The sequence below is a fragment of the Solea solea genome, chromosome 21 (genome assembly GCF_958295425.1).
Source record: "Solea solea chromosome 21, fSolSol10.1, whole genome shotgun sequence".
Lineage (NCBI taxonomy): Eukaryota > Metazoa > Chordata > Actinopteri > Pleuronectiformes > Soleidae > Solea > Solea solea.
The window spans coordinates 20,570,363-20,642,451 of record NC_081154.1 but is presented as its reverse complement, the minus strand read 5'-3'; the positions used below and the strand labels follow the sequence as shown (position 1 = coordinate 20,642,451).

The following is a 72,089-nucleotide window of genomic DNA, read 5'->3' as shown; positions in this document are numbered from 1 at the left end:
ACATTGTTTCACTGTATGTGGGAATGCCCACAGATACTTACATTCTGGAGAAAAATCTTATATTTAGCAAAACAAATCATTGGTGAGGATGTGCCTATTAATTCTAAATTATGTTTATTAAACCTTTACCCAGATAGCTTTAACACCTCTAAAAAAGTAAGATCTCTACTTAATATTTGCTTTTTGGAAGCCAAGCGATGTATAGCTTCCTCATGGAAGTCAGATACACCCTGTGCCACCTCACAATGGCTAAAGGGAATGACATTTTACATGGCTTTGGAAAAGATCAGTTACACTGCAAAAAACAAGCTTGATAGGTTTTGGAAGATTTGGGACATCTTTTATGGATTCCTTGAGAGAAACAATATGGATGTGGATTGTTGGATTGATGACAAACTGGATTGACCCTTTTTTTTTTTTTTTTTTTTTTCCTTATTTATTTTGTATTCCCCTTTTTATGCTGATGGTAAAATGTCTATTGTTATTATTATTACTCATCTTATTTATTTATTTTCCTGTTTGTAGATGTGCCTTGTGTGTGTTTTGTTGCCTTCTGTAAAATTAAGAAAATCTTCAATAAATACTTGTTTAAAAAAAAGGAGGTAATCCAGGCTGACATACATGAAAATATGCCAGTTGATTGAAAATAGAGTCAAATTTAACACCACAACAGCCCCTTGCTTCCACATTATGACTCGCAGCCTCAGTGTTTTTATGATACGATTGTGGTGTGCGGTCAGGGCCCTTAGCCAGAGGATCTGCCTGAAATACTTCCCGATCAATCTCACAATATCTGCAAAAATGTGAGCTCTTGCTAAAATTTTCAGTGAAGCCCCCAATGTTGTGTGAACCCAAATTGTCTCCTGCTATGGCACACAGGGTTCCCTTGTAGAGCTGGCCATCCGGCAGAGTTACTCCATTCAGCTCAAGTTCCTTCAAATCTTTCACAAGAGGGCCAAACACTAGATCCTGTCCAAAATATTTATAGTCTTGCTCTCGACAAAGCAGCACAAGTTGCATGTGATCAATACTTGATCTGTTGTAGGGCAAAATATTTGTAAGGGTCAGATACACGGCCAAAATCTTGTGCTTTTTCCTCCCTGACCCTAGGGGGTTGACGACTTCAAAGGAATCCTGATACAGGATTACACCTAATGAAGGGGCTCTGTGGTTGAGCAGCAAGTTCTTTTCAATAATTGTACCATCCCACACATCCTGTAAAACATTATCAGGTTGTACTCTGGTTTTTGCCTGCTGCAGTTGCTCCATCACTGACTCTGAGGACAAGAGAAACTCAATGGTGTTTTTCACAGGTACATATTGTCCAAAACATTCTCTGCCTGACTCATTCTGACCAAAATACATGGACAGTGGCTCCACATAATTAAAGTTAGTTTTAAAAAAAGTTTTTCTTTTATGGTCAGTTTTCAGTGTGTAGGTATTACTAGCCCTGTGGAGATCCTCATTTTTCAGTGTATCTATGACAGTATTTATGTCAGCTTCAGAAAGTCCAAGTGATGTCAACTTCTCATTAAGCTTAGAAAGTAGGTGAGACTGATTGATGTCATGTATTTCCTGATAATGTTCAATTATTGTTTGAATGGTGGAGGATGGAAGGAGCAATTTAGCTTGTAATTTCAAATAAAACAAGGCCAAATGTCTGACAAATTCCCCTTCATCTGCTCTTTCTGGGTAGACCTCCATGTCTTCATCACTGGACTGACTGGGATTCTCAAGCTGTGTATCGCAGCCCTCATCATTCCGATCACTAGTGCTGCTTGTACTTGCTATGGACTCAACTAGACTTCCTTCAGAGTAATCTTTATGCTTTCTGGACACATGCGATGTGAATGTTGACTTGACTGTAAATTTTTTGTCACATTGTCTGAAAGGGCACGAGACTGTCTTGCCATCAGTTATATGACTTTTCAGGTGCAAGAGAAGACCCCGGATATCCTCACAAGTTGTACTACAGAAGTCCATATGACATGTTAAATCTCCTGCATTATCCAGTTTAGTTACATTCTTTACATATTTATGGCGATGAGTGTGGGAGCGAAAGGCCGAAAACTTAGAAAAAGCTCTTGTGCATTCAGGGAAACCACATTTGAAAGATGTATTAGGCAGACAACTATGAGTTCGCATGTGCCTGACATGTGCAAATGTATTCCTGCAGGTTTTACCACATATATTGCAAGTTATCATGTTTTCACTACAAGCCTTCACGGCAAAACAATCTTTAAAATACTCTCTCAAGAAAAAAAAATCATTACATCAACAACTAGTCAACTAAGATACTGTATATTACTGTAAAGTACATTAGTGCAGCTACTGTATATTACATTTGTGCATATTTGAGCTACTTTTTAGCTTTCTGCATAAACCTGGATAACAAGCTTCTCCCTATAAACTCCCATAAACTGTTTTACTTGAAAAAGTAAAACAACAAATGCTAAAATAGAACCTTGTAGCCCACCTTAATTAGATCTGAAACAAATCAAATGCCCAAGCCAACTTATGCTAATTTAAGTAACATGCTTCAACAGAAAGCTAAACTTAGCTTAAACGTATGCTAGCATGCAGCACATACTTTTGACTCAATCTTTTTGGCAAAAAACTGTCAATAAAATGTTAATCCAACACAAATTCACATTAACATTATGCTGACTTTTGCAAGATTATATTTACCTTCTTAAGAAAGCCACGGGGACAGGATGGATGAGGGTGCGCTGCGCAGTTCAGGAGAGAATCGTGAGGAGAGCAGGTGATGCCTCATGTGCTCCGTCCAGTTTGGTGCTTTCAGCAGTCCTGATGAAAACTAATTCTTCTTCTTCTTGTTATTGTGTCCTCAATCTCAAATAAAAACACTGATGTGTAGGACTAGTTTTAATTTCACTTAATTTTTTATTTTGCTCAGATGAACTATTAAACTGACCGAAGATCAAGTCTGATTTAAAGTTAACGGAAAAAGAAAAAAAAATACGATATTATACTGTAAAATTACAGGTAGCTTGCTGTAAATTTTAAATAAATACTGCTTTTTACCGTAAGATTTTACAGGAGCTTGCCGTTAATATTTTGTTCCTCAAAGACATCAGAATTTACAGGATTCAACTGTATTAATAGAAAACGGTACACTACTGTGCAAAATATCCAGTATTTTTACAGCAATTTGTTACAGTGTAGACAGTGCATCAGCCATGATGTTTTCTAAACCTTTTTTGTAACGAATATCAACATTAAAGTCTTGAAGCAATAAGCACCCAGCGCATGAGGCGTTGGTTGCTATTCTGCATCCGAGTTAAGAACACGAGCGGATTGTGATCGGAAAAAAGGGCGGTCGGTTCAGGGTTAGACCCAAGATACACTTCGAAGTGTTGCAATGCCAATAGTAAGGCCAAAGCCTCCTTTTCAATTGTGCTGTAATGTAGTTGGTGCTTTTTGAGCTTTTTGGAAAAGTAACAGACTGGATGATCGATGCCCCGCACATCCTCCTGTAGGAGCACTGCACCTGTGCCAAGCGCACTGGCATCCACCTCCAGTTTAAAAGGACGTGCAAAGTCCGGGGCAGTACAGAAGCACTACAGAGAAGAGCTTTAGCAGCTTCAAAAGCAAACTGACACTTCTCTGACCACTGGAAAGAACTGGGTCTTACTAAGCTCGTCAACAGGGCCACTATGTCAGAAAAGTTTTTACAAAAACCACGATAATGCCCCAATTATACCCATCCCCAAGAAACGGTGGAGCTCACGGCGCGTTTGGGGAGCTGGGAAATCTATAATGGCCTGCACCTTAGCAGTCACAGGACAGACACGACTTGTCCCACCACCTTACCTAAATAAGTAACAGCTGCCTTCCCAAACTCACATTTGGCCAGATTGAGTGTGAGGGAGGCTCTGCCCAAACGATCAAAAATCTCAGAAAGGGTTTTCATATGCTCAGTCCAGTTAGAGGAATAGGCCACGATGTCATCTAAATAAACCTCACAGTTGCTCACCTAACAAAGAACAGTGTCCATGAGCCTCTGGAAAGTGGCCGGGGCATTTCTCAGTCCGAATGGCATGACTGTGTACTGTAAAAAACTTTCTAGAGTAACGAATGCACTTATCTCAGAGGTACGTGGGGTCAGGGGGACCTGCCAATAACCTTTTAACAGATCTAGTTTGGTAACGTTCTTGGCTGAACCCACCAGATCAACACAGTCATCCATGCGAGGAAGTGGAAAAGAGTCAGGTTTGGTAATGGCGTTTACCTTTCGATAATCATTACAGAAATGTGGGGTCTGATCGGATTTTGGAACCAACAGTGAAGGAGAGCTCCATGGGCTATTACTTGGCACAGCAAAACCGTTGTCAACAAGATATGTCGCCTCCTGCTGCATTATTGCACGTTTTGTTGGGTGAACAACACGCTGTAGGCACGCTGCTTTATTGGTGGGTGATCATCCACATCAATATCATGACATAATACATTAGTTTGAGTGGAAATGTCACCGAAGAGGATCGGATAATTTAGTATGAGCCTACTAATATCAGACCTGGTAGAGTCAGACAGGTGCGCCAAATGTGACTCTAGATTTGACAGGATTTCTGAATTTCGAAGGCACGCACATGAAAAATAGCTGCATCTGTCATTCAGCCCATCATCACTGGGATCATATGGTGGCTGTGTAACAGACACTGTGGCAACAGGTGCAACTACGGGAGGCTTAACACTTTTATCACGGTCAACATACATCTTCAGCATGTTGATATGACATACACAAGTTTTTTTCCTGTGATCGGGAGTGTGGATTACATAGTTCATCACTGTATCACTGAGTTTACGTTCGATCACATATGGACCGGAAAACTTTGCCTGCAGACCAGAACCAACCAGGGGTAGGAGAACTAGTATGATTTTTTGTCAAAAAAAAATTTCATTTTGGACTGAGCGGTGGAGAGTGAACCACGGGCCAAATCACAAGCATGATGCAGTCTCTCCCTAAAGGAGCTAACGTAGTCCAGAATGTTTTCACTCGAACTAGGTTTGCTTAACAGAAATTTCTCTCGCAACAGGCGTAATGGGGCCACGCACAGTGTGGCCAAACACAAGTACAAACTGCAAGAACATGCTCATATGGTTCTCCAACAGCAGGGATTGGCTTTAACGGAGCTACAGGGATCACTTGATTTGGTTTACCTGAAACTTGACAGGTATGGCTGTAGGTTTTTCTGATACCTAGATGGTCGGACATGCTATGGTCATGAGCTAAATATAGCACCTGAGAACGAAACAGCTGTGGCACTACAACCTGAGTCACAGAATCATACGATGGACCAGGACGAGGGGACCAGCGGCGCATCAAAACACCCTCATCTACAAAGTAGGACACAGATTTATCACACGTTGGTCCCGTTACACAAGAAAAACCAGGAGACAAAGTAGTATCAGTTTTCTGTGCATTAATCAGATGTTCTCTGTCTATTGGAAGTGTCAGAGTTTTATCATCAGGATGAATTTCCATAACAACATTCTCTTTAACCTCTGGAAGAAAACTGATGGGGTCAGAGGTAGTTAAAAAGGTGTCGCTAAGATCCACCAAGTCTCCAAGTTTTCAGGGCCTGAGTACAAGTTACAGCACACACAGGGAACAAAGGAGGCAAGTCAGGTGCAACACTGTCCGAAACACACAAATCTGAAATTGGGTTTTCAATTACCTCTGGAGATGGGAAAACCTTTCCAACGGCCTAATCGTTTCCAAGGATTAGATCAATACCAGCCATCGGCAACTGGGGTCTCACAGCAATTTTGAATTTTCCCGACACAATCCTAGAGGACAAATGAATGAAATGCAAGGGGGCACGCACAGCACTTAGCTTAACTCCACATGCGACAATGTCATAACCACAGTAAGACCGAGCTGAAAAGGGGAGAACACTATCACACATAAGAGACTGTTTTGCACCGGTATCCCGCAGGATAGTGATACCGGCTTATCCTCACCCTCAAGAGAAACAGAACCTTGTGTAACGAATGGTTTAAAATCCTCATCAATCTCATCTACCACATCCACACTAAGCGTGAGATGTGGTTTGGTGTGTATGAAACTGATTGGGAATGGTGTTTTGACATTCTTAGATTGTTCTTTTCTTTTAAGAGTGGGGCACATGGCGATGAGGTGACCCTGCTCATGGCAATAGAACACTCACGTTTCTCAGTGTCTCCAGTAGCTGCAGTGGGATTACAACGGGGACTCCTGGGTGATCTAAAGGTTCGACCTACAGAGACCGGATCATGATATGCTGGGGGAGAAAAAACACTCTTGTGCGTTAACAAAAACTCATCGGCCAGTACAGCGGCATTAGTGAGACACGTGACTTTTTGCTCATTCCAGTAAATAACAATTTTCTCAGGGAGATGATTTTTAAATTCCTCCAGCAAAATGAGTTCCCACATGTTAGCAAAAGACGTTGCCTTATTGGCCTGGCACCATTTGTCGAACAGAGTGCTTTTCTCTCTGGCAAACTCAACATAAGTGTGGTTGGCAATTTTTCCACAGTTCCTACATTTTTGTCTATATGCTTCTGTTACTAATTCATAGGCTCGAAGGAAAGTGGCTTTCACTGTATCATAATCAAGGCCTTCTTCAATATTCAGAGAGTTACACACTTCCTGTGCCTTTCCAACCAACTTACATTGGAGCAGAAGAGGCCACACATTCTTTGGCCAATGCAGTGTAATAGCGATACGTTCAAATGCATCAAAATATGAATCCACTTCAGACTCTCTGAAAGTGGGAACTAATGCAATATGCCTGCTCACATCAAAGCTGTCATGGGGATTTGGCATTGATGTCTGCATGGTTAAAGGACTGGCAGCTATAGTGGCTTCCTGCTCTAGCTCCAGAGCCTTCACTTTCAGGTGCATGGCTTCCACCTCCAACTCCCGGTGTCTCACCTCCACCTCCCTTATACGCAGGGTAAGCTTCAACTCCTCTGCAGTCATGCTAGCTTGGGATTGGAGGTTTGGGAGAGGGGCAGGAATACCAGCATATTATGACCCAGGGTCATAACAATACATAAATAAAAGGATGTTAATCTATCATGTAATGCACTGGGAGCCAGAATGGGGGAGATGTGTGAGTGGCAGCATTCTTGACAAGTTGAATTGTGGCCTGAACAAGTTTTTCAAAATCCCCACCGAACAGACCTAATTTTACTTGTTTGCCTCATTTTTAGAACAATATTAAATCTTATACTTCATTAATGCCCTTAGGGAAATTATTTCTCTACATTTGACCCATCCTAGAATTAGCAGTGGGCTGCCACACTGAATAGCACCCGGGGAGCAACGGGTGTTGGGTACCTTGCTCAGGGGTACCCCAGTCCTTTTGACCTGGTGGGGACTTGAACCAGCAACTCTCCAGTTACAAGCCAAGTTCCCTTTCCACTTGGCCACGGGCTAATTGTCTTTGTCACGTTTCCACTCACTCACAGTCTATCACAGCCTTGCAGTGATGACTCGTTGAGTAGGTACTATTTTTGTAGTGGAAAACCAACCTAGACCGTGCTGTGCCGAGGCGAGGCGAGCTGGAACCATAATGGAAAAGGGTAAATAGTCACTTTTTTCCATCATGGATAACCCCGATCATCCTCTCCACCACATCCTCCAGGCCCAGGAGAGTACATTCTCCAAGAGATTCAGACAGCTCCGCTGCCACAAGGACAGATTCAGGAAGTCATTCCTGCCATCAGCCATTAGGACTTATAATAACTCTCTGTAAACAAACAAAAAAAAAAAAAAAAAAAAAAAAACTTACTGCTCATTTGCACAAATGCACATTGTCTCTCCATGAGATCCGGTATGCCATTGCACTCCTTTATGCCATTCCTTTATTATTGCACTATTTTATTCCCACTGTTGCACATTTTACATTTTATGGTTACATTACATTTTATGTTTATAATATATTTTTTTGTATTGTATTGCTGCTATGTTAAAACAATTTCCCCTTGGGGATGAATAAAGTATTTCTATTCTATTCTATTTTATTCGTTTCTATTCATTCAGGCAAGACAAGGCAGGTTTATTTGTACAGCACTATTCATACACAGGGCAACTCAATGTGCTTTACAAGGGCATAGAAATACATTAAGAAAATCACAGAAAAAAAGAAATAAAAATGACATTAATCAAAATAAAAGCAAGACATTAAAATCAACATTAAAATTAAAATGTTTATTAAGAGAGATAAAATAGTAAGTTGGGATTTTGATTAAAAGACTGAATGAATGAACTGATAACCAAGATTACTAAGAATAACTAAGAATTTCAGAAAAGGCTGCAGTAAACAATAATGTTTGATTTAAATGAGCCGACAGTCTGAGTGGACCTCAGGTGTTCCCCAGATGAGGAGCAGAAGAACTGAATGCTGCTTCGAAATTAGTATGAAAACAACACTGAATGAGGGAATCCCTGTTGGAAGACTAGTGTACATTACTAAGTACTACACATATAGATACTAGAAAGTAGAGGACGAAGAATAAAAAAAAAAAAAAAAAAGGCTTTTTGAAAAGGTGCTATGCTACTGAGCTAACATTTGCTGCAGCATCACCAACACTACAATGACAAAAAATGGAAACTCAAGTGTGACACTTGGTGATGTGGTGGAGTTCAGAGGTGGAACATTCTCAGAACACACATAGCTGCTGTCTTGGTCAGTGCCACTGGAATTGAATGTCACAAAGCCTACATTGACTCCTCCCACTTGATTTGTGACCCAGGTCTGGAACTGAGACACTCGCGCGTAGACTTCAGGGACGCCAACGGCACAAGGTATTCCAAAACTGGTGATGCCAGCCTGGATCCACCGAGAGCCTTGTTTGCATTGTAAAGGTCCACCAGAGTCCCCCTTCAAAGGTAAAACATAGAAGTTATAGATTCATGTATTGAGAAAGTTCATTATGTCTTCTGATTGAACTTAGTTTTTTTTTGGTTCATTTTAGAAGACATCAAATGGTGACAGAGGATTCCTCCATAACCTTTCCCTTTCTTAAGTGTGTCAGGGAACTATGGTGGCCTTAACATACAGGAAAGGATGTAAACACACCTCTCTCCATTCATGCAAGTGTGCAAACTAAAGCAATCCAGCAGGCCGGTGAAATATCGCATCTTATAAACTATGAACTTTTAGAAACCATCCACTTACAATATTGTGAATAAGACATGATGGGGCATTCAAGTGGGGCTTCCCACTTTAGCTGCTGTCAGCCATTTAGTCTGTTGGCTAACTTGCAAAAGCCTAACCCACAGACTGTACATACAATATGAACATAAGCTGTGTCTCAGTCCAGGGTCTGGATCCTCCCAAGTGTGTATTTGTTGTCCAGATGCGCACCACATGAACATGCATCGGTTAATTGGACACTAAACTGACTGTAGGTGTGAGTGTGAGAGTGAATTATTGTCTGTTTGCCCTGCAATGGACTGGTGACCTGTCCAGGGTGTGACGCCGCCTTTCACCCTATGTCAGCTGGGATTGGCACCAGCAACCCTTATGATGATAATTATTCTAACCTGACATACGCCTTTGTTCTCTTGCCCAGCACAGATCATGTTGGCAGTGATGTTTACGTCTGGTTCTTTTTGGTAACTGCAGGCGCACTCGTTGTTTCCAATAACAGGAATCTGAACCTCCTGTAGATTTCCAGAATCCGGCAAGTTTTCTGCAGGGGGAAAAAGACCATCTTTTTTTTAAGAACATCATTGATTGCACAGTGTAATGTTATTGAAAAAAAACACCATCCATTTTTAAAGTGATCTTATGTAACCCTTGCTTTCTCTGTTTCTTCTTTCTTCAAAGGAACTGTGTTTTTTTTTCTTTCTTTATCCAAAGCACTGCAAAGAATTGACCTGGTGCTCGTTTGGCGACTTTGACAAAAAGTACCATGGTCCTTAACAACACCTTGCTGCTGCTGCAGCTTTATGAACGCCACTAAACACAAAATAAACAGGACACATAGCAGAGCTGGTGATTGACCTTAGACACACACTAACACTTAGAAAACCTAAGGTCAATCACACTGAGTCAGATGGTTCAGTGTGATTGGTGATTGTTTCACGACTAAATGATTACATTATATTTTAATGGAATTTAGTGGTTAGCATGCTTGCCTTTGCAGCAAGAAGACCTGGGAGCTTGACCTGTTCAGAACAAGGGCCTTTCTGCATGGAGTTTGCATGTTCTCCCCGTGTGTGTGTGTGTGTGTGTGTGTGTGTGTGTTCTCCAGTTTCCTCCCACAGTCCAAAAACATGCAGATTTGGGGATGAGGCACCGTCTTTGACCGTAGGTGTGAGAGTCAGAGTGGATGGTTGTTACGTGTGGCCCTGTGATGGACTGGCGTCCTGTACAGGGTGTACTCTGCCATGAATGGAATTGAATGGAAATTCATTTGGTGGGTTGTTTGCAAGCACATGGGCTGGTCAAGTATATTCAAATGAATTTCCTTCAACGACCTAATCACAGACTCCATGGGTTTTTTAACTGTTGGGAGATGAGTTTGTTTGTAGCACTTTAGTGGAGGGTCAAGTCCAAGTCCTTGGATGTTATTGTGCACTGCCATAGACAGGGGAGGATGATGGCACTGACATCATGTGGACCATAGCCAACCTCTGTGTACTCGCAGACATGGAAAGTATGAATCCAGCCTTAGAGCAGTAGCTTCACCAACACAAAGATCTGCTATTTTAAATAGTAAAATACAAAAAAAAAATATGTTATGATGTGATGTGTCTCTCTGCCCATCTTTGGAGTTGATGAGGCAGCCTATTGAGAAGTGGACTATTGAACACAAGAGTCACTGACAAGAGAAGAACCAGAATTTGATGGTGACTTGACTATACAAGCAACCCAAATGAGAGGGGCTATAATGCATATACGTACTTATGCAGAGGATGTGGACCTATGGATGCTTCAAAACCCAAAAACTTGATCAACCAAATCACCATCACTTAAGCAACATCAGCATCTCTTGCTGTTATGCCCTAGTCGGCCATGACAGACGCTGATCTGCATCAGGCGTTAAAGTAATGTGTACACGAGTCCCCCTGTAATGCTAGCACAGGATTTGAAATGAAAGCACGACAAAAGTTGAAAGTGAAACCAATAAACCCTGTTTTTAAACTGAGAGACTGTGTTTTTCAATCAAGATAAGTGCAAAACAACCTGAAAGGTGACTCACCATTGCTTTTAATTTTCCCCCAGCCAGTGGACCAGCAGAGAGTGGAATTGTGGAACTCACTGGACTTACTTGCCAGACAGACAGGTCTGATGTAGTCAGTGAAACTGATGGGGCTGCTGAGTTTCATAAGGGCAATGTCATTGTTGAGGAGAGTGTTGTTGTAATCAGGATGGACAATGACTTGGGACACAGTTCGCTTCACCTCGCGAATGTTGGGACCACTTTGAGTTTCCCTTCCAAAGTAGAGAATATATTGACTTGGGTTTCTGGAATGAGAGAAACAAGTGAATATTAATGAATTGGTCAGTGAAGCAGAATCCGTCTCAGACGTTGTGTGTATCAGAGCAAAACAGAGATAGTGTAAGATAAGGGAAACTTGAGTAATTTGCCTGTTGACTGACAGACAAAAGTTGAGTCATTTTTATACTGCAGATGTTTTTTAACTTTGTAAAGCAGAAGTGCAAATTAAAATTAGACATGTGGTATAAGCTTCCAGTGAATTTCTCTTCCGCAAATTTCATAGAAGAGAAATGAAAAAACAAAAACATGTAATTTGTAATATTTTATATCATATACAGGCAGTTGAATTAGCTGGTTGGTGTTGGATGTTTTTTAGTGTGATTTAGGATAATTTCATTTTTCTAAAACATCTATCTCCAGAAAAAAATAAAAAATTAAAACTCAGGACAATTTCAGGAACATATTTGAAATTCAGTGCATGTTTGAAAACTATGTACGTTTGAAATGAGTTAGAAAGGTAGGAAAGCAAAATCCCACAAAACCTTTGTTAGATACATTATAGCTCACAACATACATTATCTCAGGTCTCTGTACATAGACAACATCATGGAGAGCAGAGAAACACAACAGTTCACACAATGAGCAAACACTAGGTAGGACAAGAGAGAGATGAGGTAGAGACAAACGAAAGAACCGAGGAGCAGATACACAACAACTGTATCAAGTTATAAGTTTATACAGAACAGTTCTGGGTCAGTGATGACATGTTTATAGAACTACAATGTCATTTATATAAGCAACAGCAGCAGCAGAGACTGTTGATAAAGATACTGATATCAACTTTAATTATAGCATAATAATAATGGTGATGATATGATATGATATGATATGATATGATATGAATGATAATAATAATAATAATGATGATAATAATAATAATAACAACAATAATAATAATAATAGCCTCGAAACTGGAAATGGATCCTGCAACCTGCAAGATGAGGACACAGAGAGAGAGAGAGAGAGAAGGAAGGAAAGACACAAACTAGGGAGAGAAAGAGACAAGGATAATGACATATGTTGTTATTATTATTATTATTATTATTATTATCATTATCATCATTATATGACCTTATTATATTATAATGAAGTCATGAGTGAGTGTGCGTGCACCACAGGAAAATCCCCCAGCAGTCTAGGTCTATAGCAGCAGAACTAAGACATGGTCCAGGTTTCCCTGAACCAGCTCTAACTATAAGCTTTATCAAAAAGGAAAGTTTTAAGTCTAACTGTAAATACAGAGAGAGGCTCCGCCTCCTGAACTGTCATTGGGAGATTGGTTCCACAGGAGAGGAGGAGCCTTGTAACTGAAAGCTCCGCCTCCCATTCTGCTCTTACAGACTCTGGGAACCATAAGTACAGTGAAGGAAATAATTATTTGATCCCTCACTGATTTTGTAAGTTCACCCACTGACAAATAAATGAACAGTCTATAATTTTAATTTTAATGGTAGGTTTATTAACAGGGAGAGACAGAATATCTAAAAGAATATCCAGAAAATCACATAAAACAAAAGATTTAAATTATTTTGCAATTCATTGAGTGAAATAAGTATTTGACAAAACATTACTTAGTACTTGGTGGAGAAACCCTTAGTAAGAATAGAGGTCAGACGTTTCTTGTGGTTGATCACCAGGTTTGCAAACATCTCAGGAGGAATTCTGGACCGCTCCTTTTTGCAGATCCTCTACAAATCCTTATGGTTTCGAGGTTGTCGCTTGGCAACTCGAAGCTTCAGCTCCGTCCACAGATTTTCTATAGGATTTAGGTCCGGAGACTGGTTAGGCCACTACATGATCTTGAGCCACACCTACGTTGCCTTGGCTGTAGGTTTTGGGTTATTGTCGTGCTGGGAGACCCATCCATTTTAAGTTTCCTGGCTGAGAGAAGGAGGTTGTCACCCAGGATTTCATGTTACAAGGCCACATCCATCTTTCCCTCGATACGGTAAAGTTGACCTGTCCCCTTAGCAGAGAAACACCCCCGAAGCATAATGCTTCCACCTCCGTGTCCGACGGTGAGGATGATGTTCCTGGGGTCATAGTCTGAATTCCTCTTCCTCCAAACACGGCAAGTCGAATTGATTGCAAAGAGCTGGATTTTGGTCTCATCTGACCCCATCACCTTCTCCCAATCATTCTCTGAATCATTGAGCTGTTTGTTGGCAAACTTCAGACAGGCCTGTACATGTGCCTTCTTGAGCAGGGGGACCTTACGGGTGCTGCTGGATTTTAAAGGGGACATATTATACCTTATTTCCCCCATTAAAATAGTTCCCTGGTGTCCTAATGAACATGTCATGGTTTGGTCAAAATACCATAAGGATGAAGCATCATAGCAGTTCAATAACCCTGCTAAACCCGCCGCTTTCAGAATGCTCGGTTTTCGTGCATGGTCCCTTTATATGCAAATGAGACACAGGCAAACACACACCCACTTCTTCCAGGGGGTTTCTGATTTGTCCCCTTTACAGCGCTCACTCGCTCAGCTGCTTCTCGTCTCCCCCTCCCTCCACTAGTTCTCTGACAATATCAACATGGCAGCATGCGCAGAAAACAGCGAGAATGCCGTCACAAGAAGAGACGTCCTACATAAGGATCGAGCCGAACACTGCCCAACTGTAAATCAGTTAAAAACACTTAGGGACAGCACAGCTGATCGCCAGCAGCGCGCGGCGATCTGAATAAACTGGCGCTGTATCAGACCGGTGACTGTATGCTCCGGAGCTGGCGATCAGTTTAGGCAGCTCGCCGCTCGCCCTGGCGATCAGCGGTGGCGATCAGCTGTGCTGTCCCTCTGTATCCATGTGTCGGAGGTCTGTTCCTGTGACGGCACTCACACATACAGCGCCAGTTTAGGCAGCTCACCGTTCGCCGCTGGCGATCAGCGGTGCTGTCTTTTTAACTGATTTTCACAGAGAGTGCAGCACCGCTGCACAGAGAGTGCAGCACCGCTGATCGCTAACGCTGATCGCCAGTGGCGAGTGGCATAAACTGCCGCTGTATGTGATCAGACTGAGTCTGTGCTCCGGTCATGGAGGACGTACTGAACAAATATGTTTAATTAGGACGTGTCAGAATGGTTAGTTATGACCTCTATGTGACCTTTTCTTAACAATGTGTGTGTTTGTACGTCGGTGAAATACGTTCGCTGACTAAATACGGCGACCGCTGGCCGCAGTCTGATGTGAAGTGGTGCGAACACACGAACACACGTTTGCTGACTTTATCCGGAACATTAGCTTCATATATAAAATCCTCTGAGGCTGGAAGTTTGTGTAAAACACTGTGCTCCACTGTGCAGCCACCAACAGCACACTTGTCCCTCCACGTTGACATAATACCGCTCTTCCTCCCTCGCCTGCACTCTCGCAGGGACAAGGTGGAGCTAAGGTGGAGCTAAGGTGGAGCTAAGGTGGAGCTAAGGTGGAGCTCTCGAGGTAAACTTACTGGTGGGCGGTAACATTTGCGGTGAAATGCGCATGCTGCCGTCATAAGCGCAGGGAATTCAACATGGCGTGTTTTATCGCCTATACTTACACTAAGGGGGACCACGAAAAAAAGACTGAGTATTCTTTTTCCACACTTTGGCGACTGGTAGGGCCTCCAGAGTCCCAAATATGAATGAACCATTAAATCATAACCTCCAAAAACAGTCTCATGAATTAAACCGATTACCAATTTGGATTATGATTAATAATTAATTTAATAATTGATATATCACAATACTACATGAATAGTTAGCTTGAATTGAAGGTTTGGAGTTCTACAAGGAAGAGGTTGGCAATATACACACTTGTATACTATACACAGTATTAATCAGACCAGACTGTATATTTTATAAACAGTTATTAAAGAAGACATCAAAGATTGAAACGATAATATCTACTAAATGTAACTATATACAGTGTGTGTATGAAAAAGAGAGAGAGTGAGTCTGTGTGTGTGCAGATCATATGGTCAAGTCAGATAGAGGTAGACTACAAATCAAGATGGCGGAAACTACAACAAAGATGGCTTCTTGAGCGCGTGGCTGCTGTGTTTCTTTGTTAACTACTTTTGTAAAGTGAGATGTCAGGTTAGATGAGAGGTTAGAAACATGCACATCTAGAGCTGAAAGCTAAGAAGCATAGACATCACTAACATCATATTAACCTTAATCTATTTACTACGACACATTGAGCGAGTAAGCTCAATACAACATTTCATCTATGCTTGGTCAAGTAGTGTGATGCTATGCTAGGCTCAGTTACGTTACCAAGTCCTTGCTGTCTGGTGTCTGTTGGTCCAGAGACTGTAGATGGTTGACTGTGTTTCTGGTGTCTGTGGCTCAGGTTCTTCCTCACAAAGTTAGCTAGTTGGAGCTAACCTGGCTTTAGATCCTTAGTTGATCCTTAGGCAGGCTCTGGTGTCACTGCCTCTGATGGGAGGATAGCAGGCTGGAGATGGAGAAGAGAAGAGAGCGAGGAGGACAAAACCTGGCTTTTGTATTGTTTGTGACACATGGGGTCACATGTCACAAAGTGACCACTGAGGTGGGTTTCACACTGATGTGTGAAAGATAAGGGATATTTAGAGACTGAGTTTTATGACCCTCTTTGTCTGTGAGCAAGGGGCCATGTGATCTCCATCCAAGATGCATGTGACTCCATCTTGAATAAGCTGATCCCCAACACGTTTCACACATTTAAAGTTTTATTCCATTTTCTAATTATTGCACCAACCGTTGTCTCCTTCTCACCCAGGCATACAACTCAACACCCCTCCCTCCCCCCCCTTGGGAGATCAGACCACAACCTGGTCCATCTGCAGCCTGTGTACGAACCCCTCATGCCCAGACAACCAGCTGTGACCCGCACAGTCAGACGATGGACCAAGGAGACTGAACAGGCTCTGAGGGACTGTGTGGGATGAACTCTGTGATCCTCTTGGGGGGGGCATCGACAACCGCACAAATTGTATCACAGACTACATTCATTTCTGTGTGGAGAACACCGTACCCACCAGGACTCTACGTGCTACTCCAACAACAAACCCTGGATATATCCAGACATAAAGGCCTTCCTGAAGGAGAAAAAGAGAGCCTTTAGGTCAGGAAACAAGGAGGAACTGAGGGTTGTGGGGAAGAACCACCACAGGAGGAAGATGGAGGAACAGCTGGTACAGAACAACGCCAGCGGAGTCTGGAGAGGCCTGAAGACCATCTCTGGGCTCAGGGAAACAGTCTCACAGGCTGTGGGGGACCAGAAGTGGGCAAGATCATGGCAAGGAAGGCAATGGGTCCAGACAGCTCAGCTCCAGGCTCCTCAAGTCCTATGCCGATCAGCTGTGTGTGATTGTGGAGCATGTCTTCAACCTAAGTCTGAAGCTGGGAAGAGTTCCACAGCTGTGGAAAATGTCGTGCGTGATGAAGACAATGGAGCGTCTTGTCCTCGCTCACCGAGCCCCCTGGTGAGACCATACTGTGGTCTGGAGCACAGGGGCTCCACAGGGTACAGTCTTGGCTCCTTTCCTGTTCACCCTGTACACGGCTGACCTCAAACACAACTCCCCCACCTGCCACCTGCAGAAGTTCTCTGACGAATCGTCAGACTCATCACGGATGAAGATGACAGGGAATACAGAGAACTGATCCAGGACTTTGTGGACTGGTGCCAGCAGAACCACCTCCAACTCAACACGGTGAAAAACCAAGGAGCTGGTGGGGGATTTCCGCAGGCGCAGTCACCTCCAACCAACACCGGTGAACATCCAGGGACTGGACTCTTATAAGTACCTGGGTGATCACCTGAACAACAAATTGGATTGGTCTCACAACATGGCTGCGCTTTACAAGAAAGGCCATCTGCTAAGGAGACTAATGTTCTTTAGAGTGCAAGGAGTACTCCTGAGGACCTTCTTTGACTCTGTGGTGGCATCAGCCATCTTCTCTGGAGTGGTCTGCTGGAGCAGCAGCATCCCCACTGTTGACAGGAAGAGACAGGACAAACTGATTAGGAAGGCCAGTTCTGTGCTGAGCTGCCCCCTGGACTCAGTGCAGGTGGTGGGAGAGAGGAGAATGACAGCAAAGCTAACATCGCTGATGGAGAATGGCTCCCACCACTGAGGGTCACTGTCACAGCACTGAGTGGCTCCTTCAAGTGTGTGAAGGAGAGATATCGATGGTCCTTCCTTCCTGCTACAACCAGCAGTGATCCCAGCAGATCCAGTCACCGAGGTGATCACTATATGATATTTAATTATTTCATTCATTGTGTCAATTCTATGCTTTACCGTGCACCTGTTGTTGCTGTTCATTGTGTGACTATCTATTTTCTGATGTAATATTGGGAATTTCCCCATTGTGGGACAATAAATGTATATTGTATCATCAGTAACGTACCGTGGGGTTTCAGTCAGGGTCTTCAGTAAAAAAAAAAAAAAAAAAAACACGCACAAACACAACCACATACAAAACACACTATTATGCACTATATTCACGAGATTGTTGATCTGCAACAACCATAGCGCACACGCACACCACTGTGCATCTATAGGCTACTGCATCATTACCACCACATATTCCGTTATGTCACTCAGCAACCGCAATTTCACAAGCCACTATATGACACAAAAACAAGCTTCCACATAAGCATAGGCGTCAGCTACGCGGGGAACACGTCCCCGGCACTTTTATGATCAACAGTTTTGTCCTCACCACTTCTAAAAAATGTTATACATTTATCATTAACACTCGAACTACCATAAATGATGTACCTCTTGGGTGTAGGTCTTTCTCTTGAAATAATTTCCTTCTTTTCTCCAAACGATCGTCGTGAAAAGTGCACACGAAGGAGATCAGAAACATGATGGATCGGTGGTGTTAATGCAGTGGCCATAGCTTACTTCAAAAGCCGCCACAGGTTCAAACGTCGTTGATGACAACAGCGGGGGCTAGCGCCAGACACATCGCTGGGCCTGGGGCGTTCTGTCACTATGCATCAAATTTTGATTGGCTGACGACACACGTCAGTCAAAGTTATAACCAAATAGGAAATGGCAGCTTCAACGAAAGGCCAGCAATACCACTAGAGCAGGTCCACGGAGCTATGATGTGTTTAATGACATCCAGGAAAATCCAGCTCAGCTTCACAAAAAATAACATATTCTTTCTGGAAATATAATCATAACATACTGAAAAAGTAATTGAATTCAGACACGTTCAGACACACATTCATTTGATTATTAAAAAAAATAATAATAATGATAATAATAAAAATACTTTTTTGATATTGTCAGGGCCAGCAGAGAAGGCCCTGCTGGCCCTGACAGTCCACCACTGTGTATCATATCGTGTCATATTGTATCATATTAGAAGTATAGATAGGATTTTAAATTGAATACTAAACTGTATGGGGAGCCAGTGTAGAGAAGCTAACACTGGAGTGATATGGTCTCTCTTTCTAGTTCCTCTCAGAACTCGTAGGGGAGGGGAGCCCGCAGAACAGGACGTGGGAACATCGAGGCATGCCACCCTCTGCCCAGGAGAAGCACCAGCGACAAGCCTGCTGTGATTTTACGGTTTGTCAACAGAAAACATAAAATCGAGCTGCTGAATCAGGGAAGGAAACTCAAAGGAAGAGATGTCTTCATCAACTAGCACCTCACAAAACACAACGCTGACATAGCCAGAAAAGCACGCTACTTAAGGAAACAGAGGAAAATCCAAAACACTTGGAGTACAAACGGTAAAATATTCATAAAACTTAACGGATCACCTGAGGAGGCCAAAGTGCTTGTCATCAGAAATAGTGACGAACTGGACAAATATCAATGATCATCTGGGCTGTAAGGGAACAAGCAACTACAACAAACAACTATGATGACACACATGGAAATATCTCACTCAAAAAGGCCTTCATTTGAGAATGAGAACTTAATGATACAGTTGATTATTGAACATGACCTGCAGGAACTGAAAACATTTGAATATACGGACCACAACACACAAGATGTGGAAAATAGACCCAGACTCCTCCATCAATAATAACTGCAGCTACTACACAGATGAACACTACAACTGGAACATTAAAATGGATGACAAATGATCAATTATCCATTTTAAGAGCAGGAGCCTGTATGCAAACTTCAATAATATAAATGAATATTAACATCAGTTCAAACGGCCTTTCAACATAATAACAATATCAGAAACCTGGATTAAAAGTGACAAAGATATGGACTTTGAACTGGATGGATTTGAAAGCAATTACATAAACAGACTTCCTTAAGGGTGGTGGAGGAGTAGCCATATATGTTCATAAAACTTTGAACTTCAAGGTGGTGGATGGTCAGGTGTGGTTGATAACGTACACTGGCTCCCCGTGCAATTTAGGATTCAATTTAAAATCCTCCTCCTCACATACAAATAGAGTTGTATGGCTCGAGACTGGTCTTTTACGTCACTTTTACGTGGTCTCGGTCTTGTCTGGGTCTCGATACCCTCTGGTATTGTCTTGGTCTCGAGTCAGGCTACAAGTCAAGACCGTCTGTCACAGGTAGAGATGTCCGACACAAGAATCAAGCCGAACAGTGCCGAACTGTAGATCAATTAAAAATACGTAACAATCCTATAACGTGGGTTCATCTCCAACAATTACCAGGGAAATGTCTAAAATCACAATATTTAACAGAGGAGTCTGGTGTATTAGCGACAGCACTGCTGCATTTGATTCAGTGATTTGTGTCTTTGATGTATGTGCGTGTGTGTGTGTGTGTCTTTGTATTGTTGGATTGCAGTATTGTACTTAAAATGGTGTTTGACTTAATAAATGGAATCATTGACTTTAAAATAACATGTGGGCCTAATGCATTTCAGGAAAGTTGATAATAATTAGAATTATAGTTATAATTCTGAATCTCCAATTTCCAAGTTACAATTTCATCTACAAATGGCGTATGATTTAAATCAGTTACATATTTCCCATTCTTTAGACAGTTGTTGGTGATGTTAGCTGTTTTGTCAGATGACCTTGGAAACAGTCAGTATCAGTCATGTCACTCCTCAACAGAGTCTCAATCCTCTAATAGTCCAGTATCAGTCGTCATCGTTGATCTCAGCTGGTCTGTGAAAACATTCACAGTGAGTGAGTTCACATGACATAAACTCTGTCTGTGTATTGTTGAAATAAAACCTTCTAACATGTATTGAATGAACCCCAGTATGCTGCTGTCTCAGCCTTGTCTCGACTTGGTCTTGGTCTTGGTCTTGACCTGGTCTGTCTTGTTCTTGGTTTTGTCTTGGTCTCTTTTTCCTCTGGTCTCGGTTTAGGCGGTCTATACTACAAGTTTACTTACAAAACGCTTAATGATCAGGCCCCTTCATACCTGAAAGACCTTGTCTTACCGTTTCACCCTAACAGACCACTTTGCTCCCAAAATACAGGTTTACTTGTGGTTCCCAGAGTCTGTAAGAGCAGAATGGGAGGCGGAGCCTTCAGTTACCAGGCTCCTCCTCTCCTGTGGAAGCAGCTCCCAGTGACAGTTTGGGAGGTGGAGCCTCTCTCTGTATTTAAAGTTAGACTCAAAACTTTCCTTTTTGATAAAGCTTATAGTTAGAGCTGGTTCAGGGAAACCTGGACCAGCTCTTAGTTATGCTGCTGGGGGAGTTCCTGTGGTGCACTCACACTCACTCTCTCACATCCTTTCTGTCCTCTCTCTCTCTCTCTCTCTCTCTCTGTGCCCTCATCTTGCAGGTTGCAGGATCCAGATCCAGTTTCGAGGCTATTATTATCATCATTCATATCATATCATATCATATCATCACCTTTACTGTATGATTATGCTATAATTAAAAGTTGATATCAGTATATGTTTTTTTTATCAACAGTCTCTGCTGCTGCTTATATAAATGACATTGTAGTTCTATTAACATGTCATCACTGATCCTGGTTCTGTCAGAGATTTCTTTAAGAGAGAGTTTTTTCTCTCCACCGGTGTTGGGAACGTTACTTTAAAAAAGTAATTAGTTACAGTTACTCACTACTTGTTCCAAAAAGTAACTGAGTTAGTAACTGAATTACTCTATAATAAAAGTTACTCGTTACCAGGGAAAGTAACTATTTGTGTTACTGTTAAAAAAAAAAGTTGCTATATGTCAAAGAATTTGGATTATTTTGTGTAGTTTTCACAAGTCAGTTGAAATGAGTAGAACAGACAGGTGTTTGTACATAACTTTCTATATTTATTGCACGTCGACAGACTGCAAGATGTTTATCCTGCACTTCAAGTTTTATCTTTGTAAGAAAAGTAAACAGTTACACCATATAAAGTGCATTTAACTCTAGCAAATTAAATCAAACTCTCTAAACCTGAGACAACAAAAGTAAACTTTTAAACAACAAAAAAGTGTGTTTAGCTCTGTAGTCTTATTCTTAATTAAATAAATCAAACTCTCAATAACTGGTGTTTTTGGCAACTAACTTTATAGATGCGTGTGCCATTGTGAGATGCTTCATTAAATTAGAATTGCTCCGGGACATAATGTACACATTACATGTACGTTCTTGCCTTTCATCACAATGAACTCGAAGAAGTGATTTTATCGCCACTTTGAAAATGCCAACTTTACATCGGAGTCCTGACTCGCCATCTCTGCTGCTTCAGCGATTCTCTGTTTAGCTTTAGCCGTCGTTAGCTAACGCCGTTCTTTAGGGGTGCAACGGATCAAAAAACTCACGGATCGGATCGTTCCGCGGATCAGAGTCACAGATTGGATCATTTTTCGGATCAGCAAAAAAAGTCTGTCACAATCTTTTCGCTGAAGTGGCTGCGCGACGGCGCACCATCGTAACGTGGCTCAAGCACTTTCAGCATGTGTTTAAAGCCCTCGTTTTGCACAAGCCAATATGGCCTCATGTCTGCACCTATAAACACACCAATAGTGTTTGTGATGTCTGATTGTGCAACAAGGAGCTGCTTAAATGCCGCGGTGATAAGCGGTTGTTGAGCAGCCTTCGTTTTCACTCCTGTCAGTGAAACACCGGGGTGATGTCGCTTCAAATGTGTGTCCATGCTTGATGTGTTTCCACTGTCATGTGGCTTTCTTGTGCCACAGTGTCTAAACACCGTCACGGTTTTATCCACTAACCTCTTTCCTTCGTCATTATATTTAACAGGGAAGCCAAAATGCTCCCATACAGGGGTTTAAATGACGCGGGGCGTTCAAGCTCCTCCGTTCCTCCGCTCGCCATGACCACGCTGTGTGTGCGCGCACAATTTTTTTTTTTCCTAAATCAAATCGCGGATCACGTGTGTGCCGAACCGAAGATATTGATCCGAACGGATCACGGATCAATGATGATCCGTTGCACCACTATCGTTCTTTTAAACGGCGTTATTCCAAACACTGCTCTCCACTGATGCCTAGTGTTTGCTCATTGTGTGAATTGTTGGGTTTCTCTGCTCTCCTTGATGTTGTCTATGTGCAGAGATAATGTTGTGATTTGGTGCTATGCATATAAAATTGAATTGAATAGGTATATGTTAAAGTTTAACTAGCAACATTTAAATGAAAATGTATTACAGGAGCTATAGCTGGTAAACTAGATATGCTAAATGTAATCTAGCTAGTACAATATCATTTACGAGGCTAGCATATCCTGGTGCTAGCTACCTGGAATATGATGCCGTTTCTTATGCCTTCTATTGGCACTTTTCCATTCTAAAGTTGTAGCACTGGTTCTACTCCATTTGTTATCAGGCACATCTTTTTCCATTACGTCATAGTATCTCCTAAACATGGGTGGGGTCATCTTAGCATGCCATGATGTCTACAAACACATAAACTAGTGGCAAAGCAGATGTTTTCATGAAAAAGATAATGAAAAAGATTTGTTCGCAGAATCGTTCAGGACACAGTCACTGAACTGAAATACGGCCCACGATCGCTGGCGCTCAGCAGTGCTGTCTCTAAATACACCCGACTCCTCTATTAAATATAGTCCTTACTAAATGTTGGACATGAACGCATGTTTTCAGGGTTTGTTTAGTCTTTTTAACTGATCTACAGCTCTGCATTGGCATTAGCTTTGATTCTTGTGTGACTCAGTGATGGTCTGTTGACGCCACAGTTGATACCTGAGTCTGTTCTGTCTCAGTCCCATGCAGGTTCTGTGAGTGGAGTCGAGAAACAAACGGCAGGCTGTTGTGAGCAGAGCAGAGGGCAGAGTTTATGTATAATGTATAAATATCCAGGCGCTCTATTTACATCGGAACTAAGAAGTCGGAGCCATGGTTCGCAATACCAGTCAGTAACAACCTCTGTTATCTATCCGTCTCCATTCTGCCGTGTCCTCTCATTAAGAGTCATCCGAACCACCATATATCAAAACCTCACATTACACTAAAAACAGAAGTCATGGTCTCTGTATGGCTTGGTGGTGAAGTTTGCAAGAAAGAAGTGAAAGCAGAGGAAAAAGAAAGAAGAAGTGAAGTTGAATGAGCAGCTCTGTGTCTTACACAATGATGCAGTGCGCTGATGTGAGAACCCACTGGTCACTGATGATGGTCCCTCCACACACGTGAGAAAAGTCCACGATGTGCATGCTGACCTGCCAGGGCCAGGACCCCGCCGGGGCATCCTCACCACCCACTATCCGAGTGTTCAGAGGTGCTTCTCCACAGTCTGACAGAGAACACACAACCATGTTTGGGCTTTGTAGAATACGAAACCATGTCAAGTACAATACGTACAAGTTCATAGAGAAATGAAATTATTTGGACATTTCTCATGATTGATTGCCTTTTTTTTAAGTTAGTGAGCGCTGGCTGCCCTGTGCTGGAGTCTTTGTTTATCTCCACTCTATTAAGTGTGACTAAACTCTGTGCTCAGTTCTAGTCTGGATGAATTGTGCTGACTCTGCAGACATGTCTGCCAAGGACACCGTTTTGGCCGGAACCGCTACACTGCAAAAACTGTTTTTAAAGAAGCCAAAATAAGCCTTGTTTTGGGGAAATGGTTCTTCATTTTTGGGCAAAAAAAAAAAAAAGACATCTTACTTTAAGATTTAATGACCACTAACAAACTAAAACAGTGGCTGCTCCGTCCTGTCTTGGTATGAAGAATGTGTTTAATACAGAAATAAAATTCACTATCATGGATTGTTGTGTGTGCAAATATAAGAAGTTCTAACGTATACATTCTTAACGCCAGCTTAATCAATTCAATAAGCAATTTTGTCATTCCTGTATATTAAAAGTCGTCTTAATAATAATCATGAGAAAGATTTGCTCACTTCATGGCAGATTGTTGCTCTTAAAACAAGAAAATTTTTATTAAGTAGGTTTTACCCGAGAGCAGCTGGCCTTTGATTGAGCTGTTGCTTTCACTTTAAGCGAAGAGAAGAAAATGACGACAAGCATGTTTTTGACTCGTTTTCCATTGCTTCGCATACTTCATCCAGATCGTTGGTCAAAATCTGAGGCATTTTCTATGTCCTCTGGTCACGCCATTTAAAGGTGGGAGGTGACAACACGCTTTCCAGACTCAATCAAAAATGAGAACTCGCTCAGTTCCAAAATGATAATACTCCTTTCTTTGTGATCACTTTCATACCATTTCAGTCACTTATGTGAAAGATAGGAAATTACGACATGGAACAATTTTAGGATCATGTTCTTCTCCTTGATCCTGGAGCATTGTTATGTTTATACATATATACACTGCCTGGCCAAAAGAAAGGGTCACATGGTTGGAGCGCCTTGAGCTTTGATTACTCACTCATTCACTGTGACATTGTTTCCATAAGCTACTGCAATGTCACAAGATTTATTTCCGTCCAGTGTTGCATTGATATTTCACCAAGATCTTGTATTGATGATGGGAGAGTCGGGCCACTGAGCAAAGCCTTCTCCAGCACATCCCAAAGACTCTCAATGGGGTTCAGGTCTGGACTCTGTGGTGAAAATGATGTCTCATGCTCCCTGAACCACTCTTTCACTATTTGAGCCTGATGAATCTTGGCATTGTCATCTTGGAATATGCCCATGTCATCAGGGAAGAAACAAATGCATTGATGGAATAATCTGGTCATTCATTATATTCAGGTAGTCAGCTGACCTCATTCTTTGGGCACATGATGTTGCTGAACCTAGACCTGACCAACTGCAGCAGCCCCTTACCTGTTTGCTTAGTTAAATTATTATATATGTATAAACATAAAAATAACACATACACATAAGTGTGTATATGTATATATATATATATATATATATATATATATACATATATATATATATATATATATATATATGTATATATATATATATACATATATACCTGTGAGGTAAATGAATAAAAGAATGTTTGGCTGCACTTACCCTGAGCCTGTGACCCTGTGGAAGAGACAGAGGGCAAATGTTACTTTACTTTATATTCATGTGTGTTTCATTGTAGGTTTATGTATCTGCAGCCACAGGGTGGCGATAGAGTTACTGCTGCTACCTCAATTTCCTTTTGAGGTTTGAGATGGTGCCCATACACACCACATGAACAGTATTTGATCATCACACTGATGCACTGGAGACCACAACAACTACAGCTGATCATTGTAACACTCACTCTGAGTATGGTTGTGATAAACTGCTTACACATTATATGACAAGTTTAGGATTATATGTAGTTCTTTAGACATAGAAGAATAGTGAAGGTTACTCAAACAGGTCAGAACATTTGTATTTGCCTCCTTTACACCTTTGCACCTGACCACTTGATGACTGTTGGACACCAGACACACATGTTAGTACCATGTGTAAAGAGCGATACGGTGTGACACATCCTGTGAGGTTTGATATTGAATAACAATCTGTCCTCAGGTGTATTTAAACCTGTGGTCAGGCACTCGGCATATTGAGACTAAATTATAAAAACAAATACTGAAATGGGAAAATAAACTTTGTGACTGAAAGATTTACCTCAGATGTGAAATGATTGGAATTTGAAGAGACAATTTAAAACAAAACAATTCATTCAAAAGAATTCCTCTATTGGATCGTAACTGTATCTAAATTGAAAATTGAACATGTTACTGATGATGACCCTTCATAAATCAGTTATTTTAGCCTTTTACTGTCTGAAACGTTTTTTTTAAGAGTTTCTACTGTGTGTAAAAGAAAGGTTGCTCAACACCACGACACACTACATCCTCCAAAAATCAAGACTGAAAGTGATGATTAAATAAATGAATGTAGACACAGCTGACTCAGTGTAAAAGCTCACCTTGCCCAAGGAGCATAAATGTGCAGAGGCTGAGTGTCAGGACAGTCCCGGCTGCCATGATCATGATCAGCAACAGTGGTTCAGTGGTTCAGTGTCTCTGTCTAACTGAGTCTCACGTTGTCATTTCATATGAAGTGCTCAAACGCTCCTTGCCAAACCCGTTCTCCTCAATACCTGACATGGGATTGTACTCTCATTGTTTCCTATTGAAGAAAAGAGCTTTGACTTTGGTATGTGTATGTGTTATTTAACCTATAATAACGATAACACATTATTAAAAACACATCACTCATGTGTATGTGTTATTTAACCTATAATAATGATAACACATTATTAAAAACACATCACTCATGTGTATGTGTTATTTAACCTATAATAACGATAACACATTATTAAAAACACAGTGTGAGTGACTTTTCCATGAAGACTAGCAGGGCAAGGAAGCGGACCCACAACCTTTCAGGTGAAAGACGCCCAGCTCAATCACTGATCCACAGAGTGCCACTACCATCAAATCTTGATTCATCCCTCACAGTGTCTGACAACTGTCACTGTGCATCACTGGTGAATGCCTTGTGTAAAATACTTGGCACAGTTTATTAATTGCTGTAATGCTCTCCAGGTTGTGCTCTTATGAACCCTGCAGGTTTGGCAACAATCACATTCTACGACTGTCTGTACATTTGTTCACACATTCCAATGATTCTGTTTCTTGTCACAGAACTTTGAGGTCACTCAGGGTACTGCTGTCGCAGTGGATCAGTATCACGTTACAACGTAATAATACTGTTTATTATATGAATGTGATCATTAGATTGTACAAACTGATGATTGTATGGTGTACTTATTATTATTATTACTATTATCATTATTACTATTATTATTAGTAGTAGTAGTAATAATAATAATAGTAATAATGATAATAACTTTATTAGATTTATAAAGCGCTTAGTGTACTTTGAGCCTGCAGCGTCACATCAGCCACCTTCTTCGCCGTTGTTCCACACCACAGGGGTAAAGACATTTTAACAGATAACTCACTGTACTCTCATAAATAAGCCAGTGTCTTCAATACAAACAGTCCCACAGTTCATTCATTTAATTATCATGTTATATACAATATAATGATCATGGTTTATACAATATAATTATCATGTTATATACAGTATAATTATCATGTTATGTACAGTATAACTATCATGTTATGTACAGTATAACTATCACGTTATGTACAGTATAACTATCACGTTATTTACAGTATAACTATCACGTTATATACAGTATAACGATCGTGTTATGTACAGTATAATGATCACGTTATATACAGTACAATGATCGTGTTATGTACATTATAATGATCACGTTATATACAGTACAATGATCGTGTTATATACAGTATAACTATCACGTTATATACAGTATAACTATCACGTTATGTACAGTAAAACTATCACGTTATGTACAGTATAACTATCACGTTATGTACAGTATAACTATCACGTTATATACAGTAAAACTATCACGTTATGTACAGTATAACTATCACGTTATGTACAGTATAACTATCACGTTATATACAGTATAACGATCACGTTATATACAGTATAACGATCACGTTATGTACAGTATAACTATCACGTTATGTACAGTATAACTATCACGTTATATACAGTATAACGATCACGTTATATACAGTATAACTATCACGTTATGTACAGTATAACGATCACGTTATATACAGTATAACTATCATATTGTCACTCGGGCAGTTTGCCCCGCCCCCTCCTCCCCCGCCTGATTACACACACACACGCGCTGACATTTAAGTCATGTGAACTTTTAAAAACTCTCTGTTTCCTTGTGTCAGTGTTCCACAAGTGTGTGAGTGTCTGGTCCATGTCAGATCACCAGAGTTCCTCGTCACAGCCACAGTTTGTCAAAGAATCCACAAGTTTTCGATCCTCTTAGTGAGCGACGCTTTTATTTGTATGTTTTCTTATCTTAGCCTTTGTGCTGATACCTTAGTTAACATTTATAGCCCTTTTGTTTTCCTCCTTGGGAGAGATTTCTGGTTATACATTTTCACAGCCATTTTAGGAACTCCAATCACTAGGATTGTGATTTACTTTTTATTTGATAGATTGATTAGATCCAATCATTTAGATTGTGTTTTGTTTTCGACCTCGTTCTCGGTTAGTTAAAGATCGCCAATCAATAGGATTGTGCTTTAGAGTTACTTTCCCTTTTGAAGTGTTTTGAGTTTTAGGTGATAACCATAGTCTGAGTTAGTCTGAGTGATTTTTTGTTTCCCGTTCATAGTTCCGCAGCGTTTCTTCTGAAGAGCGCTGCGTTCCCCATTTATTATGGTCTTTCATAACCTCGCTTTGTTTTCCCTCAGTAAGACGATCTTTGTCTTGTGTTTTGCTAACGAGTGCTAATAAAGACCATTCAAACAGCTTGTCACATATCACTTACTTATGTCATGGGAAACTTACATCAGGAAACTCTAGATTAATGCTGTGTGTGTGTGTGTGCGTGTGCGTGTGTACTTGTACTTGTACTTGTATATGTATCTTTCTGTGGAACAAAAACCGTAGAGAGTGAGGACAGTTTGGCTAAGTGTGTGAAATCTACAGCCACGTTCAGGCAGGAAAACTCATACCGATAAATAACTAAATATTATCAGTTTTTCAATAGTATTCAATCTCCTGTTATTTTTTTTGACAGAAATAATTGAGAAGCACTGACTTAAAGTGAGTCTTCCTTTGCTTGTTTATGCTGACTTTCAGAAGTTATACCTGAATCACACTCTACTATGTGACATCATTCAAACCTAATGTTAGCTGTAATATCTTATGAAGACTCATTTTGATATGTGTTCTTCACATCAGGGATTTGCTTATTTTTGCACTGAGGGATTCAAATTTGAATGTAATTTGAATGACTTCATTTATTTTTTTATATTAAAGCTTCAATAACAATGTTGTATTGTGAGCTGTAATATCTTATTAAGTTATCAAAGTTAGATATTGTTGTTCATGCATTAAATGCTTAGCAAGATTATGTTTCTTTGTAGGCAAAAGAAAATGAGAAAAAATACCCAGAAATTAGGCTCATTTTCTACATACATACATACATACATATATATATATATATATATATATATATATATATATATATATATATACATACATACATACATACATACATACATATACATATATATATATATATATATATATATATGTATATGTATACATGTATATGTACATTTCCTCGTAGCGCCTGATGGTTTTTGCGACTGCACTTTGGGACACGTTCAAAGTTTTCCCAGTTTTCTGGACTGACTGACCTTCACAAGTAATGATGGACTGTGGTTTCTCTTTACTTAGACGATAATATGAATTCTAACAGTTGTCAAACAGGCTGTCAGCTGTGTACCAACCTGACTTCTGCACAACCCCATTAAGAAGGAAAGAAAGTCCACTAATGAACCCTGACAAGGCTGTGAAGTGAGACATCATGAAGCTCACTGAGGGAAGGCAGAGGGTGTAAAATACTTTAAGACATCTACCAATGTTGGTAGTATATATACACATATATATGTATATATATATACATATATATATATATACATATAGAAAGAGAGAGAGGGGGAGAGAGAGAGAGAGAGAGTTCCAAACACAAACAAGCAAACGGGGAAAAACACCAGAGAGAAATATCATGAATGGATAAATAAATGAAGTCACCTTCACTGATTGATGTGTGTGTGTGTGTGTGTGTGTGTGTAAAGATCAATTCAAAAGCAAAGACAAACATTTTCAACGACTGATCAGGTCAATGAACGAGACGACACCTCGTCCTTCAAATGTCAAACAATCCGTGGCTAAAAATGAACACAGAGGACACAGAGCAGCAGCAGCAGCTGATTGAAAAGAACCATGATGGTTGTCCTTGTTTGCCTTCAATGCAACAACATATGAACTTTCCCTCAGGCAGAGAAGAGTGTTTGCCCACATGAGCTCAGTGGGGTTGCCCTCTCTGTGTGTTCACAGCAACACTGCACCAATGTAAAGTAGCCCCACAACCTTGGCTGGAGGCCTGGCTGAATGTTAAGTGCCTGGTTACCCCATCTGTGTGTCCTCTCTCTCTGCCTCTGAATCCGTCCTCCAGGGGGACTCGCTTATTTATGAGACGCCCTCTTTTCACCTCCTGTCAGGCCCAGGGACCATATTTCTTATTTCCCCATTAGGCAGCAGGAAAGCCCCGCCCACTGTCATCCCGTCGTCCTATATAAGAGCGTAAAAGAGGTCTGGTGATAAGACGCTGGTCTCCAGACAAGCCCGGCCATGTGGTGTAAAGTCCTCGTCTATGTCGTCCTGCTGACGCTCATCAAGCACGGTGAGTTTTGTGATGTGGGTGAAGCTGTGGTTTGTGCTCGTGTTGTGTACATGTGTGTTTCCTGTGTAACCTTTGTCTTTAGGTCAGTTATAACATGTAGGTGTTTGTGTTTGTGTTTCTTTCACATATGAAGACACTGGATAGAATATTTTATCCACGTTGTTCACCATCTCTGTTTGTTTATAGTCCCTCAGAATACGTGTGTGTGTGTGTGTGTGTGTGCGTGTGTGTGTGTGTGTGTGTGTGTGTGTGTGTGTGCGTGTGTGTGTGTGTGTGTGTGTTGCAGGTATTATTCCCACTGTGTGCATTTAACACTGGGACAATCAGATAATCAGTTTAGTGTGTTGTGCTCAATGATTGAATGGTTTGCTATCACGTGCTAACGGCTGTTGTCTCATGGTTGGGCAAGTGTTGCACATGTAATAGTTGTAAAAGCTCCTCTAAAGCACTCTTTGATTTCTTTTTTCTTTGATCAGTCCATCTGTCACTCTCAGCAAGCGAGTGCAACACAAACACTTCACACTGAGACACAAGTATTTATTGTGCTAGTTACTCATTAATCTGATTGGCCGGCCGGTCGTGACTGATTCAAAGAGGAGCGCTGAGATTACTGATTCACAATTAGAATGAAAAGAAAGTGACAAATAAAAGTCAAAGCCTTCAATCAAACGTTCTAGCAAGTGTTGATTTAAACTCGTGACATTTGTCCATTAAATGACACAACTTAGACGAGTGCTATTCATGCTTGTTTGTGTACCGTTCTTGTTGGAAGGTTAATCCGCCCAGGAATGTGAAGTGGAAGAGTTTAAAGGGAGATGTCGAAATGTTTGCAGGACCAGCTCCATTGTTCACTATGTGTCATGTGTTCACCGTTCTGCAGACACACAGATGAAAACATGACACAAGTGATTTCAACCTAACATAATCTACAATATCTCACTGGTAAATGGACTGCTTTATTACTGACATGGACAAATCCAATTTAGCTTGGGGCCCCATGAAGTCTTGGGCCAGCCCTGAGTCAATAAATCACAGATTTGCAGCCGCAAAACGTAGTTGGAATAAAAACGACATGTTATCATTTTTAAATATGTAGATCACGCGTCCATCATCTACCGCTTTATCCTTCACATGAGGGTCGTGCAGAGCGCTGTGCCAATCTCAGCTCACACAGATCACCAGTCATCACAGGGATCACCAGGGACTCCATTTAGACTAATCTAGTCTAGTCTCATTTACCTAATCCCTAAATCTGCATCACATATATATATATATATATATATATATATATATATATATATATATATATATATATATATGTTCATGTTAACATAGGAAAACACTGGCACATGTGAGTAGAAATGTGGATCGTGTGCCGTTCATGCGAAAGAAAACCTGCTGGCGAGGATGTGGATCAAAGATGAAGAGGACTCTGTGTGTGTGCTCCTCTTCAGACTTTCCTGATGTTCAAGCACAAGTTTTGGGATTTCTGGAGGTTTTCAATATCCCGTTTAATGAAATGCATGTTTTAATTGACAGACTATTTTTTATTTATCACCTTGATCTGTAAATAAGACGTGTTCAGATTTTTCACTGGTTTAAAATGTTTGTTTAATGATTTATCTTCACCAAAACAACAATAACAAGAGTTTTTATTCTGAAGAAATTCTGTTAGAATGTTTGCTTTGAAAAGTAAAATAAAACACTGCTGTTGTAATGGATAGAGTGTAATTCTCAAACGTTTAAATAATGCACAATAAATAAATAATAAATAAACAGTCGGTGGCACATTTTTGCTGCTTTTTTAAAACAATACGTTTACCAAAACAATATTTTTGTATAACATTGGTAGAAAAAAGCTTCGAAAGCTCAGAAAGCTTCTCTGTGTGTTTCCAGTGAGTCCAGATGAAGTTGTAGCCAGAGTGAACACGAACGCGACCCTGCCCTGCGATGTGACGTTCCCGGCCTCGGCGCGAGGCGTCGTCCACCGCTCGCTCATCAATGCCAGCTGGATCAGTGACGGCTCTGTGGTCGCGACGTTCACAGACACAGTAACACACATAAAGGACGGCTTCAGCTGGGACCTCAGTGAGTTCATCAACGGGGACTTTTCACTGACCATCCTCACTGCCACTCTTGCCCTGCAGGGGGCGTACGATTGTGCAGTCAGCTACAACTCTACACTGCTGAACTCCAGTCATGTTACATTTGGTGTCACTGGTATGTGTTTTGGTTCATTTGTGCTCATTTCAACCTAAAAATGTACAAAACAAAACTTTGTTCATGTTTTCGCTCCTTTATAGCTCCGCCCACTCTGTCTGTGCCTCAGCAGTGGGTGGTGTTAGAGACAGAGAGCCATCTTAACTGCCACGCACACGGTTTCTACCCAGCGCCTGTGTTTTTCTCCTGGACCAGAGATGACCGAGAGATTCTACCTTCCCTCCGGGCTGAAAGTGAACACAGTCCAGATGGTTTCTACACAGCTGTGGGAAACCTGACCTTCTTCCCTTCTCGTGAGGACCAGAATGTGACGTTCAGCTGTGTCGCGTCACACAACGGCAGCAACCAACAGCTGGATTTCCAACTCAACATCACGTGTGAGTGGCACACTGTGTTCTGTTTTCCCCTTAGTGCGTAATCTGGGATGTTCTCTGTGTTGTCGTCTTACATACACTGACACACGATGTCACATGATGCAGAGCAGCCATTTTTGGGGATTTAGTTTTTTTGGAACTTTTTTTTTTTAATGTTTATGTGCTGGGACGGATTATGAGCCAGTGGGCATCTGGGCATCTGGGCCCCCCCGGCTTGCCCCCACACACATGCCACCACCCCTGCACTCCAACACAAATCAACAACAGTCCAAAAACAAATAATGCAGCGAACATTTTGGTGGTCACAGATTCTCTTCCTACTAATATTAATAATAATAATGATGATGATGATGATAATAACAATAATAATAATAATGATGATGATGATAATAACGACAATAATAATAATAATGATGATGATGATGATAATAACAATAATAATAATAATGATGATGATGATAATAACGACAATAATAATAATAATGATGATGATGATGATAATAACAATAATAATAATAATAATGATGATGATAATAACAATAATAATAATAATGATGATGATGATGATGATAATAACAATAATAATAATAATCATGATGATGATAATAACAATAATAATAATAATGATGATGATGATAATAACGACAATAATAATAATAATGATGATGATAATAACAACAATAATAACAATAATGATGATGATGATGATAATACCAATAATAATAATAATAATGATGATGATGATAATAACGACAATAATAATAATAATGATGATGATGATAATAACGACAATAATAATAATAATGATGATGATGATGATGATAATAACGACAATAATAATAATAATGATGATGATGATGATAATACCAATAATAATAATAATGATGATGATGATGATAATAACAATAATAATAATAATGATGATGATGATAATAACGACAATAATAATAATAATGATGATGATGATAATAACGACAATAATAATAATAATGATGATGATAATAACAATAATAATAATAATGATGATGATGATGATAATAACAATAATAATAATGATGATGATGATGATGATGATAATAACAATAATAATAATAATGATTATGATGATAATAACAATAATAATAATAATAATGATGATGATGATCATAACAATAATGATGATGATGATGATAATAACAATAATAATAATGATGATGATGATGATAATAACAATAATAATAATGATGATGATGATAATAACAATAATAATAATGATGATGATGATGATGATGATAATAACAATAATAATAATAATGATTATGATGATAATAACAATAATAATAATAATAATGATGATGATGATCATAACAATAATGATGATGATGATGATAATAACAATAATAATAATGATGATGATGATGATGATAATAACAATAATAATAATGATGATGATGATAATAACAATAATAATAATGATGATGATGATGGTAATAACAATAATAATAATAATGATGATGATGATGATAATAACAATAATAATAATAATGATGATGATGATGATGATAATAACAATAATAATAATAATGATGATGATGATAATAACGACAATAATAATAATAATGATGATGATGATGATGATAATAACAATAATAATAATGATGATGATGATAATAACAATAATAATAATGATGATGATGATAATAACAATAATAATAATGATGATGATGATGATAATAACAATAATAATAATGATGATGATGATAATAACAATAATAATAATAATAATGATGATGATAATAACAATAATAATAATAATGATGATGATGATGATAATAACAATAATAATAATAATGATGATGATGATGATAATAACAATAATAATAATAATAATGATGATGATGATAATAACGACAATAATAATAATAATGATGATGATGATGATGATAATAACAATAATAATAATAATGATGATGATGATGATAATAACAATAATAATAATAATAATGATGATGATGATGATAATAACAATAATAATAATAATGATGATGATGATAATAACGACAATAATAATAATAATGATGATGATGATGATGATGATAATAACAATAATAATAATAATGATGATGATGATGATGATGATAATAACAATAATAATAATAATGATGATGATGATGATGATAATAACGACAATAATAATAATAATGATGATGATGATGATGATAATAACAATAATAATAATGACTATGATGATGATAATAACAATAATAATAATAATAATGATGATGATGATGATAATAACAATAATAATAATAATAATATGATTGAGGGGCCCCACATATCACATAACTTAACCTTTGTTAAGACATCAGAGGTGGCTGACATAGCTTATAATCACTTTTATATTGTGATTGGGCCACACAATGAAATATGAAAAAACTTTTTTGTTCATGGCCAACAAATATTTAATTTGAATTTAATCAATTGCTAATGAGCAACGTGCACAAACACGTTCATTTATACATTTAGAAAAAGCTAGAATCATGTGAGATTAAAACAGAGCTGGAAGACAAGCTCCATTATTGTGCTTCAAATGACCTTTTAAACAGTGTTAGTGGTGAATTAACTTAGAGTGTGAAGCCGACCACACAAAAGACAGAACTACACCTGACTATTATTGATGGACAGAGGACAACTCTGTCAACACATACAACACATTCTAAACCGCAGCGTCACGTCACACCAGGTAACAGGGGAAACAGGTTTCTGCCAAGGTCAGTGTTTAGGACAGACAAGATCATACACACACACTCACACACACACTCACACTCTCTGCTCCATTCACACACAGCTACAGCTTTATGAGCTTTATTATTATTATTATTTATTATTTATTTATTTATTTCATTTCACAAAATAAAGGAAAAAATTCACCAAACAACAAAATAGAGAGAAACATGTTCACTTCACTTTCATCACCAACACAAAAACATGCATATTAGCTTGAAAACAGGCAACAGGATGTTAAAATGATATCACAATATTATATTGTGAAGTAGCAACAATGATATTTGTGCCAATATTTCACATCATTTCAAAATAAAAGTTATATATCAAATATGAAAAACAGACATTTAGACACGTTTCTAGTTGCTTTATACTTAACACTACATCCATTCTGATTAGAAGACACTTAACTTAACTTGACTTCACGCTTAACTTTAAGTGTACAAATGTTACCTGTGAGATTTTTTTTTATTGGTCAAACATGAAACTCCTGCTTCAGGATGACACTGTGACAATAATGACACCTCATTGAAGAGCTACAGAGTTACCTGTGTGTGAATGACAGCAACACCTGGGGTCAACCTGGGGTCAACCTGGGGTCAACCATCCAAAACAATGGTCAGTGCACAGGAGAGGTGAGGAAGTGTCAGTGTGATGTGTAGATTCAGTCTCACACTGAGACAAAACTGCACACGACATGGGAATGGACACACAAAGGATTTCAAATAACATATTTATATTTAGACTAAAAGAAAATAGTAAAAGACCACAAAGAATCCTGCAGAGTGGCACAATAAAAGACCTTTTGACGTCGTTTTATTTAAAAAAAAAGATGATTGCTGCAGGGATGAAGCTGTTCCTGTAGCACTTAGACCTCGGGACTTGAAATCTCTGACCAGAATGAAGGTGCTGAAATTGACTAAATAAAGGGCGGGAGCTGTGACTGTCTGTGACTGTCTGTGACTGTCTGTGACTGTCTGTGACTGTCTGTGCACTGTCTGTGACTGTCTGTGCACCGTCTGTGACTGTCTGTGACTGTCTGTGCACTGTCTGTGACCGTCTGTGACCGTCTGTGACCGGCTGTGAACATCTGTGACCGTCTGTGCACTGTCTGTGACTCTGTGACCGTCTGTGACCGTCTGTGCACTGTCTGTGACCGTCTGTGACCGTCTGTGACTGTCTGTGCACTGTCTGTGACTCTGTGACTGTCTGTGACTGTCTGTGACCGTCTGTGACTCTGTGACCGTCTGTGACCGTCTGTGCACTGTCTGTGACCGTCTGTGCACTGTCTGTGACTCTGTGACTGTCTGTGACTGTCTGTGCACTGTCTGTGCACTGTCTGTGACTGTCTGTGCACTGTCTGTGACCGTCTGTGACTGTCTGTGCACTGTCTGTGACTGTCTGTGACTGTCTGTGCACTGTCTCTGACTGTCTGTGACTGTCTGTGCACTGTCTCTGACTGTCTGTGACTGTCTGTGACTGCCTGTGACCGTCTGTGACTGCCTGTGACCGTCTGTGACTGCCTGTGACCGTCTGTGACTGTCTGTGACTGTCTGTGACTGTCTGTGGTGACCCCTGAAGAGAGAAGCTGAAGATGAAGACACAGAAGAGCTACATACGTGAATCTGCTATTGAAAAGAGAACAGACGTGTTGACATACTGGGACTGTGACCTCTCTGCTTTCACTGTGACCTCTCTGCTTTCACTGTGACCTCTCTGCTTTCACTGTGACCTCTCTGCTTTCACTGTGACCTCTCTGCTTTCACTGTGACCTCTCTGCTTTCACTGTGACCTCTCTGCTTTCACTGTGACCTCTCTGCTTTCACTGTGACCTCTCTGCTTTCACTGTGACCTCTCTGCTTTCACTGTGACCTCTCTGCTTTCACTGTGACCTCTCTGCTTTCACTGTGACCTATCTGCTTTCACTGTGACCTCTCTGCTGTCACTGTGACCTCTCTGCTTTCACTGTGACCTCTCTGCTGTCACTGTGACCTCTCTGCTTTCACTGTGACCTCTCTGCTTTCACTGTGACCTCTCTGCTTTCACCTCAGATCCTCCGTCAGTCCGCCTCGCCGCGGTGCCACCACAGTCCAACAGCGTCCCTCTCACTGTGTACTGTGACCTGGACAGTTTCTACCCAGAGGAAGTGTCCGTGTCCTGGAGTCAGAATGGCACGACCCTCCCTGCACCCCCCACCATTGAGCAAAACCCGGACGGGACCTACAAAACCAGATCCTACTATACTCTGAACGCCGAGCAGAGGGGGCGAGGTGGACAGGTGGAGTGTGCAGTGAGCCAGCCTGGAGCGGTGCAGCCGGTCAGCGGCTCAGCACAACTGGAGAAACTAGATCCACAGAGTAAGGTGCTTTTTTCTTTATCTTTTTGATTGTCTTTGCAGAAGTGGGACTCACGAGCATGTTGTTTTCCATCAGACGAGGCGCCGGTGTTGACTAAATCAGCCAAAGCGTCTGTGGCTATGATGTGCATCTCTATCGTGCTGGTCTTCCTGCTCTGCTTTGGCTTTTCTTGGAGGAGAAGGGACGGTGAGTCGGAGCCTGTCATGCAGTTTTTAATTCATTCACCGACACACCTCAGGAGAGCGTCCGCTCAAATCTCATGTCTCTCATCTCACATGTGGCCCATGCTCGGTTTTTCAATGACCTTCACACCTGGGACAAGGGTCACAGAGACACACGACGACAGATACTACTTTTATTCATGAATGAATGAATGAACTTTTTAACAACATTTGACCTGAAAATGTTGTTTTCAAATGAAATTCTAGAAGAAAGTAGTTTTAGTGAATCCAAATAAAAGATTTCAGCGGCTAATATTAGCTGTCGAGTCTGCAGTCTTCTGGTTCGGCATCTTCTGTCAGCAGTTGTGTAGCTGTACGCACAACTTTAACACTTTAATATTTCCTCTAGAAAAACTGGTATGGTGTGCAGTTTAAGGCCATATATATATATTATATCCCGCTCCAGTGTAGCTCCATAACAGAACCAATGCAATACAGCACCTGCCCGTACTTTAATAAAAGCCCCGCGACCTGACCCGTAACTGTGATGAACAACTCCAGGCCCGAGTGCAGTCAGGGGCTGCAGGGGTAACAGCAGTTTGTTTTAGGCAAAAGGCTTTCAATGAAAAACAATGTTTCCATCACAAATAAGACAGGAATGTGGATACAAACCTTTTTTCCCTGGAATAAGGAAAACAAAGTGTCTCGGCTATGAAATGCTGGTAAAACTTCAAAGGTGACGTCAGCAGCCTGTGGAGTTACTTAATAATTAAAAACATACACTCAAAAATAAGATAATTTCTGTGCATGAAGGTTTGACTTATGCAACATATCTTCTGATGGTCAGACATCATACAAAGAGAATGAAATCAAAAGAAAGAATAAAGTGGTACCGTCGTTTTCACTGTGCACATATTCCTTTTAAACTTTTACCACGTTAAATATCAAATTAGCTTTTTATTCATGCAAACATTCAACATGTCATTAATTATGGACAAATACGGTACCATCTTATTGTGAAGGTAACTTTTAGGGTACTGAATTATATACTGTGGCAACCATTTGTATCCTTTCAGATGCACTTTCTACTATATATATCTGTATATATATATATATATATATATATATATATATATATATAATATATATTATATATATGCATATATATATAATATATATATACATATATATATAATATATATATACATATATAATATATATATATACATATAATATATATATATACATATATTATATATATGCATATATATATAATATATATATACATATATAATATATATATATACATATATATTATATATATGCATATATATATATATATATATATATATATATATATATATATATATATATATGTATATATATAGTGTGTACATTATATGAGGCCTCATTTTGTCATAATGTTGCATGTAATTTGTTATTGATATTTTCGAGTGTTCCCATGACATTTCCTTTACAGAAATGTGAAGGAAATATTTTGGGCCCTTAACGTGTTTATCTAGAAATATACCAAAAACAGATGTATTGTTTTAAGTTTCTAGTTTGAAATTCTACTCATTTTAAAGTCATTCCACTCTTTAAAGTTTAAAGTAAGGCCTTTAAAGGAAGTAAAGTTGTTAAATTCACTAAACGTCATCAAAGTTGAATACAATGGGTTTGAGAGAGACCTCATTGTGAACTATTAGCCCACAGTTGTCTCTTATCTCTTGGTTACTCTGTTGTTCCCCATTCAGAGAAGCAGAAGTCTCTGACGGTGTCAGGAATCATCCTCCCTCCTCGTGTGATTGTGGGTCAAAAGGGCAGAGTGTCCGTGAGCATCGAGGGGAGGAGGGTGGACCGAGTCCAGACTGCGTGGTTCCTCAACAACACCCCCATCTCTGACACCTCATTCACAGGTACGAGTCCATTTAGTTTGATTTAAAACACAAGTAAAAAAAGTGAAAAAATAAAAAGGAAATAAAATAAACACACTGGACTGAATAAGTGAGTACAGATGTCAAGCGTAAAGTTTAAAAAGTGATGTGAGGTGTGTCAGAAATGCAGTGTTTGATCTCAGGGAGTGGTGTAGCCTTATTTAACCAGGAAAAAAAAACCACATTTTCTTTTACAAGTGTGTCCTGGCCAAGACACACACACGATACACAAACATTAAATAATCACATCAACATACAGAATCATAAAAAAATAAAAAAAATCAGCAAGAACAGATCTGCAGACAGGTGTCGTCCAGCATTCTCCAAAAAACCTCCAGTGAGACCAAGACTTTCTGCATTCACAGGATGCTCTGAGTGGGTTAGGGTAAATATATAATAAAACTATAAAATACTGTAGAAAGTAATGATAAAAAATTACAATAAAACTATAAAATACTGTAGAAAGTATTAATACAAATATATAATAAAACTATAAAATACTGTAGAAAGTATTAATAAAAAAATACAATAAAACTCTAAAATACTGTAGAAAGTAATAATAAAAATATAAAATACCGTAAAAGTAATAATAAAAATATATAATAAAAATATAAAATACTGTAGAAAGTAATAATAAAAACATACAAAAAAACTATAAAATACTGTAGAAAGTAATGATAAAAACATACAATAAAACTATAAAATACTGTAGAAAGTAATAATAAAAATATAAAATACCGTAGAAAGTAATAATAAAAATATATAATAAAACTATAAAATACTGTAGAAAGTAATAATAAAAACATACAATAAAACTATAAAATACTGTAGAAAGTAATAATACAAATATAAAATAAAACTATAAAATACTGTAGAAAGTAATGATAAAAACATACAATAAAACTATAAAATACTGTAGAAAGTAATGATAAAAACTCACAATAAAACTATAAAATACTGTAGAAAGTATTAATAAAACATACAATAAAACTATAAAATACTGTAGAAAGTAATAATACAAATATAAAATACCGTAGAAAGTAATAATAAAAATATAAAATACTGTAGAAAGTAATGATAAAAACATACAATAAAACTATAAAATACTGTAGAAAGTAATAATAAAAACATACAATAAAACAATAAAATACTGTAGAAAGTAATAATAAAAATATGAAATACCGTAGAAAGTAATAATAAAAATATAAAATAAAAATATAAAATACTGTAGAAAGTAATAATAAAAACATACAATAAAACTATAAAATACTGTAGAAAGTAATAATACAAATATAAAATAAAACTATAAAATACTGTAGAAAGTAATAATAAAAACATACAATAAAACTATAAAATACTGTAGAAGGTAATAATACAAACATACAATAAAACTATAAAATACTGTAGAAAGTAATGATAAAAACATACAATAAAACAATAAAATACTTTAGAACGTAATAATAAAAACATACAATAAAACAATAAAATACTGTAGAAAGTAATAATAAAAACATACAATAAAACAATAAAATACTGTAGAAAGTAATAATAAAAATATGAAATACCGTAGAAAGTAATAATAAAAATATATAATAAAAATATAAAATACTGTAGAAAGTATTAATAAAACATACAATAAAACTCTAAAATACTGTAGAAAGTAATAATACAAATATAAAATACCGTAGAAAGTAATAATAAAAATATAAAATACTGTAGAAAGTAATGATAAAAACATACAATAAAACTATAAAATACTGTAGAAAGTAATAATAAAAACATACAATAAAACAATAAAATACTGTAGAAAGTAATAATAAAAATATGAAATACCGTAGAAAGTAATAATAAAAATATAAAATAAAAATATAAAATACTGTAGAAAGTAATAATAAAAACATACAATAAAACTATAAAATACTGTAGAAAGTAATAATACAAATATAAAATAAAACTATAAAATACTGTAGAAAGTAATAATAAAAACATACAATAAAACTATAAAATACTGTAGAAGGTAATAATACAAACATACAATAAAACTATAAAATACTGTAGAAAGTAATGATAAAAACATACAATAAAACAATAAAATACTTTAGAACGTAATAATAAAAACATACAATAAAACAATAAAATACTGTAGAAAGTAATAATAAAAACATACAATAAAACAATAAAATACTGTAGAAAGTAATAATAAAAATATGAAATACCGTAGAAAGTAATAATAAAAATATATAATAAAAATATAAAATACTGTAGAAAGTAATAATAAAAACATACAATAAAACTATAAAATACTGTAGAAAGTAATAATACAAATATAAAATAAAATAATAAAATACTGTAGAAAGTAATAATAAAAACATACAATAAAACTATAAAATACTGTAGAAGGTAATAATACAAATATAAAATAAAACAATAAAATACTGTAGAAAGTAATGATAAAAACATACAATAAAACAATAAAATACTGTAGAAAGTAATAATAAAAATATAAAATACCGTAGAAAGTAATAATAAAAATATATAATAAAAATATAAAATACTGTAGAAAGTAATAATAAAAACATACAATAAAACTATAAAATACTGTAGAAAGTAATGATTAAAAACATACAATAAAACAATGAAATACTTTAGAACGTAATAATAAAAACATACAATAAAATACTGTAGAAAGTAATAATAAAAACGTATAATAAAACAATAAAATACTGTAGAAAGTAATGATAAAAACATACAATAAAACTATATAATACTGTAGAAGGTAATAATACAAATATAAAATAAAACAATAAAATACTGTAGAAAGTAATGATAAAAACATACAATAAAACAATAAAATACTGTAGAAAGTAATAATAAAAATATAAAATACCGTAGAAAGTAATAATAAAAATATATAATAAAAATATAAAATACTGTAGAAAGTAATGATTAAAAACATACAATAAAACAATGAAATACTTTAGAACGTAATAATAAAAACATACAATAAAATACTGTAGAAAGTAATAATAAAAACGTATAATAAAACAATAAAATACTGTAGAAAGTAATGATAAAAACATACAATAAAACTATATAATACTGTAGAAGGTAATAATACAAATATAAAATAAAACAATAAAATACTGTAGAAAGTAATGATAAAAACATACAATAAAACAATAAAATACTGTAGAAAGTAATAATAAAAATATAAAATACCGTAGAAAGTAATAATAAAAATATATAATAAAAATATAAAATACTGTAGAAAGTAATAATAAAAACATACAATAAAACTATAAAATACTGTAGAAAGTAATGATAAAAACATACAATAAAACAATAAAATACTTTAGAACGTAATAATAAAAACATACAATAAAATACTGTAGAAAGTAATAATAAAAACGTATAATAAAACAATAAAATACTGTAGAAAGTATTAATAAAAAAATACAATAAAACTATAAAATACTGTAGAAAGTAATGATAAAAAATTACAATAAAACTATAAAATACTGTAGAAAGTATTAATACAAATATATAATAAAACTATAAAATACTGTAGAAAGTATTAATAAAAAAATACAATAAAACTCTAAAATACTGTAGAAAGTAATAATAAAAATATAAAATACCGTAGAAAGTAATAATAAAAATATATAATAAAAATATAAAATACTGTAGAAAGTAATAATAAAAACATAGAATAAAACTATAAAATACTGTAGAAAGTAATAATACAAATATAAAATAAAACTATAAAATACTGTAGAAAGTAATGATAAAAACATACAATAAAACTATAAAACACTGTAGAAAGTTATGATAAAAACTTACAATAAAACTATAAAATACTGTAGAAAGTATTAATAAAAACATACAATAAAACTCTAAAATACTGTAGAAAGTAATAATACAAATATAAAATACAGTAGAAAGTAATAATAAAAATATAAAATACTGTAGAAAGTAATGATAAAAACATACAATAAAACTATAAAATACTGTAGAAAGTAATAATAAAAATATGAAATACCGTTGAAAGTAATAATAAAAATATAAAATAAAAATATAAAATACTGTAGAAAGTAATAATAAAAACATACAATAAAACTATAAAATACTGTAGAAAGTAATAATACAAATATAAAATAAAACTATTAAATACTGTAGAAAGTAATAATAAAAACATACAATAAAACTATAAAATACTGTAGAAGGTAATAATACAAATATAAAATAAAACAATAAAATACTGTAGAAAGTAATGATAAAAACATACAATAAAACAATAAAATACTGTAGAAAGTAATAATAAAAATATAAAATACCGTAGAAAGTAATAATAAAAATATATAATAAAAATATAAAATACTGTAGAAAGTAATAATAAAAACATACAATAAAACTATAAAATACTGTAGAAAGTAATGATAAAAACATACAATAAAATACTTTAGAACGTAATAATAAAAACATACAATAAAACAATAAAATACTGTAGAAAGTAATAATAAAAACGTATAATAAAAATATAAAATACTGTAGAAAGTAATAATAAAAACATACAATAAAACTATAAAATACTGTAGAAAGTAATGATAAAAACATACAATAAAACAATAAAATACTTTAGAACGTAATAATAAAAACATACAATAAAACTATAAAATACTGTAGAAAGTAATGATAAAAACTTACAATAAAACTATAAAATACTGTAGAAAGTAATGATAAAAACTTACAATAAAACAATAAAATACTGTAGAAAGTATTAATACAAATATATAATAAAACTATAAAATACTGTAGAAAGTAATGATAAAAAATTACAATAAAACTATAAAATACTGTAGAAAGTATTAATACAAATATATAATAAAACTATAAAATACTTTAGAAAGTATTAATAAAAACATACAATAAAACTCTAAAATACTGTAGAAAGTAATAATAAAAATATAAAATACCGTAGAAAGTAATAATAAAAATATATAATAAAAATATAAAATACTGTAGAAAGTAATAATAAAAACATACAAAAAAAACTATAAAATACTGTAGAAAGTAATGATAAAAACATACAATAAAACTATAAAATACTGTAGAAAGTAATAATAAAAATATAAAATACCGTAGAAAGTAATAATAAAAATATATAATAAAAATATAAAATACTGTAGAAAGTAATAATAAAAACATACAATAAAACTATAAAATACTGTAGAAAGTAATAATACAAATATAAAATAAAACTATAAAATACTGTAGAAAGTAATGATAAAAACTTACAATAAAACTATAAAATACTGTAGAAAGTATTAATAAAAACATACAATAAAACTCTAAAATACTGTAGAAAGTAATAATACAAATATAAAATACCGTAGAAAGTAATAATAAAAATATAAAATAAAACTATAAAATACTGTAGAAAGTAATGATAAAAACATACAATAAAAATATAAAATACTGTAGAAAGTAATAATAAAAACATACAATAAAACTATAAAATACTGTAGAAAGTAATAATACAAATATAAAATAAAACTATAAAATACTGTAGAAAGTAATGATAAAAACATACAATAAAACTATAAAATACTGTAGAAAGTAATGATAAAAACTTACAATAAAACCATAAAATACTGTAGAAAGTATTAATACAAATATATAATAAAACTATAAAATACTGTAGAAAGTATTAATAAAAACATACAATAAAACTCTAAAATACTGTAGAAAGTAATGATAAAAATATATAATGAAACAATAAAATACTGTAGAAAGTATTAATAAAAACAAATGAAAAAGTCATACAATAAAACTAGAAAAAGATCAAAACCAATGTCTCATACTTGGTTGAAAGCCAAAGAGTAAAATAGGTTTTAAGACAAACAAATGAAGTGTAAAATGCAGCCAGTGGAGTGAGGCTAACATAGGCGTCACGTCCACTCATAGACACTTGTCACAAACACAAACATAGTCACATGAGTAAATGATGGAAACCACAAGTGAGTCCTTTAACACATCCTACACTTCCACACAATTAGTATCTGTGGTATTTCATTTCAAATGTCACCGCCTGCAGCTTTAAGGAGGTTCACTAAAGGTGTGAGACAGATGAGACAAGAGTCCATCTGTGGACGATCAACATTCTTCCTTTTGTGATTGTTTTCTTATGGAATAAATCTAAAACATGTGAGTGGACGACACACACACACACACACACGTGCGTTTCATGTTGTTATTGTGTTCTGCAGAGCAGACACATTCATGTGTATCATTTGTTATGACAGGAGTATTATGGGTAACCCTCAGCTGGAGGAGGCACAAAAGAACATTAGTCAAATAAATAAATAATATAATAATATTAATAATGCTCTGTTTTCACCCCACCTTCTCTCTGCTTTAGAGAGAATAAGAAACAGGAAATAAAAATGTTGTATACTGTATTGTGATGTGATTAAAAGAATGAAGACTACATAAATATCTTATTCCACTCCTAATATGCCATGTTTTTTTTGTTTTTTTTATCCTTTAATACTTTTTTAACCTTAATAACACAGGAACCTCCAGAGCTAACTTTAATTGCCTCGATACCCCCCTAACCACCATCCATTTGCCCTACGGTCTAACTCTCACCTCTCCAGCGTCAGAGAAAGGGCCTCTGCTGCCCTCCAGAGGCGAGATGACTTACTACAAGCTGCACACACAGGGGCCCCTGCACTCGTCTGGGAGTGGGATTCAGCAGCTGATCTCCGCCGTCACCTTCATCCCCCACATCTCACTGCACAAGGCGGCCACATTCAAGTGTCAGGTGTCCTACGTCGGCAAGGACAAGATCGTGGTGGAGAGAGTGTCGGAGAAGTTCACCATTCTGTGTGAGGAAGGATTGTGTCCAACACTCTGAGAGGATTCTTCTCTTGAATGAACTCTTGAATGAACACAATGTTTTTATGTCCCTCAGCTGCTCCTGAAGTGTCAGACATCCAGCTGGCAGAGACACACAATAATGCTGGTAAAGTACTAGTCTTTCACCATTTTAAACAACAACAACAACAACAACAACAACAACAACAACAAAAGCTGCGTCCCTGATATCTCTGTCCTGCAGATATAATCAGCCTGACAGTGCGGGCGTCACATTTCCACCCAGACATCATCACGTTCCGCTGGTTCTGCGAGGGCGGCGAGCTGAGCCCCGTGGCCTCCCAGGCCTCGTCCTCCCCCAGACCCAATCCTGAGGGCTTCTTCTCGGCCTACAGTCAGTGTAAGTTGCCACGAAGTGAACTGGAAAAGGGCGGCACTAAGGTGTGGGTCAGTGTCCACCACATCGCCCTGAAGCAGCCCGTCACCAGGGAAACCAGAGGTGAGAGGTCACAATATCAGGGGCAGACGATGAAAACACATAAACCCAGTGTTATTATCTGAGGGGAATCACATGATTGATCACACACAGACCCTTCAGGTTCAAACCAAAAATGATCTGATGTTCTAAAGTAAAACAAAAGGAGGAAAAAGAACCTCAAAAACCTCCGTTTCTGCTTCACGTCAAACAGGATTCCTGAAGAGGCCGCGCGTGTCCGAGATCCTGCGATCCGCTTCCTCCCCAGAGCAGACTTTGACTCTGGGCTGTGAGATCACAGACTTCTACCCTCCCGACATCTCCGTCACCTGGCTGAGGCTGAGAGAGGGAGAGCAGGACGACAGAGAGGAGGAGGTGATGGACGGAGGACAGCTGTGGGGCCCTTTACAGACCCAACCCAGAATCTACAGGGCCACGTCCGTGCTGAAGACCAGAGCGGCCCATCAGGAGAGGAAGGACAGAAGAGGAGGGATTATGTGCAGGGTGGAGCACTGTTCTCTACACGAGCCCATCGAGAGACACTGGAGAAGTGTTGACATCGGTAAGAAGAGTTCGATTTACCACTGCACCACTTATATATATAGATATCTGCTTATAGACATGTTCTCTTTCTATTCCCTCAGTTGCTCCCTCCATTCCCGCCTCCATCGCCGTGTGTTGGAGCAGTGAGGGGGTCGGTGTGTTCTCCCTCCTGCTAAAGGTTAAAGGTCATTCCAAGGCCAAACTACTGTGGGCGGCCGGAGGAGCCGCTCTCTCACCGCTGGTGTCCAGTGAAACAGAGGAGATAGGAGACGACGGGCAGAGGGAGCTGAGGAGTGTGTGTGCACTGGAGAGGTCCAGCAGTCAGTCCAGTCACAGCAACACACAGCAGCACGACAGACAGAAGAACAGACACGCCATCAGTAAGTGTGTGTGTGTGTGTGTTTATATACCGCTTTATATACTGTATATTAATCGTTTTGTTACTACAGGGAACATTTCCTGCCAATGTTTAGGTTATTGAGGTTATTTAAGAGCTTGAGGATGAGACACGACTGCTTGTGAGAACAGAGGGAAACAAGTGTGGCTCTGCCTCTCAGGGACAAACCTGCTGCCTCGGTCGGAACGTTTGTGTAACTTGTGTAAACTAAAACTCCTCCTCCTCTGTGTCCTGATGCAAAAATGGATGTTGGTGCAGGAGAGTGAGTGGTTTACAAAGTGGCACAAACTTCAGTTTCTAGTCAGGAAACAGCTGACTCATCACAAGATACTGTACATTTAACATGTACATGATTTAAGGTCAAGTCACTTAAATCAGGCTTAAATCAGGTTTAAATCAGGCTCAAATCAGGCTTAAATCAGGATTAAATCAGGTTTAAATCAGGCTTAAATCAGGTTTAAATCAGGCTGAAATCAGGCTCAAATCAGGATTAAATCAGGGTTAAATCAGGGTTAAACCAGGTTTAAATCAGGCTTGAAACAGGGTTTCCTCGAGGAGCGTCTGTGTCTCAGGCTGCTCACACAAACATCAACTATCACCTGTGTGTGTAAGTGAATGAGTGAGTGAATGAATGAGAGAGTGAGTGAGTGAGCGAGTAAATGAGTGAGTGAGCAAGCAAGCGAATGAGTGAGTAAATGAGTGAGCGAATGAGTGAGTGAGTGAGCGAATGAGTGAGTGAGTGAATTAGTGATTGAATGACTGAGTGAGTGAGTAAATGAGTGAGTGAATTAGTCAGTGAGTAAATGGGTGAGTAAGTAAATGAGTGAGTGAGTAAATGAGTGAGCAAGCAAGCAAAGGAGTGAGTGAGCAAGCGAATGAGTGAGTGAGTGAATGAGTGAGTAAATTAGTGAGTGAGTGAGTGAGTGAATGAGTGTGTGAGTAAAGTGAGTGAATGAGTGAGTAAATTAGTGAGTGAGTGAGTGAATGAGTGTGTGAGTAAAGTGAGTGAATGAGTGAGTGAATGAATGAGTGAGTGAGTGAATAAATGAGTGAGTGAGTGAATGTGCGAGTGAGTAAATAAGTGAGCGAGTAAATGAGTGAGTGAGCAAGCAAGCGAATGAGTGAGTGAGTGAGTAAATGAGTGAGTGAGTGAGCGAATGAGTGATTGAGCGAATGACTGAGTGAGTGAGTAAATGAGAGAGTGAATTAGTCAGTGAGTGAGTGAGTGAGTGAATGAGTGAGCAAGCGAGCGAATGAGTGAGTGAATGAGTGAGTGAGTGATTGAATGAGTGAGTGAGTGAATTAGTGAGTGAGTGAATGAGTGAGTTAATGAGTGAGTGAGTGAATAAATTAGTGAGCGAGCGAGCAAATGAGTGAGTGAATGAGTGAGTGAGTGAATGTGTGAGCAAGTGATTGAATGAGTGAGTGAGTGAATTAGTGAGTTAGTGAGTGAGAAAGCAAGCGAATGAGTGAGTGAGTAAATTAGTGAGTGAGTGAATGAGTGAGTAAGTGAGTGAGTAAATGAGTGAGTGAATGAGTGAGTGAATTAGTCAGTGAGTGAGTGAGTGAGTGAGTAAATGAGTGAGTGAGTGAGTAAATTAGTGAGTGAGCGAGCGAGCAAATGAGTGAATGAGTGAGTGAGCGAATGTGTGAGCAAGTGATTGAATGAGTGAGTGAGTGAATTAGTGAGTGAGTGAGTGAGTGAGTGAATGAGTGAGTAAATGAGTGAGTGAGCAAGCAAGCGTATGAGTGAGTAAATGAGTGAGTGAGTGAGTGAATCAGTGAGTGAGTGAGTAAATGAGTGTGTGAGTGAATGAGTGAGGGAGTGAGTGCCTGAATGAGTGAACGAGTGAGTGAGTGAGTGAGTGAGTGAGTGAGTAAATGAGTGAGTGAGCGAGTGAATGAGTGAGTGAGTGAGCGAGCAAATGAGTGAGCGAGTAAATGAGTGAGTGAGTGAATAAGTGAGTGAGTGAATGAGTAAATGAGTGAGTGAGTGAATGAGTGAATGAGTGAGTGAGTAAATGAGTGAGTGAGCAAGCAAGCGTATGAGTGAGTAAATGAGTGAGTGAGTGAGTGAGTGAGTGAGTAAATGAGTGTGTGAGTGAATGAGTGAATGAGTGAGGGAGTGAGTGCCTGAATGAGTGAGCGAGTGAGTAAATGAGTGAGTGAGCGAGTGAATGAGTGAGTGAGCGAGCGAATGAGTGAGTGAGTAAATGAGTGAGTGAGTGAATAAGTGAGTGAGTGAATGAGTAAATGAGTGAGTGAATTAGTAAGTGAGTGAGTTCTCTTCATAGAGAGCATTAAATAAAACATGGAATCCCATTAAGGTGGAGCCAGCATGAACATGAATAATGTCCATTCATGTTTCTCCATGTCTTGCACAATTCTTTTGTGTGTATTGGGTTTGCAGAGCAGAGTTCTCCCTGGGAACCAGATGATTTCATTGTAGTTTCTCATCGTCAAGGTCATCGTTATCCAAAACACGACTGGACTTCTTCCAGGAGTTTCTTTAAAGTTCTTTGTAGGCTTGACTCACAAATTCGACTCACATCAGCTTCTCCGAGTCTTTGACTCTATACTATATACAGACCACAACACTGTGGGCATTCATGCATCTTAGACGAGGCTAAAATGATGCTGTGACCCTTTGCTTTTACTACTTCACAGAAACAAAAGCTGCTGTTACAGACCCAAATGCTGAAGGAATACAATACATCGACGAAAAGGTGGACGGAGAGAATAACAACATTGACAGAGATGAGGAGACAAAGTCAGAAGTGGACGAGGACAGTGACAAGGACAGTGAGGGAGACCCAGGCGCGTTGCACATCAACAGGGTGAACCTGAGCAGAGGTCCCCGAGAGGACCAGAGGGAGCGTTTAAGAGTCCTCGTGGAGATCAGACATCCTGCACTCAAACTTCCTGTGTATCGAGTCTGGACGGGTAAGACACTGTCATTCATGCATGTAGTTTATTTTATTATCATTATTATTATTATTATTATTATTATTATTATTATTATTATCATTATTATTATTATTATCATTATTATTATTATTATCATTATTATTATCATTATTATTATTATTATCATTATTATTATTATCATTATTATTATTATTATTATTATCATTATTGTTATTATTATTATCATTATTATTATCATTATTACTATTATTATTAGTATTATTATTATTATTATTATTATTATTATTATTATTATTATCATTATCATTATTATTATCATTATTATTATCATTATCCTTATTAATATTATTATCATTATTATTATCATTATTATTATTATTATTATTATTATTATTATTATTATTATTATTATTATTATTATTATTATCATTATTATTATCATTATCCTTATTATTATTATTATTATTATTATCCTTATTATTATTATTATTATTATTATTATCATTATTATTATTATTATTATTATTATCATTATCATTATTGTTATTATTATTATCATCATTGTTGTTATAATGGTTATTATTATTATCATCATTATAGTTATTATTATTATTATTATTATTATCCTTATTATTATCCTTATTATTATTATTATTATTATTATCATTATTATTATCATTATTATTATCATTATTATTATCATTATTACTGATACTGGTCCCCTTAGGGAAGGGTGCCAAAGATTGAAATGGTTGCTGATACTATTGATACTATTCCTGATGGAAACCTCCAAAAATACGTAGTGTGCTGTACTGAACCGAAGTGTTGCACTTGGTGGAAACATGGCTACAGTCAGCTCTGTGTCTGTATGCCCCGGCTGTAACAGCAGGAAGTGAACGCACAAGCCAGACACTCAGATGCTAAAGAGCAATATTAGTTTCATTAAAGAAAAGCTTCAGCTTTAGTTTTTATACCACCAACATTCAAATACATTACATGTCATTTAGCAGACACTTTTATCCAAAGTGACTTACAATGGAATTGAGTACAATCAGCCAGGCGTGGAGTCAAACTTGCGACCATTGCGACCATGATGCACACAGGGTACTGGTCTTCACCACTGAGCCACTCCACCCCCTTCATACAGTGGTGTAAAAAGTCTTTTCACAGAGACGCATCAGAGACTTGTGTTGATTGTGGTCACAAAGCATCTCTGACCTCCTCTTTACACAACTTTAAACACGAGCGTGAGAGCGAGTCAGTGACACATCACCAACGAGACCACAGTCAAACGAGTGAACGTGTCTCTCAACAGGAAGTTTGTTCTTGTTTAGTTCTTCAACTTCAACTTACAGTGTCTTCTCTCTTTCAGAGCCCAACGAGGAAATGTCATCTACTACATGGAAGCTATAACTGATTTAATAGAATACATAACTATCGTTATATACACTACCGTTCAAAAGTTTGGGGTCACCCAAACAATTTTGTGTTTTCCATGAAAAGTCACACTTATTCACCACCATACGTTGTGAAATGAATAGAAAATAGAGTCAAGACATTGACAAGGTTAAAAATAATGATTTGTATTTGAAATACGATTTTTTTTACATCAAACTTTGCTTTCGTCAAAGAATCCTCCATTTGCAGCAATTACAGCATTGCAGACCTTTGGCATTCTAGCTGTTAATTTGTTGAGGTAATCTGGAGAAATTGCACCCCACGCTTCCAGAAGCAGCTCCCACAAGTTGGATTGGTTGGATGGGCACTTCTTGCGTACCATACGGTCAAGCTGCTCCCACAACAGCTCAATGGGGTTCAGATCTGGTGACTGCGCTGGCCACTCCATTACCGATAGAATACCAGCTGCCTGCTTCTGCTCTAAATAGTTCTTGCACAATTTGGAGGTGTGTTTAGGGTCATGGTCCTGTTGTAGGATGAAATTGGCTCCAATCAAGCGCTGTCCACTGGGTATGGCATGGCGTTGCAAAATGGAGTGATAGCCTTCCTTATTCAGAATCCCTTTTACCCTGTACAAATCTCCCACCTTACCAGCACCAAAGCAACCCCAGACCATCACATTACCTCCACCATGCTTAACAGATGGCGTCAGGCATTCTTCCAGCATCTTTTCATTTGTTCTGCGTCTCACAAACGTTCTTCTTTGTGATCCAAACACCTCAAACTTGGATTCATCCGTCCACAACACTTTTTTCCAGTCTTCCTCTGTCCAATGTCTGTGTTCTTTTGCCCATCTTAATCTTTTTCTTTTATTGGCCAGTCTCAGATATGGCTTTTTCTTTGCCACTCTGCCCTGAAGCCCAGAATCCCGCAGCCGCCTCTTCACTGTAGATGTTGACACTGGTGTTTTGCGGGTACTATTTAATGAAGATGCCAGTTGGGGACCTGTGAGGCGTCTGTTTCTCAAACTAGAGACTCTAATGAACTTATCTTCTTGCTCAGTTGTGCAACGCGGCCTCCCACTTCTTTTTCTACTCTGGTTAGAGCCTGTTTGTGCTGTCCTCTGAAGGGAGTAGTACACACCGTTGTAGGAAATCTTCAATTTCTTAGCAATTTCTCGCATGGAATAGCCTTCATTTCTAAGAACAAGAATAGACTGTCGAGTTTCAGATGAAAGTTCTCTTTTTCTGGCCATTTTGAGCGTTTAATTGACCCCACAAATGTGATGCTCCAGAAACTCAATTTGCTCAAAGGAAGGTCAGTTTTGTAGCTTCTGTAACGAGCTAAACTGTTTTCAGATGTCTGAACATGATTGCACAAGGGTTTTCTAATCATCAATTAGCCTTCTGAGCCAATGAGCAAACACATTGTACCATTAGAACACTGGAGTGATAGTTGCTGGAAATGGGCCTCTATACACCTATGTAGATATTGCACCAAAAACCAGACATTTGCAGCTAGAATAGTCATTTACCACATTAGCAATGTATAGAGTGTATTTCTTTAAAGTTAAGACTACTTTAAAGTTATCTTCATTGAAAAGTACAGTGCTTTTCCTTCAAAAATAAGGACATTTCAATGTGACCCCAAACTTTTGAACGGTAGTGTACATACTCAACTGTCTTTAATGGAATTGGCAAATGTGCTTTTGTTTCATTTTTGTGTGTGTTTTCAGTGTTTTAATTATGATTTTAAACTCTTACTTACATTTATTGTCTTTCTTTTCACTCTTTCTTTTCTTTTTTTTCAATCTTCATATTGTAATTGTACAATATTAATCGCTAATCGTGAATTTGTTTCATCTTTCAGAAATAAATCAACTTTTACGAAAGGTCAACAGGCTTCACTTGTGTTCACTGTTTAAACAGCTGCACAGAGTGTGGTTGTTGTGGTTCTTCTGGTTTTGTGTTGTTTTCTGCTGCACACTCTCAACACAGTTGTCACAGTGTTGTACACGGGAGGTGCTGCTGTGTGGAACTTCCTCCTGTCACATGACACACAACCATCGACCACAGCTGCACACTGTGGACGAGCTGACAGCTCAAGCTACTTTCAGACACACAAGCATCCATCCTATCATCCATCCGTTCATCATATCATCCGTCCATCATATCCATCATATCATCCATCCGTTCATATCCATCATATCATCCATCCGTCCATATCATCCGTCCATCATATCCATCATATCCATCATATCATCCATCCGTTCATATCATCCGTCCATCATATCCATCATATCATCCATCCGTTCATATCATCCGTCCATCATATCATCCATCCGTCCATTATATCATCCGTCCATATCCATCATATCATCCATCCGTTCATATCATCCGTCCATCATATCCATCATATCCATCCTATTATCCATCCGTTCATATCCATCATATCCATCATATCATCCATCCGTTCATATCCATCCGTCCATCATATCATCCATCCGTTCATATCCATCATATCCATCATATCATCCATCCGTTCATATACATCCGTCCATATCCATCATATCATCCATCCGTTCATATCATCCATCATATCATTCATCCGTTCATATCCATCTGTTCATCATATCCATCCATCCATCATATCATCCATCCATCATATCATCCATCATATCATTCATCCATCCATCATACCATCCATCCATCATATCATCCATCCATCATCATATCATCCATCCATCCATCATATCATCCACCCATCATATCATCCATCCGTCCATCATATCATCCATCCATCCATCATATCAACCATCCATCATATCATCCATCCGTCCATCATATCATCCATCCATCCATCATATCAACCATCCATCATATCATCCATCCATCATATCATGTGTCCATCATATCATCCGTCATCATATCATCCATCCATCCATCCATCCATCATATCATCCATCCATCATATCATCCGTCATCATATCATCCATCCATCATATCATCCATCCATCATATCATCCATCCATCATATCATCCATCCATCATACCTGTGGCTCAATCCTCTTCCTTTAAACACAGTGTGTGTGGCTGAGGCTCAGCTGACGTATAATACTAAATATGTTTGCTCACAATATTTTGATAATAGTAATAATAAAACTTTTGCTTGTCATTATTACAATAACTTCATTTTAGATTGATTTAATGATTATGTTATTCTTGAGAAGTAGACATCATTCCCTATCCTAACAAGCACTTTTACTTTGAAAGTCTCTGAAACAGCACCATGAATATTTTTATATGAGTGAGTGAGTGAGTGAGTGAATGAGTGAGTGAGTGAGTGAGTCAGTGTGTGAGTGAGTGAGTGAGTGAATGAGTGAGTGAGTGAGTGAGTGAGTGAGTGAGTGTATGTGTGAGTGAATGAGTGAGTGTGTGAGTGAGTGAATGAGTGAGTGAGTGAGTGAGTGAATGAATGAAAGTGAGTGAGTGAGTGAGTGAAATGTTAAATGTCACTGGTGTTTTCCTATCATCTCACACAGTCTGGTCATTCTCTTCTGACCACTGACCTCATTAATGTGTCATTTTTTTTAACCCAGAGAAGTACTGTTTACTAGATTTTTCCTGTGAGTGAGAAAATCCCAGCAGATTAGCAATATCTGAAATACTCAAAGTCACTTTTCTTCCTCATTCTGACGCTCTGGTTGAGCAGCTCGTCCTCACAGCGTCTAAATGCCTTGAGTTGCTGCCATGTGATTGCCTGATTAAATAAGTGCAATAAACAAGCAGTTAAATAGGTATACCTATTAAAGTGGTCGATGAGTGTACCTATATTTTTGAATTTTGACATTTGCCTGGACAATTTTAACTATGTTTACATATATATCCACAGTGCATTTAAGGTTTAACTATTGAGACACATACACAAGTTTAATGCTGTTACCTTGTTACATTTGTGCCTGAAACTTCCTGCCTTCTCAAGCCCCTGGATCCAGTTTATCTCAGGTCTCCCTCACACACCCCTTCAGACATTTTGTAAAGCATCCTTTTTTATATATTCTGTACATTCTGTATTCTGTATATTCCGTGCTACTCAAATGATATGGATGAAGGGATGGATCTTGTTATGCTTCTGTGGAAAATAATAACATTTCAAAAAGGTTTTTATTACTTTTATATAATCGCTGAACTATATTATGATTGAATCCCTGAGTTGAGTCTTAACTTTAAAATACTTTTAAATCCAAAAAAACACAAAACACTTTGATCTTGTTCAATGCTTCCACTCAACACCTAAACCACAATCAACACATGATGAAGTGACTCAGGCTTCCTCTTCCTCATCATGACACACAGCTGTATGAGGAACTGAGCAGTGACTTGAGCCGCTGCGACCTGCTCACGTTTGGATGCAGCAGTTTGTAAGAGAAGGATAATTCACACAAAAACTTCATTCAAGTTCTTTTTCAACAGTTTTTAGTCAGAGGAGGAAGTGAGAAGATGGACCCTGACAGTCCTGACAGTCCTGACAGTCCTGACAGTCCTGTGTCCAGGGTGGAGAGGACATTCTGGACAGTCTGGGTGAGAAACTGGACTTTAGTTTAATGTGATAATTGACTCAATGCTTTATTTAAATGTGGTTTAAATATATGTGGTTGCATACCCTCACCCCATCTCTCTCTCTCTCTCTCTCTCTCACTCTCTCGCTGTCTCTCTCCCTGTGTGTGTGTGTGTTGCAGAGTCGCACCCCTTCCCGTATGTGCTATGACATAATGTCAAAAAGAAGAGCTCGACAGTATACTTGTCTTATGTCCTGCACATGTGTGTGTGTCCTGAGTTCACACACTCATTTGATCGTTAGGAAAAGCATGTGTGGAAACTATGGTGTGTTGATGTGATGATGTGAGAACACATCGCTCTGCCTTTAATTATAGGACCTGTCTTATAGAGAGGAACGTTTTTAGTCATGTAGTTTTAGCATTAAAATGTAGAATCTGTTTCAAGCAATGAGCATTAATGTTGTGTATGATTTAAGAAACACTAAAAACAACTAGTATTTCTAAATGCTAAATCAATAAAACAGTAAACTCCATCATTTCATATCTTCTCAGAACTATATAACCGGAGCTGTGAACAGATTCTTCAGGCCTGAGCTCAGTGACCAGCCATCAGCAGTTCACAGTGGTCACTCAGAAAGTGACCCAGATGGACAGGAGGTCAGTGAGCATCCTCCCGTCTCCACGGCCTCCCTGCTCACTTCATCACAACCAGGTGTTGCGTGGGAACTCGGCACCACTGAAATCGATTTAGGGCCTGAGGAGGAGAGCGCTCGGCTGAGCGGAGGCACTGAGAGCAAAGCACCAACGGAAGGTGAGGACAAGAGAGAGGAGGAGATTGGCCCAACAGGAAACGATGATGCTGGGCAGCTCGATTGCAAAACCACAAGAGATCAAAAAGACAAAGAAGTGGACAACAGAGAGGGCAAAGTGGACACTTACGGACAAAGTCAGACACCAGACAATGATGAGGAGGAAGAAGATGAAAATCTTACAGAACGTGGAATGAATGAAGACTTGGAAGTTGGAAGAATGGCCAGTGCAGGGGAGGAGTCACCGGCAATGACACCGGAGGATCAGCAAATAGTGAGTCAAACTGTGAGAGAGATCCAAGAAACAGAGGAAATGTTCCATGTAGCTGAGCAACACTTGAAGGCAGAGGAGGCCGCGATGACAGATCAGAATCCAGAACATCTAGAAGCGGTGCAGCAGACGATGGCACAAACAGACGTAGAAAGCGCTGATGCCGTGTCACAGCTGCTATCAGAAAATGAAAATGGTGACCATGAGATGGAAAAGCAATTTGAAACTCAGTGTTTAGTGTGTGAGCAGCTCTCAGAGGACGAGGCAGACTCAGGCCTTTCCTCTCCCAACAGAGAACTCAATATGACCTTCAGAAAAGGCAGCAATGTATCAGAAGACGGTGGACATGAAGACGTCATGACTGACAGGAGTCAGGAGGAGACACTAGATGATCAGCAAAAAGTGAGTGATGTGAAAGAAGACATGCTCAGTGGTGAGATAAAATGGTGCTTGATGTCTGACCTGAGTCCAACAGAGGTGCAGACGGCGTCGGAAACAGAAGTAGAAGACACTGATGCTGTGTCACGGCTGGTCTCAGAAAACAAACACAGCAACGACGAGGTGGAGAAACACACAGAACATCAGCATTTAGTCTGTGAGGAGCTCTCTGAGGCACACACATATGACAAGGCAGGCTCAGTTGGACATGAAGACGTGATGGCTGATAGGAGTGGAAGCGATGAAGTTGAGGAGGAGGAGCAAAAAGTGAGTGAATCTACGAGAAAGATCCAAGTGAAGGAAGAAATCCTCAGTGATGAGCAAGTTTTGGAAGATAGTGAGATAACAATGTGGCGAATGACTGATCTGAGTCCAGCAGAGGAGCATAACATGCACATAGAAGAGATGCAGACGACTGTGGCAGAAACAGAAGTAAAAGCAGAAGTCTCAGAAAATGAGTTGGATCATGATGAGGTGAAAAAAACAGTTGAATATCAGCGATCAGTGAATGACCAGAGAGGCTCAGGCCTTATCTTTGAAATGACCGTGGATGCTGGACACGAGCATGCGATGAAAAGTACAAGTAAAAGTGATGAAATTGAGGAGGAGAGGGAGCGTGTCACTGAGGCTGCAGGCAATCAGACAACAAACGTACAGCAAGAGCAGGAAGAGGACATCAAATTAGCTGAAGTAAACAACCGAGACTTGGTTACTAAACATGTTGAAGGCGATGAAGAAGTTCAGCAAAGGGCGGAAAAAGAGGATGTGGTTAAGGACCATGAAATGCAAACCACAACAAGAGAGACCAACACAGTGACCGAGGAAAAATATCTGACAGATATTTCAGTAGAAGGGAGGCTTTTTGTCAAAGATGAAGAAGAAGAAGAAGATGGGATAGTGTCCAGTGAAAGTGGTGGGGACACAGCATGTGGAATCCCCTCAGGGACAATGAAATCCAAGGGCGAGACTGGACAGGAAATATGCAAAGAGTTCAAAAACACTCCCTTGGGGATCTATGAAGGCCAGGAGCTAAATTCTCCAACGTGTGAGGAAACACAAGAGGGAGTTCCTGAGGACAACAATGAGCCTGGGCCAGATGAAAATACAACACAATGGTTCCTGGAAGAAGGAGATTACAAGGAAACTCATGCCACCCTGTTACCAGAAGAGGTGGAGAGTGCACAGCCTGAAAGTCTTCTAAACAGTGGCTCTGGGGGAGACTTCTCACTTAAGGAGGAGGAACAAGCAAGCACTGCAGAGGAGCAGACTAGAACACATACAAATACTGGACTGCTAGAGACGGAGAAACAGATTGTTGAACCAGTGGAAGGACCAGGAGACTTTTCTGAGGAAGAGGAAGTAAGACTGGTACAGAACTTAAAGACAACATGGACAGAACACTCAGAAGAGGCATTTGGGACTGACAGGATAGAAACAGAGCTGCAAGGTAGGACTGGAGAGCTGCTGGGTGACTCTGAATCTGACGACGGGGTAAGTGAGATCAGAAATGCTGCTGAAGATGGCCAGAAGTCAACAGGAGCTGTAGCAGCTGTTGATGTGCTGGTCAGCTTCACTGACACATCTTTAAAACTCCTTGAGTCTGAAAGAGAGAAGATGACAGAAACAAGCTTCTCGCAAGAGTCAGGAGCTGCCGTCGGCTCTGAGTACGAGAGCAGCAAGCCTCCGAGGTTAGAAGACTCTGCAGGACTTGGAGTCTTGAAACAGGCTGATACGACTGAGCGGAACTTGCCTTCAGGGACAGGTATGGAGGAAGCAGGAGCTGAGGCAGTGGAGAATGAAAGTTTAAGTCTAGATGTTGCACCTACCACACTGGAGACAAAACAACAAGCATCACATGAAGGATTTGAGATGTTAACAGACATCGGAGAAGCAGAGGATTTCCTTTTAACCAGGAGCAAACCAAAGGTTTGGACAGAAGCAGAGCAGAGCCATGCTGGAAGAAGATGTCAGGATTTTATTGATGAAGAAATCCTTGACTTGTGGATGGAGGCAGCGTCGTATCAGGACGAACAAACGCATGTCAATGTAGAGACATCGCAGACAGAGGAGGACAAAGAGAAGCTTTTGGAGTTGATTTCAGAAACATCTGTGAATGAGACAGAAACATGTGTATCTACTACTGAGTCTGGATTATTGGACCAGTCTGTCAGTGAACAGGAAGGAGACCTCAGAGAAACCAGCAGTGGGGCCTTTCAAATCTGTAATGACAAGATGTTTACTGAGTTATTGACACAACAACCTAACTATGAATCTGAGGAAGCAACAGAGAGAGGACAATCACATCTGACCGAGAAGGAATCCATTTCTGAGACAGGGTTTCACCCTGATTCAGGACTTCAATCATCAGAGGCTGAATATAAATCTCAAGAGAAAATGGGTCAGGAAGGAGATGTACCGTCATCAGTGCAGATAGAGGAGGAGAAAGAGAAGCTTGAAGAGTTGATTACAGGAGAATCTGGATTAGTGAGTGTCACAGGGATGTTCTCCTCTACAGCAGAGTCTGGATTATTGGACCAGTCTGTCAGTGAACAGGAAGGAGACCTCAGAGAAACAAGCAGTGGGGCCTTTCAAATCCATAATGACATGTTGTTTACTGAGTTGTCTATGCCACAACCTAACTATGAATCTCAGGAAGCAACAGAGACAGCACAATCGGCCACGACAGAGGAGATAATGTTTCACATGGATTCAGGACTTCAATCCTCAGAAGATGGATATAAGGAAGGAGATATACAGTCACCAGTGCAGACAGAGAAGGTGAAAGGGAAGCTTGAAGAGTTGATTTCAGGAGAATCTGGATTAGTGAGAGTCATGGGAATGTCCTCATCTACAGCAGAGTCTGGATTATTGGACCGTCCAGTCAGAGATACTAGCACTCGGTCATTTCCAGGCTCAAATGACATGTTGGCTGCTGAAATATCTACACAGGAGCTTAACTTTGACTCTCAAGAAGCAACAGAGAAAGGCCAATCAGTCACGGCAGAGAATGAAACAGAGTGCAGAATTAGAGCACCAGAGGCTGGACTTCAGGAATCAGATGAAACGCAACAGAGACAAGGTGAGGAAGGCGATGAATCTGCGGAGTCTGAAACGGGATCACAGAAAGGGATGAGTGTTGACGACACTGATGAGGAAAAAACTAAAGGTGAAGACGCACTTCTTGAGGCGACCGTATCGGACTCCTATGATGAAATCAAACATCCTCAGTCTAGATGTGGCTCAGACGCTTCAATCCAAGAAGAAACCATGTTGACAGAATCACAAAATGACAGTGGTACTGAAGGTGAGGAGGAGTTCATGTTTTCTTCACTGAACATACCACAGGCCAATACGTGGTCAGAGGACACGTATGACTCAAAACCTAAACTCATCAGGCCTGAGACTGCAGAAGAGCCAGCAACACATCCTGATCTTCCGATTGAGGTATTGTCACCAAAACTTAACCGTATCATATCTTATTAAGTAAGTATTTGTAACGCGATGATGAGATTTGAGTTTGTTTGTTTTTTCAGATGAATGTGACTGTGCTGGACTTCACTGCACAAAAGTCAAGAATCGCTGTTAAAAACCCTAATGTCAGACCACCCCAAAACCCACGCTCTCTGCTGCACATGCCCTCAGAGGATCCCACGCCCACCACACACCCGCCAGTCAAAGCTCCAATGGGGGTGTCTTTTGGAGGCGTGGGCATGGGAATAAAACTACCAGGTGGGTCACTGAAAGGTTTAAAGAAAGTCCATAAAGAAAATCAGCAATTTTAAATCATGGCAACTCAAACGGTGTTGATACACTTCTGCCTCCATCAGTCAGTTTAAATGTGTTATTTTGTAACTTTGGTGTTTGAAGTAATTTGTTCAGATTTTATCTTAGTGACAAAAACTTACCAAAAGAGACAGGAGACAAGCATCTCATGCATCTCTGCCATCTACAACACACCCACCTAATAAAATAGATGTTTGCTTAAGTCTATGTATGATATCTGAAGAATAGACAGCCAAGTTTCCCCACACTGAAGTCCAGAGAGAGAATCAGTCATTTTACATTATGGAAAACAGGGTTTGTTGATCCACTGCTGGCTCCGTCTGTAAGTTCAAATGTGTTATTTTGTGACTCTTTCAGACAGATTTACCTCAGTTTCACACACATATCAAATGTGGCAGCAGTAAACCAGTGGCTCCTGTGTTCCTGAGAGCTAAAATCATTGATTTTATTAAAGCAAACGAGTTACAAAATTCACTTTCACTCTTAAGATATCATGGAATTAGGCAGGCATAGTTTTGATTAGGTGAGCCTTATCCAATCCAGTAGCCATGTCTTCATGAGTGTGAGCCAGTGTCTCAGGTTTTTGTGCTGGGGGGCTCTGACTGTGTCTGTACTACCCCTAACTATCCTTTCAAATGTTTTCCTCTAGGTGACTCAGACATGATGTCTCTTAATGGTTAAAGATATAAAAATAACAGCAGATGCCATTGTTTTTTAGGCCTTGGTGCAGGTTTTCCTGTTTTAAAAAAGACACGTGTGGTGGCAGAGGACAAAAGCGCAGAGGTAATATTAACTGTGAAGAAACAAACACATGCAACCTCACATGCAGAGGTGTAAACATATTTCAAATGTCGCTATATCAACAGGAATCTGAGACAAAGCCAGAGGAGAAGAGCGACTCAACCAAACACAGACCCAAATGGATGCCACCAACACATCAAGGGTACAAAGAAAATCTGACTAAATGAATGTACATTCAGCACAAAAGACACATCCTAGGTTTCTGATTTTTCTCATTTCTCCCCAGATTTGGAAATCCATTTATGTCTGAGCTGAAGACCAAACTGAGGAAAAGCACAGAAGAGTGACAGTGTTTAACTGTAATGCTGTATGTGAATATTTGAATAGAAATGGCAAATGGCTTTATTTTGTGTGTATTTATGTAAGTGGAAACAATGATGACCTGTTCATTATGTCAGTTACTTTGACCCTTTGTTTTTATTTGGTAATAAAGATGAACTGGGATCTCAGGTTTGCTCTGGTGTTTATACCCATATATGCAGTACTATATAGTATATGCAGTTAAACAAGGTACAAGAACAACCATCATATACTATATGATATTACATTCCCTGAACTGAGCTGATGATGCAGTATTTCCCTGTCAAACTAGAGGGACGTGGTGATGCAACTCAAAAGGGCACAAGGATTTAGGTCTTCTTCTTTTCCCCAGTTCCAACACACCTGATTCAAATGGTGAGCTCCACCACTGCAAGCACTGCAGAAGCCTGAAGAAGAGAACGATTTATTTGAATCCAGTGTGTTGGAGCAAGGAAGCTTCTAGAACATGCACGGCAGCGGGTCCCCAACACCAGTATTGAGTATAATGATTGGTCAGCTTATAAAATGCCTGAGCGTTTGGATTACATGAGAGAGTCCAATAGAACTTTATCAAGTAACTCTTATTTCCTCGCATGTCATTGGATTTATGTTCAAGAAAAAATGAGAGAGAGAGAGAGAGAGAGAGAGAGAGAGAGAGAGAGAGAGAGAATGGGATATGCAAATATGAGCAATGTCCACCCACATGAAATGTATTGCAATAATGAGAGTGAGACCAGGACACAGAGTTGCAGTCTTCCATGCTTCTCTGTGCTTCTTTTCGAGCAGTCACCAATTAAAACCCCATAGAGACTGTGTCTGTCCCTCGACCTACTAAAGTAAAAACTAAAGTAAATAAAGTAAATAAATCAATAACAAACAGAAGAGGAGTTAGACATTCTAACTTAATAAAGATTAATACCAACAATAAAATAGAGTAAAATAATAGCACTTTTAAATGTGGACTATTAAATATTAGGTCTCTCTCCTCAAAATCTGTTTTAATAAATGATCTCATTTCTGACAATTGTATTGATTTATTCTGTGTAACTGAAACTTGGTTACATGAAGAAGATTACGTCTAAATGAGTCGACTCCACCCACTCATGCTAATACCCATATTCCTAGAAGCTCAGGCCGAGGAGGAGGTGTAGCAGCCATTTTTAATACTAGATTATTAATCAATCCCAAACCCAAACTAGGATATTCATGGTTTGAAAGCCTTATTCTTAATCTAGCTCATCCTAGTTGGAAATCACAGAAACCAATGATGATAGTCACAGTTTATCGTCCACCTGCACCTTATTCAGAGTTCCTATCAGAGTTCTCTGAGTTCTTATCTGAGTTAGTGCTTAAGACAGATCAAATCATAATTGTAGGGGATTTCAACATCCATGTAGATGTTGACCGTGATAGTCTTAGCTGCGCATTTAACTCGCTGTTGGAATCAATAGGTTTTATTCAACACGTTAATAAACCAACTCATCGCCTTAATCACACCCTCGACCTTGTTTTAACTTATGGTATTGATATTGATAACTTAAACATAGTTCCTCAAAACCCTCTCCTTACTGATCATTATTTACTCACATTTAATTGTACAATAATGAACTACAATAACATAAATAAGAAATACTGTCTGATAATAATATGAATACATTCAAAGAGACAGTGCAACCTTTATTTAACTCGGTGCCATATGTCAGTACATCTGAAGGTACCTTTAGTGATTTTACTCCCGCCCTCACAGATAACCTTGTTGATAGTACAGCAGCCTCACTGCGTACTACATTAGATTGTGTTGCCCCTCTGAAAAAGAAGGTGGTGAATCAGATGAGACGAGCACCATGGTTTAACTCCAATACTCGTGCTCTTAAACAGACGTTACGTAGATTAGAAAGAAAATGGCGTTCCAATAACCTAGAGGAATTTTATATAGCCTGGAAAGATGGTTTTGTAGCTTACAAAAAAGCCCTACACAAAGCTAGAGCTGCCTATTATTCTTCTCTAATTGAAGAAAATAAGAATAATCATAGGTTTGTTTTCAGCACTGTAGCCAGGCTGACACAGAGCCACAGCTCCACTGAACCATCTATTCCTTTAACACTGAGCAGTGATGACTTTATCAACTTTGTTGTGAATAAAATAACATCAATTAGAGAAAAAATGGATCATCTCCTCCCTCATATTGGGACTGACTCATCTTTTAGCACAAGAGCTTTAGAAGCACCAGGTGCACAGTGAGACAGTTTCTCCCCTATAGATCTCCCTGAGTTAACATCATTAGTTTCATCATCTAAGTCATCAACCTGTCAGTTAGATCCTATCCCCACCAAACTGTTTAAAGATGTGTTTCCTTTAATTAACAGCTCTATATTAACTCAAATTAATCTATCCTTATTAACTGGATATGTGCCCCAAACGTTTAAAATAGCAGTTATTAAACCCCTTCTCAAAAAAGCGACCCTTGACCCAGATATTTTAGCTAATTACCGACCTATATCTAATCTTCCCTTTGTTTCTAAAATCTTAGAAAAGGCAGTTGCTAATCAATGATGTGAATATTTGCGCATTAATGGCCTGTTTGAAGATTTTCAGTCAGGTTTTAGATTAAACCATAGCACAGAAACAGCACTAGTTAAAGTTAGTAATGATCTTCTCTTGGCTTCAGATAATGGTCTAGTTTCTTTACTTGTCCTGTTAGATCTTAGTGCTGCATTTGACACCATTGATCATAATATTCTACTGCAGAGATTGGAGCAGACTCTTGGTATCACAGGTGCTGCCCTCTGCTGGTTTAAATCATACTTATCTGATAGATTCCAGTTTGTTCATGTTAATGATAAAGCCTCACTACAAACTAAAGTTAATTGTGGAGTTCCACAAGGCTCAGTGCTTGGGCCTATACTTTTTACCTTATATATGCTTCCTCTAGGGAACATTATTAGGAAGCACAACAAACACTTTCATTGTTATGCAGATGACACACAGCTATATTTATCAATGAGGCCGGATGAAATAAATCAGGTTGTTCAACTCCAGGAATGTCTCAGAGACATTAAGTCCTGGATGACCTGTAACTTTCTACTTTGAAACTTTTATACTCGGCCCTAAACACCTCAGAGAAAAACTTTCTGATCACATTGTCACTTTAGATGACATCACCATGGCTTCCAGTTCCACTGTGAGGAACCTTGGAGTTACTTTTGACCAGGAAATGTCATTTGATTCACACATAAAACTCATTTCCAGAACAGCCTTCTTCCACCTGCGGAACATTATGAACATTAGAAACATTCTGTCTTTACAGGATGCTGAAAAACTAGTTCATGCTTTTGTTACATCTAGATTAGATTACTGTAACTCCTTATTATCAGGATGTTCCAACAAGTCTGTTAGAACCCTTCAGTTCATTCAAAATGCTGCAGCACCAGTTCTGACAGGAACTAGAAAGAGAGACCATATAACTCCAGTGTTAGCTTCTCAACACTGGCTCCCTGTACAGTTTAGAATTAAATTTAAAATCCTCCTCCTCACGTACAAAGCACTTAATGGTCAGGCCCCTTCATACCTGAAAAACTTAGTCTTACCTTATCGCCCTAATAGACCACTTAGGTCACAAAATACAGGCTTACTTGTGGTTCCTAGAGTCTGCAAGAGCAGAATGGGAGGCAGAGCCTTTAGTTACCAGGCTCCTCCTCTCCTGTGGAACCAGCTCCCAATGATAGTTCGGGAGGCGGACACTCTCTCTGTATTTAAAGTTAAACTTCAAACTTTCCTTTTTGATAAAGCTTATAGTTAGAGCTGGTTCAGGGAAACCTGGACCATCTCTTAGTTATGCTGCTATAGAACTAGACTGCTGGGGGATTTTCCTGTGGTGCACGCACATTCACTCTCTCACACTCAGGATATGATTTTGACTTTTTATATGTCATTAACCTTGTCTCTTTCTCTCCCTAGTTTGTGTCCTTCCTTCCTCCCCCCTCTCTCTCTCTCTCTGTATTCTCATCATGCAGGTTGCGGGACCAAGATCCAGTTTTCGAGGCTATCCATATCATACATATCATCACCATTATTATTGTGCTATAATTAAAAGTCGATATCATTAACTGTATAAACTTGTAACTTGATACAGTTGTTGTGTATCTGCTCCTGGTCTCTCTCTCTCTTCTGTCACTACCTCATCTCCCTCTTGTCCTTTCTCTCCCCCCTCCCCTTTCTGTCCCCCACCATCCTCTGTCCCCCATTTTCCTTTCACCCTGACCGGTCGAGGCAGATGCTGCACATCTCTGAGTCTGGTTCTGTCAGAGATTTCTTCTTCTGTTAAGAGGGAGTTTTTTCTCTCCACTGATGCCTAGTGTTTGCTCATTGTGTGAACTGTTGTGTTTCTCTGCTCTCCTTGATTTGTCTATGTACAGTGCCCTGAGATAATGTATGTTATGATTTGGCGCTATACAAATAAAATTGAATTGAATTGAATTGAATTGAATTGAATTGAATTGAATTGAATTGAATTGAATTGAATTGAATTGAATTGAATTGAATTGAATAATGTATAATATTTCATGAGCAGCCTTCGTTTCATATTTTGCATTGTGTCTTTCTTTTTTTGGGTAGTGTATCCTATGTTTTTATTTACTTGTATTATTATTATTATTGTCATTATTATTATTATTACTATTATTATCATTGTTGTTGTTGTTATTGTTCTTTATTATAACAAAACAACAAGGCACTTGCACATTGAATTACACCAGGCTTGACTGAGTGTGGGAATATGTAAAAAAGAAAAGATAATTGCCTTAAAAAGAAGACATCGCGTCTTTAGCATTCTTATAGCACACTTTTAGCATTTGCAGAGTAGCAATACATTATTTCCCACAGAATCCGACATACTATTGCATGTGTTTCATAAATGGCGACATCTCTTGCCCTCTCGTTTCCTGCATGGATTCCTGCCACTTTCCCCGCTGTGGCTGAATCACTGGTTGGAAAGATCTGTTTGTCTAAACTTCCTCAAAATAATAAGAACATTCGTGCCCTGTTTCAGAAAGAAATGATTTCTATTCCAAATGTTGTATTTTATTGGACCAGATTTGTAAGCTACATTGATTGGAAAAAAGTTTGGTTGATTCCTAACAAATACATGATAGTAAACAAGGTGAAAAAAGTATCATTCAAATTAATTCACCTAATCATTATATGACTAAATTTAAAAGAGACATAATTACAAACTGTTTTACACTTCTTTTGGTATTGTTCACACACCAGATCATTTTGGCAAAACTTCAGCAGATTCATCATTGACTATATTTATAAAGACTGTGTCTTATTATGGGAGAATGTGGTATTTTACTTTTATAGAACTCAAAATAAAGAGAATATGTACCTCATAATAAATTGATTAATTCTATTGGCAAAATTCCATATTCATAAATGTAAATTCAATGTTTTTTGTCCCTTTTACCCATGAAGTTGTGCACTATATTTCTTGGCTCTAACAACAAGAAGTCAATTAAGACTGTCAATGTTTGGTCGTCTTTCTCTTTCTCTTTTTAATAACTTATTAGCTACCCTGGTAACGTTGCATTTCTCCTGTGTGTGCTCTGCTTGTTTGTTCACTAATGCAGAATGATTCTTTCATCACTTCTGTACTGTAACCTTTTTACAATAAAGATGTTTTAAAACTCAAAAAAAATAAAATAAATAAAGATTCCTGCTACTGAGACGCTTCTGGGTAAACACACGAAGAAGAAACCTCCTTCTGTGATTGGTTGGAATCGTCACGTGATTCCTGCCACTGAGACGCTTCCGGGTAAACACACGAAGAAGAAACCTCCTTCTGTGATTGGTTGGAATCGTCCAATGTACGTGAAGATCTCTTCCATTTGAAACAGAGCGGCGCTCCTGTAATTACATTGACTACTTCTCTCTTACTTCTCACTTACTTCTCTCTTGTTGGTTTGATATTCAATCATTTTCGAGTCTCAAGTGAACGACACACACAAGTACTATTGCGGTAAGTCAGCGCGGTTCCCACTCTACTTAATGACGTTGACGTTGTTACGCTAGCGTTAGCTTAACCTGTCGAGTTGACGTTAGCCTCTCAAATCAACTTAAATATGTAACATCCGTCAGTGTTTGATCCTTTGTTAGTTTTTATCCTCTGTCACGTTTCTCTCAAATGATTGCACTTCACCAAAGTCGCTAGTTAGTGCTGTTTTACATCGAACTACACTGACACTAAATCAATGTACCTCAGTCCAACAGCGCCAGTGATAGACGTCGTCTTTCTAGGTCATCGTGTGTTATTGCTAAAAAAAGTTTGTAGTGTTTAAAAATATGTCACTTTTATTTAAAAGTGTGCTTGTGCTTCAAATGACAGTGACACTCTCAAACATCCAGTTTGACCTGTTGAAATACCTGTAAAGGGCTGGTGCAAACAATAACCTGCAGTATTCCAGTTGCCGAAAATGGATGTTTACCACTTACTATCATTTGGGGGAATGTCATTTATACAATTTAGCCCTCTCAGGCCAGTATTTGGCACAAATGTGTTTTTAAGTGCTTAATAGTTTACAAGTTTTAAGATGACGCCATCCCTCGTCCTGGTTGGCCCTTGTTTTCTCAGCAGCCACTGCCACAATATTAACAGGGCTTTCCATGTGATTTTCTCATTTTCAGTGGAAAAAAAGGAGAGCCTCCATTCACTCAGCTCCTTTCATCTCTTTTTTTCTCTCCCCCTCTCTGTTACTTGTACACACAGACACGACACATGTAAAATACAAATGCTGGGGTCACCAGATTCGATCCCATCATCATGAAATCATCCATAGGAATCTGATCCCCCATTTTCAAAGACTCCAGAAATGCAATTTGGTCATCTTGTTGTTTTCCAATCTGAATTTACCCCAGCTGTCAATCAATCTGGTGTCTACTCTTATGTGCTGCACCTATTGATACTATTGACATGATATGCTATTTAAGAAGACCCAAAACTAGCAAATGAGACCCATAAGTTATAACCTTTCAGGAAAATGTTTACCACTATTGTAAATCAAGTAGGAAGTCAGCTAATATCCCCATAGACCTCCATTCAAACAGGTTTATTTAATTGCTGCAGCCCTAATCACATTACTTTTTTTTTTATTAATTACATTTTTATTGTAGGTGACGGCAACAGCGCATCTGAGGAGACACCGGAGAGAATATGATTCAAGAAGCCTAAGTATTTTACCCTTTCGTAAAAGTCATAATTTCCTTGTTTGAAAGAGAACAACCAATTGACTAGCATGGCCAATGAGACAACAATGCAACCTTCATGTATTCCGGAAATTTCCGAGGTTGATGAAAATCTTGCTCCTGAGGTCACCGCTTCAGCTGAGACTTCATATGTGGATGGATATTCCTCTGTACAGCCAAGTGGAGAAAATAACCCTCTTTCAGAGACCTGCACCTTTTCAACTCCAGCTCATGAAAGTGGCAAACAGTCACAGATATCTGGTCTTCAATCTGCTCTGACACCAA

The 72,089-nt window shown here is 38.4% G+C and overlaps 5 protein-coding genes across 5 annotated transcripts in view; 3 read left to right on the top strand and 2 right to left on the bottom strand.

The window, feature by feature from the left end:
• Positions 1-3,144, bottom strand: part of LOC131448912 (uncharacterized) — a 12,468-nt gene extending 9,324 nt beyond the window's left edge. Inside the window, exon 1 of the mRNA XM_058621723.1 lies at positions 2,689-3,144. The gene's annotated coding sequence lies outside the window, so the exon portion shown is untranslated. The remainder of the gene's footprint in view (positions 1-2,688) is intronic.
• A 5,055-nt stretch (positions 3,145-8,199) lies between these two features.
• Positions 8,200-26,875, bottom strand: zgc:123217 (uncharacterized protein LOC641414 homolog). The gene is made up of 6 exons (XM_058621768.1): positions 26,779-26,875; positions 25,881-25,895; positions 24,021-24,186; positions 11,223-11,488; positions 9,559-9,707; positions 8,200-8,893 (listed from the first exon to the last, which is right to left on the bottom strand). The coding sequence occupies exons 1-6, from the start codon at positions 26,840-26,842 to the stop codon at positions 8,567-8,569; spliced, it is 987 nt and encodes a 328-aa protein (XP_058477751.1). The 5' UTR covers positions 26,843-26,875; the 3' UTR covers positions 8,200-8,566.
• A 4,160-nt stretch (positions 26,876-31,035) lies between these two features.
• On the top strand, positions 31,036-55,502 carry si:ch211-180a12.2 (uncharacterized). Its single transcript, XM_058621693.1, has 14 exons — positions 31,036-31,179; positions 33,076-33,399; positions 33,483-33,776; positions 38,588-38,893; positions 38,969-39,079; positions 40,809-40,970; positions 47,645-47,875; positions 47,962-48,012; positions 48,109-48,363; positions 48,554-48,901; positions 48,984-49,262; positions 51,947-52,222; positions 53,580-53,656; positions 55,277-55,502. Exons 1-13 carry the CDS (start codon positions 31,128-31,130, stop codon positions 53,618-53,620), a joined length of 2,730 nt encoding a protein of 909 aa, XP_058477676.1. The 5' UTR covers positions 31,036-31,127; the 3' UTR covers positions 53,621-53,656; positions 55,277-55,502.
• A 2,492-nt stretch (positions 55,503-57,994) lies between these two features.
• On the top strand, positions 57,995-64,714 carry si:ch211-136m16.8 (uncharacterized). Its single transcript, XM_058621680.1, has 6 exons — positions 57,995-58,185; positions 58,716-63,125; positions 63,215-63,410; positions 64,183-64,247; positions 64,331-64,407; positions 64,492-64,714. Exons 1-6 carry the CDS (start codon positions 58,105-58,107, stop codon positions 64,550-64,552), a joined length of 4,890 nt encoding a protein of 1,629 aa, XP_058477663.1. The 5' UTR covers positions 57,995-58,104; the 3' UTR covers positions 64,553-64,714.
• A 5,710-nt stretch (positions 64,715-70,424) lies between these two features.
• LOC131448895 (uncharacterized) overlaps positions 70,425-72,089 on the top strand; it is a 9,948-nt gene continuing 8,283 nt past the window's right edge. The window contains exons 1-2 of the mRNA XM_058621690.1: positions 70,425-70,581; positions 71,733-72,089. The exon at positions 71,733-72,089 is cut by the window's right edge and continues 2,063 nt beyond it. Of these exons, the coding sequence (XP_058477673.1) occupies positions 71,855-72,089 (235 nt within the window). The 5' untranslated portion in view covers positions 70,425-70,581; positions 71,733-71,854. The remainder of the gene's footprint in view (positions 70,582-71,732) is intronic.

What these genes read in the sequence shown, in the direction of transcription:
- si:ch211-136m16.8 (XM_058621680.1), top strand. Translation starts at nt 58,105, where the DNA reads ATGGACCCTGACAGTCCTGACAGTCCTGACAGTCCTGACAGTCCTGTG. An exon ending in GGACATTCTGGACAGTCTGG is followed by an intron (nt 58,186 to 58,715) that starts GTGAGAAACTGG and finishes ATATCTTCTCAG; the next exon opens with AACTATATAACCGGAGCTGT. An exon ending in ATCCTGATCTTCCGATTGAG is followed by an intron (nt 63,126 to 63,214) that starts GTATTGTCACCA and finishes TTGTTTTTTCAG; the next exon opens with ATGAATGTGACTGTGCTGGA.
- si:ch211-180a12.2 (XM_058621693.1), top strand. Translation starts at nt 31,128, where the DNA reads ATGTGGTGTAAAGTCCTCGTCTATGTCGTCCTGCTGACGCTCATCAAG. An exon ending in CGTCACCAGGGAAACCAGAG is followed by an intron (nt 48,364 to 48,553) that starts GTGAGAGGTCAC and finishes CACGTCAAACAG; the next exon opens with GATTCCTGAAGAGGCCGCGC. An exon ending in TGTGTATCGAGTCTGGACGG is followed by an intron (nt 52,223 to 53,579) that starts GTAAGACACTGT and finishes TCTCTCTTTCAG; the next exon opens with AGCCCAACGAGGAAATGTCA.
- zgc:123217 (XM_058621768.1), bottom strand. Translation starts at nt 26,842, where the DNA reads ATGATCATGGCAGCCGGGACTGTCCTGACACTCAGCCTCTGCACATTT. An exon ending in GGGGAAAATTAAAAGCAATG is followed by an intron (nt 9,708 to 11,222) that starts GTGAGTCACCTT and finishes TTCCCCCTGCAG; the next exon opens with AAAACTTGCCGGATTCTGGA. An exon ending in AGAACAAAGGCGTATGTCAG is followed by an intron (nt 8,894 to 9,558) that starts GTTAGAATAATT and finishes TTACCTTTGAAG; the next exon opens with GGGGACTCTGGTGGACCTTT.